Raw genomic sequence first — 55,955 nt, forward strand, 5'->3', positions numbered from 1 at the left:
TCTCATTTTAGGATCTAAAATTCACTTGTCAGACTAATATGAATTTGGTATTCAACATGCATCAATTGCAGGAAAGAAATTACGTTGAGGATGCTTGATTATGACGGTTCTCACAATGACGAATTTAGTCAACTGAAACCAAACACAAAGTGGTCTCATATTTTTATCAAAAGTGTCTTATAAATGATTTGATCAAACATCTCTACCTAAATAATAAACAATAAAAAGAAATCTTCAAAAGCTCAATAATCCTTTGAGGAACTGATCATCCAATAGCCGTTAGTCTTTCATAATTATCAGCTCCATGCATAAAGTTAATCTTCCGATTTTTTGTTTTGTCTCGAAATTATGTATAATATCAGAAAGAAAAGTGTGAGTGACCCTATCATATAGTTTGCTGTTGTTTAAAGAAACAACCACAATGAACAAATATAACTTACAAAGTACCAATATTTTTGGCTGTTTGCACTTTTGCACTAGTAAATTGGTGAAAGGAGGATGCATATATTACGATGTTTGACCCTCTTTTTCTGGTTTACTGCCGCCTTATGACTTGAATTAGATGGGATGCGTTAAGCAATTATATTCTTCATACCTAAAGACCATCCTAACTAAATATGTTGAGTTAATATTCTAGAATTCTTACATCGGAGATTTGAAAAAACAAATTGCGATTTATATATAAATGATTTCATTTCTAATTATATTGAGGTCTTTCTAAATAAAACCGACACTTCTTGGGTTACATGTGGTTAAGTTGGAAACAATTTCTGTGTTGAACCATTTTGCCCGTCTCTCTAAAACTTTAACACTAATATTTCATGATAGAAAGACTGGTTTATAAGCTAGAAAAATTGACATTTAATCAGAATTATCTTTCATTACTATTTTTCCCGTCACTTAAGTAACAAGATGGAAAATTACTAATGATCGTAATAATATCAGTTGTATTCAAGAATCTGGCCTCATAAACCCATGATCTTCCCAGCCTGTGATTGTGAAGCTATTACATGTATCTAGACACTCCTTTTCTTTTTCTTTTCTTGCTGCTTTTTTAAATTTTGATTGATTTAAAGAAGATTTTGTGAATGGATACAGTTTTGACCTCGTAAATGGACAGGGAGGGAGGGAGGAAGAGCCGAGGAAGAGCCAGAGAAGCACTTTGGAGGGACTTTGGAATCCATTGATTGAACACCATCCATTTGGATTTGCCTAAACAGCTCAATTTTCTTATTTTAAGCAAAACAGAAACACACATCATCCTGTTTTTTGGACAAAGATCTACTCTGGATCTCACTGTCCGAAGTCCAATGATTAGGCAATCCAGACCTACTCAAATCAAATTCGATGGTTCTCATTAACTCGTTCTACTGGCACACCTCACACAAACTAAGAGCTCCAATTTCTCTTTCACGCAAATTAAGAGCCCAAATTTTCTAGTCCTTACGCTTTGGACACAAGGTCCGGAGAGGATCCAAATTCCTGGTTTTCTATGGGCGATATGCTATGGCAGTTTTTGTTTCTCTCCCGACCAATAAATAAGTAAAAAACATATTCAAAGCAGCTCTTAATTAAGAATTCTAGATGCTAAATTAAGCTTAACTGGTTTCCATTAATCAAGATGATCCACTCTACAACTCATCATCTTTTTTATGGATTAGGGTGTCACACCTACTAGGAGTTTTGAATAAAGAAAAGTGTTCAAACCTTTCAGAATTACCTTTGTGCCCTTTTGTTGGTAAAAATTATATTAATTATTTGGATATTTAATTAAAGCATGATAAATTCACAATCCTAGTTAATCTGCTGCATGTTGTCTCGAAAGAGAACAACTCACGTGACATAAATGCATCGTCACTGCAATTTTGTGTCAAAATAACGTCATATCAACACAAATTTCATATGAATTGTATTATTCACACAAGGCACTACCATGACAATATATTTTTATCATAAAATCTTCTCCTCAGAGTGTTTACATTGCTAAAACAGCCGAGCAAATGTTCATAAATACAAAAACTGCTCAACTGTATGACATACTGAAATATCTGATAGTGACAATCATCTTAAAAAACCCAAAATCCACAACATTTAGAAGGTGTTTACTAATTGGGTTTTATCAAACATTTAGAAAGTACCATATTTGTCAGTTTGGAAATTACAATACGCATTTCATGTCTTACAGAAAATGTGTAAATGCAACAATTTGTATGTGTGATTTGCTAATGGAAATCATAAAATTCAGAAAATTTAAATTAGAATTTTCCATGTAGCAGGGAATAATATTTTTCAAATTATGTAACAGTATAGAGATAAATTTGTCTATATTTTGCTTTATCCAAAAATAAAAAATGAAATAACAAAACAAAGCAATAGGGGTAGACCAGTAATTTCGAATCGAACCCTGGATCGTATAAATACCCCAAAGTCGGTTATTCGAAAACCGGGAGAGGTGGAGAAACACAGAAAGGAACAGAAAATAACGAAGAAAAGAAGGCACGAAAGGAAAGCGCAGGGCGTTGCTCTGAGAATTCAGCACTGAAATTTCTGTATTGATTCTCTGATTCCCAGTGCTGGGATCAGAGGATCATCTTTCCTCCCCCAATCCACACATTCCCATTTTTCGTTTTGGGTTCTTGTTGTTCAGGCATTTCAAGTTTGAATAACAAGAAAGGTTTCGGACAATTCGATAAGCTAAAAGCCTCTTCTGAAGAGAAGTGCTTCTGGGAAATCAGAAAGCGGGGTTCTTGTTCTTTCTGCTGAAATGGGCATCTCACAGAATGATGGTAAAATGGAAGGTTGGCTTTATATAATCGGGTCCAATCGATTTGGGCTGCAATACTCGCGCAAAAGGTATTTTATTCTCAAGGATAATTGCCTCAGGAGCTTCAAAGCCAAACCTTCTTCTGACTCGGAGGTACTCTTCTTTTATTCTTCGTCTCATTGTGTTTTTTGTCCTTCCGTTTTTTCATTGCATTTCTCGCTTGTTTTTTTAAAGGTTCTATGTTTTATGTGAAAACCATATTGCAGAATCATTATTGTCCTTTGTTTGTGTTATTATGACATGTGATCATAACACACGTGCGGTGAAAATTCGTTAATCATAACTGGGTGAATGATGAAGTGCATCTTTGGGGCGGACGCAATGTATTGTGTCCCAGTGTTAAAACCCATGTTGCAGAATCGTTATGGAGGTGTTTGTGATCCTCATACCATTTTTTTCCTTTTGGGAATTTTGATCTATTTATTTTTGGTTTTATGCAGATACAATATGTCCTTTGATAATTTGATTTGATGGTTTTATATAGATATCATGCATATATTATGTGTGTTGTGCAGTAAAAGCTTGTCTTTGTTTATTTTTAATTGGATCAATGGATTCAATGTCATCTTTGCTTTTATGTTTTTTGGAATACAATTATGCTTACTGGCTTGGTAGTTATTAGTCTTTATTCTTTAATTGCTGGATGACATCTTAACCTCCCATTCACTTGTATAATCAACTACCTCGAGACGCTTTTCAGCATTCCTTGATTTTGCAAGTTGAGCAGGGATTTTGTTGATAATGGATAGCTGCATTATCAGTAGAAATGCTCACTGAAAACTTTCTTTTATCAGGAACCAGTTAGAAGTGCAGTAATAGATACCTGCATTCGGGCCACAGATAATGGAAGGGCAAGCATTCATAGAAAAGTATGGACATAGGGAAGCCCTTTGATTTTCAGAGATTCTGGATAAATTCTTGTTGGCATGTGATCGGTACATTTTTTAGCATTAAGTATCTAATGATTTGTGCAACCTGCAGGGCTTCTTTGTTTTCACGCTCTACAATACTTCCAATAACAGCGATCAGCTCAAGGTAGGGTGTATCCCAAGTCATACATCATTACTTAGATTTCGTTGTATTGATTAATAATTGAAATTTGAACTTTTGATAGTTGGGAGCAAGTAGTTCAGAAGAAGCAGCAAAATGGATTCGTTCTTTGCAGGATGCTGCATTAAAGGTTTCATGCTGCTAAATTACTTCACTGGGTATAGTAGCTATATTTTTATGATACATGTATAATAAAGTTTATATATTTTCAGGCCTGCCCGAATGCAACACGGGATTTTGTGGCTTGTTCTAAGAGCAGATGGCCATCTTTTAGGTATATGGATCAGTTGCACCTCATAAGAATTTCATCTCCTAGTTCATAATTTATTTTCTTCTGCAAATTCAATGTAAATATTGTGCATGGCTGTGTTATTACATCTTTCTTCGATGTTCTAATGGATTTGAGATCTCAGTGTTAAGAGCTATACTTAAATCCTACATACAGGATAATGGTAGTACGGTAGACTGATTGAATTACTGATAAAAGAAACAAAACAAACTTCGTAATCTTCTGATAAATTATCAGTTGAAGGTAGTAGTGAGTACAATTAAAATGTTCTTCCTTTAGAGTTGAATAATTTGGTTGAACTTGTTTGTTTTAGTTAGGTTGTAACTCTATCATTAATTCATTATCCAAATCTACAGTTGCGCTTCTTTCATACTTTAATTGTTTTGACAGACTGGTTGGTTCCAGGAGGACAGAACGTAAAAACTCCGTTGACTGGACTTTTAGCTCATTGATGCACACAGAAGGAATGACATCTGATGTTATTGCTCCCTCACCGTGGAAAATTTTTGGTTGTCAGAATGGTAAGACTTCATGTTCCTTATCTGCATTTCAAGTGCTTAATGTGTATGCATGAAAAGTTCATCCCTTCTGCAGGACTACGGCTTTTCAAAGAAGCAAAAGATTGGGATTCCCGTGGAAGGGTGAGGTGCTCTTTTGATGTACAAGTTCTTAATATTGTTGTACTCTGTTGTCTACTTTCTTACCTCAACAACGTTTCTAATTTCAGCATTGGGATGATCATCCGGCTATAATGGCAGTAGGAGTGGTTGATGGAACTTCAGAGGCCATTTTCCGGACTCTTCTATCACTTGGCCCCTCAAGATCAGAGTAAGATCACTGACATGTTATTTCAGCATTTTTTTTCTTAAATGGAGCTTTTGATGACATTATATTAGTTTATATAGTTATATAAAATAAAAATATGCTGTCATTTCAACCAAGTGTCTTGCAGATGGGATTTCTGTTACTACCGGGGTAGCGTGGTTGAGAGGCTTGATGGTCATACAGATATTATTCACCAGCAGTTATACAGTGATTGGCTACCCTGGTTAGATTTCGAACCTCATAAAAGAGAATCATATAAAAAATATATATGCTGTTATTTGACACATCATAGTTTGCAGGGGGATGCAACGAAGAGATCTACTGATACGTCGCTATTGGAGAAGGGAGGATGATGGCACATATGGTACTGAAGTTCTCCAACATCTAAATCATAACATAAAGCTATGGAGGCATTTGTTAGCTGCCCCTAACTTTCTTTACCTTGTTTTGTCACAGTGATCCTCTACCATTCGGTGTCTCACAAGAAATGTCGACCAAAAAGAGGCTATGTCCGTGCTTGCCTTAAAAGTAATGCACACTTTGAGCTAGAGATGTTTTGGTTTACTTTTCATCCTAGATAACTTCTATATGAGTATGATTTCTGTAAAAATGCAGGCGGAGGATTTGTTATAACTCCAGCGAACCAAGGGAAACAATCTCTTGTGAGACATATGCTTGCTATTGATTGGAAATTCTGGAAATTGTATCTGCGTCCATCATCTGCAAGATGCATCACCATCCGTATGCTTGAGAGAGTTGCTGGTAACCTTCCGTTCTTTGCTTAGGATTTCAGTTTTTGTTCCCCTTCTATTTTCGGGTTCTTGTTGATGCAAACTTTCATTGTTGCTGTAATTCGCAGCATTAAGAGAGCTGTTCAGAGCCAAAGCTGGAACTAGCTCCCCTGAATTCTCATCCGGAGACATGTCAAGTGAGATCAAATTTTCTCAAAGTGGACAGCAAAATATCAAGACTGAAGTTCAGCACCCTGGAGAAGTCAAAAAGATGGAGGAGGGTGTTCTCATGGAAGATGAGGTGGAAAAGCCAGAAGGTCGTGCAAGTTTAAAGGGGCTGCACGATGCTGCAGACGAGTTCTTTGATGTTCCAGAACCAACAGAGTATGACCAGTTTGAGAACGAGTGGCCTTCAGATGTGAGCATGGAACAGAATCCCATGGTAACTTTACATCCAAGACTCTAAATATCCAAATTTTCAGAGTCAATGCTTGCTACCAGTTGCTCCTGTCAAGTTTTATATTCTGTCATGCACATTGTTGCAATACAATCTATTATTTCCTGACTATGTTTCTCAACACATCGGATCTGCAGAGTATACAACATCCCAAACTGTCATCAGCTGCCGTTCTTGTGAAGAAATTGCATGAACTTAGAGGTCAGTTTTTTTCATCAGTAAAAGTTGCTCCAGATGGATGGGGTGTCTAGTTGTTTCTTTCGGTTATATTTAGATTACTTTTGGCCTTAAATTTCTATCACTACAGTTCAAAAGAAGGGTTATATGGATTTACAAGAGGTGTCTAAGGAAGACAGTGTATGCCCCTATGGGGCAACTCTTCAAAAGGACCCAAGTTGTGCTTTACCTTGCAGTTGGGGATCAGCCGATCCTTCTTCATTTCTGATACGCGGGCCAAATTATTTACGAGATCGTCAAAAGGTAACTATTTACTTTTCAGTTCAAGCTATTTCTTAGAAGAAACCAAAAGAGTTGAAATACAACAAGATTTCATGAAAGTTGTAGATTATGCGTCGTAATCTTGACTTGGAACTGTCATAATTTAGTCGTAGCACACCAACCATATTTCATATACTTGATTCACTCTCTTAAATGGGTTTATTAATGCTCCTCCTCTACGAGTCTTGAACAATATTAAAGAGTTGATTAAGATGGTCTTCTTGAGCCATGTTATTGAGCATCTCACCGATAATAGGTTAGAAGAAATGCAGATAACCAAGAAGAAACTAATATTCTGTATCATGTGATACTTGATTTCCAAAGCAGAAGTGAACTTATTCGAGAAACATGATGAGGTTCAGAGACGTGTTAGTGTTGTAGTCAAATTTTAAAATGCGAAAGGATGGTGGAAAAATGTTTAGTCACCTCTGTAAAAGGCAAGATATACACAAAGCGCTACTTGCCAAATCACTATGATAGTTTCCTCTGAGCTGAGAAGCTTTGGAAGAGAGTATTCATACAAAGACTCCTTCGCGAAGCAAGAATGTCTGAGAGGTTGGTTCAGTTTATGACTAGACAGTTTACTGAGGAAGTAGAAGTAACCATTCTATAGTAAGAAGGAATGAAAGGCATCCGCGTTGTTGCTAATTAATACCTTGATAAGAGTTGGATAGCATTACCTGGAAACAAGATGAGAAAAATTGGTTATGCCATTCCATCAGGGGCGGCTCTAGTGATGGTTAATATTGTCCGGGTAAAATATTATTGGTTGTGATTGGGGAAGACCAAAGTGGCGGTACTTGTAATGCAAGGTAAGACATGTTGGGCCATGAATGAACTGAATATAGATTCTAGATGGAGTTACCAGCAAAACAGATACAGAACAGAATTTCCATAACCTACTCCAAATAGAGGGGATAAATCATTGATAATGTAATATTACATACTGATTTTGCCTTAGCCGGACATCTAGTTAGAACATTGCCTGAAATATTGTTTCAAAGATCTGAGAGCTAATATATCTACATAACATTTTCTGTTCTGAAAGTGAATTTGGTGTTAGCTTTCTTTAATTTATGAACTGAGTAATTTTCTTTGTACTAGATCAAGGCAAAAAGCACCTTGATGCAACTGGTTGGTGTAGATTGGCTAAGATCTGACAAGCGAGAAGATGATCTTGGCAGCCGTTATGGCAGTATTGTTCAGGTTCGATCAATCAGTTCTTCTAGTACTTTTTATTATTTATACATGAGCTTTTCAACAATCTGATTCCGCATGTGCACATAAAATTTTAATTATCAAGCTACTGGATGGATTATTGCAGAAATCTGCAGAACGAGGTGGATCAGAGTTTTTCTTTATTGTTAACATACAAGTAAGTTTTGATTCGAGTTTTTGTAAAGTAATATCGCTGTTATCATCATCAAAACCAGATCACTCAGTACACATTGATGAATTAGGTGCCCGGAACAACCATGTATACCTTGGCGTTTTATTACATGATAAAAACTCCTCTGGAGGAAACTCCTTTGCTACATGACTTTGTCAATGGAGATGATTCCTATAGGAATTCAAGATTTAAGCTAATACCATACATTTCTAAGGTCAGTACCTAAATCAACTCGAGCATATGTTCATATAACAATGTAAATCTTTCATATTTAACCGTTTACATTGCTTGATTTGTTTTTTTAGGGGTCATGGATAGTCAAGCAGAGTGTAGGGAAGAAAGCCTGCTTGGTAGGGCAAGCGCTTGAAGTGCATTATTTTCGTGGGAAGAACTATCTTGAGGTAAGTTACCATTTTACAAAATCCTTCATCGTGTTAAGTGACAGTTGAAAATAATAATTATGTTGTGGTTTATATCTAATTCTAACCTATGAAACTTCTGATATTAGCTTGGGGTCGACGTTGGGTCGTCAACGGTGGCAAGGGGGGTGGTAAATCTTGTTCTTGGTTACCTCAACAATTTGGTCATAGAAATGGCATTTCTGATACAGGTAAACTAAACAGTTAATGATCTCAAAATTTCATTTTACCTAGTGAGGCAAGATACCGTGATTCTCAAGTAAGAAAACGTTGTGCAGGCCAACACAGAAGAAGAACTGCCAGAAGTGCTTCTTGGAACATGCAGAATTAACCAACTGGATGCATCGAAATCCGTCCTGGTTAGACCATGATTTTCTTCACACAGAAAAACTTCATAAATCAAATCCTCACGAGGAAGATGCCCAGAATATGAACTCCCAGCAAGTAAAAGAAAAAAAGATATAAGGAGAGAGAGAAATGCAGCATGTTTTTGAAATCTAACTGTTTATACTCATTTGTCCATCCAGTCAATGATATTATTTTTTTGGAGGATGAGTTGTGTAGAGCTTGATCCTTTGTGGTACTGGTGTTTAATTCCTTTGTTTGTCCTTGTGATTGAATTATCTGTAGGATCCATAACCTAAAATATAAATCAAACTGAGAAAGAAAAAAAAATCTCAAAGGCAAATTGTAGTTTCTTTTTTTTTTTTTAATATAGAATGCAGGTTGTAGTGGAGTGGTTATGAGCGTTTACTCCTAAACTCGGAGATTTTGTATTTGAATCTTACCCTCCTCGATATAGCTCAAAACATGCTACTATTGCTATTTTTGCTGCTAGAGATTCACTTGTACGTAGAAGGTTTTATGTTCGACTCTGAGGGATGGAAAAATCGATACTTAGTTATTAATGTCTCATTGTGTGACTTAGCTTAAATCCTCATCCCCTGATATCGCTATATAAAAATAAAAAATTAAAAATTAGTTGGTTCTTAGGTGCATTTCAAATTTACATAAGACATGAGGATGGTTTGAGCTCAAATTTGTTGAATATGGATCAGCTTGAAAATTGGGCCAAGTTTCAGTGGGCTCATACCCATTGTCAAGTTTCGGTGGGCTCATACTCATACCCATTGACATACCTATATTTTCTTATAGATGAATACCGTACTATTTTTCTAACAAAATGACGACAAAGTCGAGTTAGTGTCAAACACGAATAACCTGGCATACAACATGTTTAGCTCAAATTCATATAAACTCATGATTACAACGTGTTAACCCACCCACAAGGTCAGACGGAGTTACAATTTAGTATCAAACTCAATACATATATATCGTGGTCTCATCCCTGGATTACTGCATGCATGAACGAGTAGGGTTTCCAAGGACCTATCACTTCATGCCAAACGCAAGTTTAGAAAGTTTTCTCAAATATTTGAATCAATCATGCAACCAATCAATCCAACCCAGGTTGAGTTAGCACAACCCTAGAAAAATACATTATCTCTATACAGATAATTTGTATAGAATTGCCGACATATTTTTTGAGTGCCGACAATCAAAACACAACGAGAAATTCAAAGAAATATTTAATATTTCTGCAAAATTCAAATAATATTGCAAATAACAATTGTGCTTGGAATTCAGTGGCTTGTCGTAGTCACACACTAATATTACTTACATGGTCATCAAATCAAATAACAATAACAATAATAAGAATAAAACGAAAATACAAAGTATTAACTAAAATTTAAAATGACAATAAATAAATTAGAATTTCATTTTTTAAATGCCATTAATTTATGGGGAACCATATGCTTTTAACGAAAACTAATGGAGGGCACACTGCTCCCTCTCCAATGAACATTCGAACAACTAAGAGGTGTGGGGTGTCATCACTTAGTATTGTGATATAGTTATATTTCTTTTCACTTATAAGTAATAAAGCTTAAAGATGAATTTAAATCAAATAATTAATAACTCTTTTCTCCGTCCTTTAATGTAAATAATATCGTATCTTAAAAAATAAAAAATAAAGAGACGTGGCATGCCACTCCACACTCTCACAATTTTATTTTTCTAAAATCGAAATGTGAAATGACCACGAAGCCCTTGCTAAAAACACTGCATCATGACAAAGTTTGAAAGCTTCATTGATAATTAAACTGATAAAAACAAAATTCGAACGTTGTCCCCACGTTGTTTCGACTGATTGAGGCACCGACGTGGCACGTGCCCACAATCCAAGACTCAAAATTCGACCCTTTAATTATTAAAAAGAAACTTTTTTTTTTGGGGTGCGGGGAGGTTTAAATTAATGAGGCATTAATTCTGTGTGATTAATCTGAACAAGGGCTCACATGTAAGCATCGCTTTCATAATACACCTGTTCCCCGCGCTTATAACGCTCAGTCCAAATGCTTAAATAATTTTCCACATCACTATCAGTTCATCACCCTATAAAAGTCTAACGTTTTATTTCTTATCTTTTCTGAAAACACGTTATGTATTTTCATTCTTAATGATACATTTAGTAACGTTACGTATTTTCATTTTTAATGATATATTTAGTGATATTCCTTCTCAATTATAAATAAGGAATTTTAAGTTCACTTTCATGAATACAATTTTGATAACAAATTATTAGCTTACATATTAGGTCGCTTAGCCCAAATCTTTCACCGTTTAATGCAAATATACCATTGTGTATGTGTGTGTGTGTGTGTGTGTTCGTTCGTCTCAGATTATATCGTAGCCACTCGGGTACGATACGAGTAGGACCACATGTGGACGAGCATGTATTATTCTTGCATGACAGCATGTTGCAAGAACGATCTCTTCCAGCTGTATTATTGATCTATTTTTTAACCTTATTATCTGACAAAAATGGCCATAACTTAACGACGACTCTGCCCTAATCTGACAAATATATTGGTTTTTAGGGTTTCTTGTTCAGATATTCATGTTAAATATGTATTTGAGTGAGAGGAAGCACAGCACACTAGCACAGTAGTACTAATTTACTCCTTCAAGATGAGATCGATCGATCACGCTGGTTTTGTTTTGGGTTTCCCTGTTCATCTGAGACATTTAATATATCCACAAGGATCGTTCGACTCTGTATTTTACACTTGTATGTTGATATAGTAGTGGGGATGTTGGTGTTTCTAAGTACATTTCCTAATATGATTATTCAGTATGAAGACAGAAGAATTATGGTTAAAATAGATGACATTGTCCCTAAATATATGGGAAGTGTATATCTCTTTATAGACGACTTTCAAAGACATTATGCATTAGATAGTAACTAGCTCTTAGTCTATTAGTATTTCTGTTCTCAAATTTAAATGTCTTATACTTCAGTTTACTGGTCTATTCATCTTAAGAAACTAAAGGACGTTGGGATTCATTTTGTAACGTAATCATGGACGGAGCCACCTTGGGCCTAAGAGAGGCATATGCCCTTTGGTGGTAACAAAAAATGTACTCTTCTAGTTGCTTGTGGCATTAACATTAACTTTTTTGTGTGCTACTGTCATTGCTGAAAGAACATTTTCGCTCATGAAATTTCTGAAGATTGATTGAGAGATTGGATGAGAGATCAATGAATGAATGATAACATGGTTATTTTTATAGAGATAGCTATTAGATGGTATTGGTAATGAAGTTGTCGTACACTTTCAAAACATGAAAACACGTCGAGGGATATTGTAATATGTTGTATGAAAAACCTTATGGATGATTAATATATATGTGTTGTTTAGTACATATCATTGAGCTTTTTAACTTGTGATTTTGTTGTTTCAGGAGGCCTCCATTATGCAGATCTTTAGCTTCGTCCTTGAACATAATGACTTTCATAATCAACACCATGTTATGCATTTCTTTAAAAAACAAATATTGTATGATGATATAAGCCGTATTTCTTTTAACTACATGGTGGAAATTAATTGTTATATTTTCCACTATTGATGTTACATCTTCTGAACCTCACAAACCATGCATGCTATCATGTTGATGGAGCAAAACATTTTGTTGTGTTACACGAGAGGGAACCGAACTTTGAGCTTTTCTTACTACTATCCTATAATCTTATAATCCCTACCACTTACATTAATCCAAGGATAAAGAACAAGATTAAGGACATAAAAGTGAAGAAGTACGGGTGGACACGTCCAATTCAGTTCGATTTAGCCGAAAAACGGAAGACTAAGCTGAATAAATAATCAATTTAGTTCGGTTCGATCCAGTTTATTTCTGTTTAATCGCTTTTATTCAGTTTGGCCTTGAGTTCATTCCTTAGCCTTTTTCCAGCATCATGGAAGCTCATGCCTAAATAAATAAAGTTATGTATCCATACATTTGTTGACATACTACAACAAGTCCGGTTTGAATTTAAATGACGGAACAAATAAATAAATAAACTGACTGAGCACAAACAGACTTTCAATCTTTTTTTAACCTCATTGACATATTCACATGCCTACCTCTAAGATAAATTATCTTTTACAACTACTGACGCTACTTAACAAATATCTAACAAATAGATGATTTACCATATACGATATGTTTTAGTTTGACTTTTTAGCTAAAATGGTCTGTGAAATTAGCATAGCTCACTACTTAGGTTCTTAAGATTTAAAATTGATAAAACTGATCCATGAGTTTGTGCACTATCAATCATCTAAAAAATAAAAATAAAGAGTTATATCAATATCTAATAAACTATTTAGAGTTCCAGATTTCCCCTTCCTTTGTACGAAGCTTCACTAGCAATGGCATGGTCAAAAATTATTTTGGGGGTGGATTAAGCTAAAATTATTACTGCGAAATCAAATTTTTAATCTTTGTTGTCTATATAAAGTTATATAATAGTACAAAGTTGAATGTAATAATTTGAAGTAAGAATTTTATGCTATGTTTTCTAGGTTTCTAGCTTTCAAAACATTCAAGTGAATAAAATAAGGAACCATTTGTGATATGAAAGTTTTAATTTATTACTATTCAAATATAATATTAGTTAAATTGATGAGTTTATTTAACATCGGTTATGTGACATCCCACATCATCCAGGGAAGTGATCCTTATATGTATATTCTCATCCCTACCTAGCACGAGGCCTTTTGGTAGCTCACTTGCTTCGAGTTCCATGGAAACTCCGAAGTTAAGCGAGTAACGCTCGAGAGCTTATTACTCTTAGAAACAGCTTTAATCATCAAAATTTTATTTACCAAGTGAAATATAACAATTATAAATTATAAATTTAGTCCAAAAATTAATATTTTTAAGTTTGAGAGCCAAAACTCTCTTTATACTATAGCCGTGGAGAGTCTTATTCTTGGCTCCGCCAGTTCCCTAGTCCAACGTACAAAAACAAAAAGGAGATGTCCCTTTTATGTCAGCTGTAAGTCACGTGATGAGGAACAAATGCCTGGCTTAGTTTATGGTCCCCCACTCCCACCAATCAATGCATTTACTATTGACACACACCGTACCAACCTACAGCGAACCACACCCAATCCCTCACCCCCAACCCCATCTGCTATCCTGTACTTGTGATCGGCACAAATCCCAAGAAGGGCATCTCATCTGTGTGTAAGACGTACAACGGCGAGTAACGGAAAAGAAAGCACATTCAACCGTCCAGATCTGTCAAATATCCGATGCCGCATATAAAAATAGAAGGTTACCGGAAAAGAATCTGGCGTGTCGGTGCCGACAGTAGTTTTGAACTTTGAGTGGGAGGGTTACCGGGAGTGAGAGGTGACCGGGTCCGCCAAATTTTTTGTTTTACCGGGTCAAGAACGTTTTGTTGGGCCCTAATACCGATACACGGGGATCCTAAACCCGTCGGTGCGTTATTTTTGACTCTCGTGAGTCGTGACAAACTCCGTACCTCTTAACAGTTTTCAGATGTTTTTCCTACTAAATTTAAAATCATGTTTGTCTTACTTATTCGTAAATAAATAATTCAGATTAAATATTAATTTTAATAACAACTTAGTACGACGGTCTAATTGTATTCTTCTTTATTTGTAAGTGAAATGTTTTATATTCAATTCTCGTCAAAGACGATTTTTCATTTTTTGAACAAACGTTATTATATATACTGATGGAGTGGGGGAGTAGGCTAAGCGTTACAATGAGCTAGCAATTATGTGATTCAAATTCACATTTTGCGATAATCGAACCTAAAACCTCTCACTTTCAAGTGAAGAGGAATACCACTGAACTGTAGTATTATGTGGCAGGCCAAAGACGAATTTGAACCACATTATTGCTAGCTCATTTTGAGACTAAGCCCATCTCTCCTCTTAATGTAGATAATATTTCTTTTTTTTTTTTTAAAGTAAATGAAGACCAATTTTAATAGAAGCTTTTATTTTCTAGCAAAAAAATCAAATAAAAGTTTTGAGGAAAACTACGAATTTCTTTGGGTGAATTACATTTTACCCCTTAGGTTTGGGGTCGATTGCAACTTCTTACAACATCTTTAAAACATTTCGATTTCATACATCCGTTAGAAAATTTGTTAAGTAAACCATTAAGTAATGATGTGACAAATATGAATTCCATATTTGTGCTGATGTGGCTGCTAACTTTGTGCCACGTGGCAAAAAAAATAATTTTTATGCATTTAAAATAAAATAATTTACCCTATTATTAATAAAAATAAAAACAATAAAAAAAATCATTTTACTTCCCCGCACCCCCCCCCCCACCCCACCCTATCCCACCCAAAAAACCTAGATGTTCAACCCAAAAATCAAAAGGGGGAATTGAATTCCCAAGACGAAGTGAGGGAGTGGGGGTTTTGGGAAGGGCAAAGCAAAGGGAATTCTAGAGAGAGAAAGAAGAGAGAGACAGAAGAGAAATGGACTGAGAAAGAGAGAGACAGACAGAGAGAGAGAGAGAGAATAGAATTGGACTAAGAAAGAAAGAGAGAAGAGAAGTGGATTGAGAAGGAGAAAGCAACTACAAGACCCGATCCGTCTTCTTCTCCTTGTCTTCGTGTGGGCACCTTTGTGTGTCTTCTGCAACTCTCGCTTTTTTGGGTGGGGTGGGGGGTTGCAAGGGAGGTGGGGGGGGGGGGGTGGGTGTTGCAGGGGAGGTAAGGGTGGGGGTGGGGTGGGGTAAGGTGGGATGAGATAGGGGGTTTGGGTTGCAGGAAGGGGAAAGGGTCGGGGAACGAAGATGGGTTTTTTTTTAATTTTTTAATTTTAATAATAGGGTAAATTATTATATTTTTAGGTATTTAAATGCATAAATTATTTTTTTTGCTACGTCATCACTTAACGGATTTTCTGATTGATGTATGAAATTGAAATACAATGATAAGTAAATGTATGAAATTTAAATGTTTTAAAGATGTTGTATAAGGTTGCAATCGACCACAAATCTGAGGGGGTAAAATATAATTTACCCAATTTCTTTCCATTTTATTTGGGTTAAGCTATAAATTGTGGACAAATATACTTGTAAGCATAAGAACATTAAATTTTTCTTCCTTGTGCACATAACCCACATGCCTCCGATGCCAATGTCAGAAATTGTCATCGGCCACCGTCATTGTGGCAAAAAAAATTTCAATCGCCAAAAATGTCAAATCACTGTTCAACAGTGACTTAAAAAAAATTATGCGCAACTTTTTTTATCTTCAATAATATTTTTGTGAGTTTATTGTGTGTGTGTTTTTATTTTTTTATTTTACATATATACACACTAAAATTAGAGAACTTAGGAGAAAATTCATTACTTAACATGTTTCTTTTAAGGTCACTGTTGGGTAGTGATATTGAAACTGAACAATTTGATTGGTTGGTCACTGAAAAACTTGATCAATTGATCGGAGGAAAAAATGGGCAAGTTGAAAAACGTGGTAGGATTGAGTGGCAATCATGTAACTATTTTGCATTGTATGGTTTTAGTATAGGGAAAATTTGAAATAAGTCCAATTTTATAGGCTACCTTTTGAAATATGTCCAATTTTTAGTGATTTTTTACTTTTGAAATAGATCCAATTTTTAGTTACTTTGGAGTCTAGACCCATATCAAAAGACCCCTTTAGTATATTATTTTAGTTGACTTTTTCATTGGTACTTAAACTAAAAGAGGGATGATAGACTCACCCTATTGTTCTATTTTTTCACCCACATTATAATTTCACCCACTATAAAAAAAATAATAAACTAAAACCTTCTTTTCCCACCCACTATTATTCCTAAAATAACCTTTATCACATCACCACACCTTCATTCTTTGCACCCTCAGTCCTTCCCTGAACTTCCTGTAGTAGCCAAATGCGTTAATTGGTAGCCATGGTTGCAAGTCAAGAGGACAAAGTAGGGAAGAAAGAGTAGCCCGTGAAGGACAACTAACCTTCTTCCCCCTTATCATCCCATCCCTCTTCTCCTTCCACTGCTCTCTTTCTCCTTCTCTTCTCCTTGCCCTTCCTCCACCACCACAATCTCTAGTGCTTCCTCCGATCCTCTGCCTCTGTTTTCAACCCAAAATCCCCAATCTTGGTATTGAAATGAAACAAGGGCAAAATCTCAAACGAGCTCTTTGTTTCCTTTGAAATTTGGATGGTCATTAGTCTCTTGCCTTCTCCAGCAATAGGTAACTATTGCGGTCTAGGCTACTAGAAAGTTTTAGACCAACAACAACTTTTGGTTGTGGTGGTTGAAGCTAAGGGAGAGATGAAACGGAAGAGAGAGAAAACCACAGGGGACGCATAGCGAGACGGTGGGGGGAGAGAAAAGGGGTAGGATTTAAAAGTCTTTTTCTATAAAGATAAACATGTCACTAATATTTTCATTAAAATGTGAGTGAAAAAATAGGACAATGGGGTGGATTTATCAGCCTTCAACTAAAAACATGGTACTTTAGCTAAACTTTTACGAGAGGTTTGCAACTTAAGTGATTAATAATATTTACTTATATCATTATCTCAATCTTATTTCATATATATTTAGTGAATACGATTTGATTAAGAAATTTAGTGATTCCATAGAACATAAAAGTACATAAGACGAAACTCACGAAACCTTTTGAGCTACAACTCAACACAAAGTTCTAATCTCTTAACTTTTTCTATGTATGTTTATCCATTATGACCCAAAGTAGTCCCACCCTCCATCCCAATTGTTCGACCTTTCTCTTCAATCCAGCCCACTTTGTCATCATCATTTCGCTATTGGTACTGCTATTTAACAACATACGGGTCGATATGGGCATTTATAATGGCGGATTCAGGATCCTAATTTTATAAAATCTTAATATAAAACATTTAGTCCACCATTTAGTTGACATTATCACTATATGTTCAATACTTCTAAGGCATGATGTCGAGGCTTGTCGAGCATCGTGTGTCAAGACGTGTTGCCAAGGCATGTCCCAAGACCTGACGAATTATGCCGAATAGCAATTTCGTTGAGCAGTTTGTAGGCAACTTCAGGTTCCATACCGAAGGTCATAGGGTCGTCCGACGACTTCCATAGAGGATCTTGGGACCCCAAAACCCCCCCTAGTCCACCCTCCGGCTGACGGTTTAAACTATGGGACATATGACAAATTAAATCCTTACCATATGAGAATTAAGAACACTCGTCTATAATAATAAGACCTTTTTTTTTTTTTAAGTAACGGCATCAATTCATTAGAAATAGAAGGCTCAAAGCGCAAGAGGTAGTACAGAGCATCAAATTGGAAAATAAAAACAGCAGTTCAGAGGAGAAGGCATGGCGCGCGAGACGGTGGGCAGCCACATTGGCTTGGCGACGCGTATTGGAAGCAGTTGCTCCATTGACCCCGAGTAGCAGCGCTTTAGAGTCCTCCACGATATGTCCAATGGGGGACAAATCAAGAGCACCCTTGTTCGAAGTTGTCACGATCTGGAGTGAATAACTAATAAGACCTAAGGAACAATCCTGAACTCAACTCGTTAAAATAAACGGGTAATATGACCCGACCCAAAGCCCATTCAAGAAAATATATTTTACTTCAATAAATAATCAAATACAAAACCTCATACTAATTTAATATCTACATACCATGTTGGCACTAAATTAGTATCCACATACTCTAAACCCTAAAAAATAAAAAATAAAAAAAAAACCGACAATGTAACCGTCGTCAAAGTAAATGATATAATCACAAGTGACCCGTTATTAACGGTTACTTAATGGTGACTCGACAACGATCTGATTAATTAACATGTTAACCTGAAATCCGTTATTTTCGTTTTATGTCATGTCAAATTAATGGACCGTGTAAGAAATTGTCAAGTCTAGTTCAAACAATGCCCTTGTACACATTTTTTTGTATAATTTGTATAGGTTACATAGTTGGTGTATGCAAAAAATTTCATCAAAAATGTGAAATATAATGCACATGGTTAGATAGCGGGGAGGCTTACTTTAATTAACTCTAATCTAACGGGTATGCCTAATCATGTTATGTCTTGCTTTAAGTGTCCTGACAAGATTGTCAATAAGCTTAATAAGGGAATTTTTATGGGGTAGGGACAAGAAAATCTTTCCAATGGCTTGGGATTTGGTCTGTGCTCCTAAGAAAATAGGAGGTTTGGGAGTTAGAAGACTTGATCATTTTAATAATGCTTGTCTCACTAAGTTGGGTTGGAAGGTTATGACTGAAGAGGATAACTAGTGGGTGAAGTTAGTAAAAAGTAAGTACCTTAGAAAGGAAAATTTTCTAGATAATAAAATTAGACAAAATCATTTTTTTGCTTGGAAAGGTATCTTGAAAAGTAGGGATGTTATTCTTAAGGGTAAACCTGGCATTTTGGACCCGACCCGTTAACCTGACCCGACCCAACCCGTTAATATTTGTATTTGGGCGGATGTTTAACGGATCGGGTCGCTAACGAGTGAACCCATTAAATAACGGGTCGCTTTGGATCAACCCGTTAGCACCCGTTAAACCCGTTATAAATTATATTGGAATGCTCCCTCGAGCCGCTTTGCATCACTTTGGGTCCTTCGCTCCCTCTACCATCTCTCCCAAGAAATCTCCTCCCTCGAGCCGCTCCAATTCCTCCTGCGTCGTACCTCCCGCTCTTTCATCCGCAGGTCAACCCTCATCTCCATCCTCCTTAGTGCAGAAATTAGGAGAAACAAAAGCCACCTCCTGCAGGTGTTTAGGTTCACGGTAACAAACTCTTTCTTCAAAGATTGTCCTGACAAACCTTTGAAATTTCCTACTGTAGCCATTAAAGAAAGCGCGGGTGAGGAAGAGGTGGCTATAAAGTTGTCCTCACTTGCAGAGAAAGATGCTTTAATGAGAAGCGATAAATCCATGGTTGGAAGAGAAACATGCTTTGAAATTTCTCACTTGCAGAGAGGAGCTCGAGGGCCTCCAGGAAGAGTTCCAGAACCAGACGGAGGAGAAATCCAAGTCGCAGCTCATTTTCGTTAATACCCTTTTACACATCCTTGCAGTTAATGTGTAATTGTATCGAAATGCAAAAAGAATTAAAAAAAATTGAAACGGGTGTTAACGGGTGACTTATTAGATTAACAGGTTGGGTTCGGGTGACCCGTTAGCTTAACGGGTCGGTTCGGATGACTCGTTAGCTTAACGGGTCAGATTGAACCCAACCCAAACCCGATAAACCCGACCCACCCGTAGAGAGAGAGAAAAACATGTCAATCCCAATCCTTGAAGCTTGCAAAAAGAGGAAGCGAAGGCAAAAGATTTTAGGGTTTACGAAGAAAAGAGTCAACAATTCGTACAAGGGGTTGATCCGTATCATCTTGACTTGGTTCTGTTTACTCTCTTTTTGAGTCTCGAGATTCGAATTGATGAAGAGAACATCCAACCTTTGCCTTCAGAACAGCCTTAGCTGCCAAAGTTTTCTCTGAAGCGACACAAATAGGCTCATCAAGAAGAAACGGCGCCGCAGCTGTTCCAAAACTCCTGAGAGCAATGTTCCGTCAAGCCATCGAGATGAGTGTGCCTCTTTGACAGAGTCCCCTTATCTTGGGTAGTTTTACAGGTCTACTTAAGGGTATGAAATGGAAAATGAGTAATGGTAAGACATTTTGTTCTGGTCCCACAATTGGTTTTTTCCTTACCCATTGTTCCATCTCTTGCCCAATATTGACAACCAAAATATTAATTGGGACTTGAAAGTTAATGAATTTATTAATAATTATTGTTAGGATAGGAGAAAGCTTTCGCAAGTGGTTAGTAATGAAATTGTGAGGAAAATTTGCAATATTACAATTCCTTTGCAGGATTCCAAAGATGTGCTAGTTTGGGGTCCAAATACAAATGGTAAGTTCTCTGTTAAATCAGCTACTTGGATCCAGAAAGAGACGTTGACTCAATCTACAAAACATAAGTTAATTAATAAGATGTGGAAACTTAATATTCCTCCTAAAGTTAAGATATTTGCTTGGTTGTTCATTCGTGATAGACTTCAAACTAGAAAAAATTAAGTCATATTGTAATTAATAGTGATAAGATGTGTTCCTTTTGTAATTCCTTAGATGAAGACCAAATGCATTTATTTTTTAATTGTGGTGTCACTAAATTGATTTGGGACCTTTGTTTAATTAAGCCGGGCAATTTCACTAATGCTAACTTCGACTCAGCAATAGACTGACTATATTCTTTAAAGCATGTTGATAAGGAAGTTCTCAGTGATTTGAGGTTGTGTTTGCTCCTTTGTAGGCAAATTTGGAATGACTGTAATAATATGGTGTTCATAAATGTTTTGCCAATCCTCGCAAGATCTAAGTTATTGGCTATTTCTATGGGTGAATGATATCTTAAAGCCAATGATAAAGGTTTGAGAAGAATATTGATGATACTTCCACAATTGTTAAATGGCATCCACCGGATAAGAGTTTTGTTAAGTTAAATTTTGATGGTTTTGTGGCTGGGGACAAAGCGGCGGCGGGATTTGTCTTAAGGAATTATAATGGGCAGATTATTGGAGGTGGAGCTTTAAATCTGAATGGTGCGACTATTTCTGAATAAGTTGGTCATTCAATCAGTGTTGGATCGAGGTGCGACGTCATGGAAACTGGTTGCTATTATTGAAGATATTAAGTGGACGGCGACCAATTTTGATTGCATTGACTGGAGGCATATTTATAGATAGGCTAATTTTGTGGCGGATGCCTTCACTCGCCATGGCCTTCTTATTACTGATTATCATATTTGGGATCATTGTATTTCTTCATTTGCTCTTCATGCTCTTCTGCTTGATTCTGTAAGGAATAATTGTACCTGTAGGTTTTTCCTTTAGTGTATTTTTATTGTTTCAAAAAAAAAAAAAAAAACAAAGGAACATTTTTTAGAACCCACGATATTTTGAGTAATAGAATAGTTGTCCAAAATTATGCACTCATTTTTGGACGAAAACCAGTCCTTCACAAACATGGTATGGCCCTATAAAAGGGCGCCCAAATCACAATTCAGTCGCCAACAATGTATTTGTATGGCAGTGCTGCCAGGCCCCACAAAGCTTGTGCTCGTGGCCACACCGCCCATGTAAAACATCGGAATTAAATCTGCTCCGGACCTTAATGTCCAAAGCTTAGAAATCAATTTATCCGGGCCGCACAATTTCAATCCAACAGTCCTTATTAACTCATTTTCGTGGTCCACCACACAAAACGAATGGTTCTAATTTTTTTTGCACCCCAATCAATTGTCCAAATGAAGTGATTCTTAGGCTCTGGAAACTAAAGTTCAGAGCTGATCCAATTCCTAAAATATCTAGCTCATGAATAGTAGAAGGTGGAAAATGAAAATTAAAAAAAAAAAAGCAAAAAGATTCCAACGGTACGACGATGCTTTATTAAAAAAAGTAAGAGCGTGCAACATGATGACCAGCCATTAGTTCAAATAGGCAAAAGTAGTGCGTCTAAGCAAGGGAACACAAATCCCGAGGTAGGGTCACATGACCTGACCCCACATCTCGTGCTCTCTCGCCTTAGAACTTGCTCACAGTCTAGCTGGCATTGAACAGTTGATTCCCTGCGTGGGGTCCACCATACGTAGACAATCCACCAATGTCACATCATAAGCGTTGACGGTGGATCATGGAAGGTGGGTCCCGCTCTAACATAGGCTCTTTCTATATGCTCGCACGCACGTTGCATATGACATTTAGACATCATGACTTCCCCCGCTTGTCGCGCCGGGCACCGACACCTCAGCAAAAGAACTGAAGTTACTTTAATACCCATTATCAGAAATGAAAGGAAGCAGACCTAAAGGGTAAATATGTCCTTGAAAATATGAAGGTTACGTGGTCTTTTCGGCTAATCAACTCCATGGATACATGACAACCAACACTTAACATCAAAAACGTGATTTGTTGGCGCGTGAAATACAACTGTCTAGCAGAATAATGTTGGACTTTAGAGATGGTGAATGACCAACACACTCAATATTAACATTAATTTGTGTTTTGAAATAATAATTAGTAAAATTTTAAATATAACAAAAATTAAAATTAATTTTTTATATGTCCAATGAGACGGCCAGGTCTCAAGTCACCCATTAGCAATGAATCTGTATCTATTTTGATTAGTGTTCTAAAAATTGATCTAGGCGCTAGACAGTGAAGGCCCGCCGCGAAAAATAGGTCTAGAGCTAGGCGGTACTAGACGGCGTCTAGGCAGGCTAGGCAGCTCCTAGGCGGTTTTTTTTTTTTTTAATTTTTTGTTAATTTGGTGCTTTTTGGTTTTTTGGTTTGGTTTCATGGTGGTATACTTATGGAAATGGTGTACCTAATTTGCAAATGATGGATTTACTACAAGTTCATCCAATAGTGAAATGAATTTGAGCACTTTTGAGGGGATACATACAAAGAAAAGAAATAAATTAGATACAACAAGGTTAAATAATTTAGTCTATCATCCAAGAATCCTCTTCATTATGATTATATGCTTATTGTTTTTTAAATATTGAACTTTTTGGATGTATATACTTTGTGTATTTTTCTACTTCTATTTTTGCATTTTATCATTCTTTTATTATCCATACAAGTATAGTTTTTTTTAGGTGTAGATTGGCACTTATTTACAAGATATATAATAAATTTACATAAATCTGCCTAGTCGCCTAGGCATTAGACCCCTACCCGCCGTCCAACTGATGCCTAACGTTTTTTAGAACCTTGGTTTTGATTAGAGTTGTACACAATGTGCGCTGACGTACTTGTCAAATTGGAGATTAAGACACCAATTATGAAGTTGAAGATATTTAAGAATCAAAATTAAGTCATTCTTAGGTGGGGTTTATTTCCAATCAAAACTTCAATGACTTGATTCTATTGCGATTGATTTGATAACATATAAATAAAATTTTAGCTATCACTTTATTAAATTTTATATAAAAAAATCTTTAATATAAATAATTAGAAAGAATATGGTTTATACATCGGATTAGTCAATCAAGCTTCAACTCACCAAATAACAATGAGGCTCACTCTGTTTCAATTAGAGTTGCAAGAATCAAAATTAAGTCCTTTTTTGGGGGGATTGGTTGCTAATCAAAGCTACAAGACTTGAATTGTAATAATTTGATAATTTATTTGACCAAAACTTAGCAAACACCTACTAGGTTTGATATTAATAACACAATTCATGGCCATTGTTGTTATAAAAATAAATAAATAAATAAATTATGCATGGTGACCTTGTCACTCAATAGTACCATTGGGGCACAGTGGCATGTGCATAGCAGCCGATGTGCTATTTCCCTTGGCATTTTTCTTACCGACAGATTGTCGATTCCAGAGAGCAACTAGCCAGATTGTGATTTGCTTTTAATCTTATTAATTTCGTATTATATGGCTAATTAACATTAGTGTAGGTTAAATCGTGCCAACAACACATGATCATAGTGTGATTAAATCTGGTGTTCTCTCGATCGATCAGTAATTTCGGGACGTCGTAGGAGATGTTACTTTCACAGTGTTGATCGACGCGACGTCGTGCCGGTAAAATGGCCATCCAATCCGACGCGTAATTAATGGAGCGCACTGGGTCTCATCCCATGTGTGCCCATTTCCATGCACGTTGCCTTCATGCATTTCGTCGGTGCTAGAGTCTAGGGTTTCGGTGGTTTTTAAATTTTTATATTATCGTATGTTTTATAATTTTTTTTTATTTAAGAAAAGTTGTCTTTTAATATAATTCACGTATGTATGTATCAGTCCCGGCCCTGAGGGGGTACAAGTGGTGCCACCGTACAGGGTCCCCGATTTTTCAAATTTGCATGCATTTACGTACATATAGTAGCATGTGTAAAATATTACAAACTTGAGTCTTAGCGCAAGTGGTATTATTGCTTCTTTGCAGCGGCCTAAGGAATGGGTTTGAAACTCGTCTCCATCATTTTGTTAGTTTATTTTTATTAAATGCATAAGCTTCCACAAAATAATATAAAAATTCCATACTATAACATGAAAATTCAAACCCTGACCCTCTAAATAGTTAAGGAAAAAAAATATCCCACCTTTCCATTTGTTGATTTGTTAAATTTGTTTGTGCTATTAGAATTTATAGAAGTTCAATTGAAAACTAAAAAATATTTTTTTGAACAATATATATACATATATGATATTAGTACTTTTTAGGGCCTCCAATTTACTTTTGCACAGGGCCCCTGATGACACACTCCGACATCAATCGAGGCATGCTGGCCGTTACGTGAGGGTGACGTAACCAAGTGCATTGTGCGGAAGTGGTAATGATATGAAAATGTGAATAAATAAAAAACCTCTAGTTATCTTACCTTAGACTAGCCTATAAGCACGAGTGAAAGTGATTAGAGCAAAAACACACACAATCAGAGCATAGGTATCGAAGTGCAGTCCATAAGACTAAGTGATAATTATACAGATCATAAAAGAAACCCTACACTGGTGGATCTCTGTCAAAACTGCCGTGAAGTCCTTACTAATATTTCCACTATGAATCCAACTTGGCCACTAATTCATGTCGACACCCTCGTAACCTCAAATATCAATAAATTTTTGTCAACGGGGCAATAATTTAAACCATATACATACATTCACATCACAACGCTCACGAGGGTAAAATCGTCATTTCCACGTGTTCAAGGATAAAATATATTTTAATTTGGGACGGGTCGTCACACCTGAAATCTCAGAATTGGCTTTGGTATGTATCAATACATATACACACACATATATGTAAATAATGTACCACAAAATCTATAGCTTCCTTATCTTTGAAGGGAAGAAATAATGTGTCCATTGTCGGTTTCTTTGGTTTGTTTATATACTAAAATGGTTGTCCTTGGCGTTTTAGTACTACGGTCTAATGACATTCTTCTTTACTTTTAAATGAGAGGTCTTATGGTCGATTCTAGCGAAACGCGAATTTGAATAACATTATTATGACTGACCCAGTGTGAGGCTTAGCTCACTCCCTCATCCCTTTAATGTAGATACTATTGTTTGTTCAAGAAAAAAAAATGGTTGTCCTTGGACGTCCTTGCAATATTGTTTAAACATTAATTGAGAAAGGTCATGTTGGGGTGCATATTATAAATGAGGGAATAAAAAGCCCCCAAAAGCTTTCAAAGATTATCTTTTTAGATTTTATAAATTTCAAGATTAGCCAATAGGGTTTCTTTTAATTAGTTGATTTGATCTCAATACTTTTCTTCGAATAACATTGTATGCTCTATTTCTAATAGAAAGCGTGACGCCAAATTTACTCAGTTTTAACCGTCTAAGTAGCATTACTGGAATGTTACATCTATTTCCAACGGTCCAATCCGTGTTCAAGTTGCAAGACGCCTAAACCATGACAGGCTAAAAGTCAATATGGATTTTTACCCAAATTCAGTTTTTGAACAAGGTAAAGTCTTTCAGAAGGAAGTGATACAAAGAGTGAAATCCAAGTTAAACGTAAAAGAAAAGGGTTTTCATAGAACACTAAGACCTTTCTTCATTTTATTTCATTTTATTTGTTCTTAATTAAAACAAAATGTTTAATTTTAGACCGAATCACGACCCCCTTTTCCCTACTGAATTTTCTGAGACGGAGTATTTTGGAAGGGATCGATGCAAAAGAGTGGAGCTCAAGTCAAAGTTAAAAAGAGAGTGAACGAAAGACGATAATATGAGTGAAGCCCATCATTGCCATGAGTCCCAAATGAAACATGATTCGGTTGTGGAGTCACTTTTATTAACCTTTTTTTTCTCAATTTTTTATTTTTTTATTTTTTATTTTTTTAATTTTTTAATTTTTTTAATTAATTCCAAAGTTTAATTAAGCATACTGGTGGAGGTGCACTATGGTGTTTTTTTCTTTTGCTTGTGCTCTGATTTGACCAAAAATCCCAATGGCATTAGGTAGTGGAGATTGGAGAGAAAATGCATATATATATATATATTTATATATTACTTAGTTGGAAGTGTTTTTAAAATGACGATAGTGTTTTTAGAGAAAATGTTTTTGTATTCCAAAGCATTTAAAGCTCTTTTTGCACACCTCTGTATAAAGTACTTCAAGTACTTTTTCAGAATCCACTTGTATATTTACCAATAATTGATTCCAAAAACCATTTTTACATTTTCATCCATTATAAAAGCACGTTCAAACAGGCTCTATATCATGCTAAAGTAATAGGATATTAAGCTACCCCATGAATTAAGTCAGAAATAACAGCTCGTGAGTGGTGATTACCCACTTCACACAAAGTCCATCTTGTATTGCCATTTAGGCATTTTACCAGTGTGTGACCATTTAGACTGTATCATGAATTTGGTCAACGTCAATGGTTTATGCATGCTGACAATTTTAGAAGATGGATCAAATGTTAGTTTTACAATAATTAACAATCTGAACTACATTGTAAATGTAGCAAATTTGTTATGTTAAGATTAAATGTAAGTTTGACAATCATTTAGGTACAGAAACAACTGATCGTAACACAACTTTCTTCAACGAAAGATTTTCAACCGCGTCGACCTAACCCTAAAGCTATGTGGTGTCAAAATTGAAAACACAAAAACTAATCGTTGACCTTTTGTTCTGTCAAAAGAGGGAGTGTCAACTAAGTGAAACCCTAAATTACTCACGCTGCACTGCACCAAGTATTTGTATATATGGTTTATTTCTGGTTGTACGTATACAACATTTTCAATTTCAAACAATGGGTAATAATATCAGAAATTATGCCACAGTGACACATGAACGGTTGATTTGAATCATATGATGAAATTTGGATGGTGTGAGATTATCAATCACACTCACTAGTTAGTGACATAATTAATAAACAATTCAGTGAAAAGAAAAGGTTGGAATTTGACACATTATAAAGCATAAAAAACAATTTTGAATATTTTGCTTCATATAAATGTGTGGGGTCCTACATGGAGCAGGAGGCCTATTTTTGTATAGGATAAATTAGATTTTTATCCTTCTTTTTGTTATTTCATTAATTAAAACCTGATTCTTTTTCAATTTTTATCAAGGTTCTTGGTATTAATAACATAATTAATTATTTTAATAATAATTTTTTTTATTTCTAAATATATTCATTTAATGTTAAAAATGTTACAATTAGTATATCTATATTTATGATTAAAATTTTTTATCATATATTTTTATTTTTAGTTTGTACCCATTTTTACTTTGCAACCCTTTTTTTAATTTGTACCAATTTTCTTTTCAGTTTTAATTTGTACCCATTTTTAATTTTGCTAAATGTACCCATGCTAATTATATGTACCCATTCATGTAATTTTTTCAAATTTTTAATCTTAAAATGTACTCATTCTTAAATATACAAATTTGTTATATGTAAAATGTACCTTTTTTATATATATATATATAAAATCTATTCAACTTTTTTTCTAATCCATTTTTTAACTTATATGGGTACATTTTTTTTTCTTTGATTTGAGAATGTATCCATGTTAAGTTTAGTCGAAGAAATTTACTAATGTTATTAAGCCTAATATATTTTTATTTATTTATTTATTTTTGTGATTTTGAAGAATGTACCCATGTTTTGATACAATAATTTTTTGGTTAATTTTGATGAATGTACCCATGTTTACACACACACACACACATACAATAGTATATTTGTATTTTAATATTTTTAATCCCACCAATTATGGTTTTTTATTTAAAATCTCATTAATATAAACAACTATAAATTTCAATTTTTAATTTAAAAAATATAGTAACATACATAGAAATCAATTATCACATTAATTTCAGGGACTTGGATCAAAAATTGAAACCCAATAAGGTTTTAGTCAAAGAATATTCATAGCTAGGGACCTCATCCAATTTCTCCCTTTTGTATATTTAGAGCTCGTTTGGATGTACTTTTAAAATAATTGAAAGCACTTTTTGTGAAAATATTTTTGGAAACAATCCTTAGTAAAAATGCTAATAAATCTTGGAAAAACACTTAAAGTGCTTCCTGGAAGAAGCAGATAACTGGTGCTTCTTGTAGAAAACACTTAAAGTGCTTTTAAAACCCAAAAATATTTTTGTAGACATCGAAATTTCGGTGAAACAAATGTTCACCAACGCATTAAAGTTTTGACGTGGCAAGGCATACATGGCATACGCCACGTGTTGTACAAATTTTACACATGGCGTGTGACTCAACAAAATAGGAAGAAATACCCTTGAAGGATTAAACAAGTTTTTCTTCTCATTTTGGGCAATGACAAGGCAAGTACATTTCAATCCATTGAGGATCAAAACAAGTTTTTCTTCTCATGTTGGGCAATGACAAGGCAAACACACTTCAATCCATTACGGATCAAAGTAAGTTTTTCTCATTTGGGCAATGACAAAGCATACACATTTCAAGTTTAAAATGGTGTTAAGTGGGAAATTAGGCCATAAGTTACACCACTTCAAGTTTAAAATGGTATTAAGTGGGAAATTAGGCCATAAGTTACACCACTTCAATTTCAATATTGCATTAAGTGGGAAAATTAGGCAATGGTGCTTGGAAAGGAAAAAAATATTTTTGTGGTGGTGATTCATTCTCAAAGCCTATAAATAGGCTTCTCCATCAAGGTATCAAGCATCAAGGAATTCACAAATACATTTCTCTACTCCAAAATTGGGAGAGAATTCCCCAAATCCTTGAAGCTTTGAAACTCCAAAGCTCTCAAGCATCCAAATTCCCAAGAATTCCGAAGGATCAAGAAAGCACTCTTCGTTCTTCGTTAAATCTTCCTTCAAGATCAAGCCCCAACGGCCCTTGAAGAAATCCACACAACCATTTTTCAAGATCAAGCCCCGACGGCCCTTGAAGAAAGTGTTCATCATTCATTAACTGTTCATCCTTAGATCAAGCCCCGACGGCCCTTTGGATCAACAACTCATCCACAAACCCATACACCCATTCTTCAAGATCAAGCCCAAAAGCCCCCCTTGAAGAAAACCAACTGTTCATTCAAGATCAAGCCTCGACGGCCCTTGAAGAAAACCAACCGTTCTTCAAGATCAAGCCTCGACGGCCCTTGAAGAAAACCAACCGTTCTTCAAGATCAAGCCCAAAAGCCCTTGAAGATCCGCTCATCCATCAACATTCAAGATCAAGCCCTGAAGGCCCTTGAAGAAACTTCCATCAACCTTCAAGATCAAGCCCCGACGGCCCTTGAAGAAACTTACAACTGTTCATCCAAGATCAAGCCTCGACGGCCCTTGGATCAACAAATCTACATCTTACGGAGATAGAATCAGAGGATCAAATTACAAAGAGATCGTAACCCCAAAATCAATAAACACAAAATATTATTTTGTACACGTTATTCTTGTTTCTTGTTCCAAGGAACTTTTCGTGTTCACAAATTTGGCACGCCCGGTGGGATCTCTCTACCTCTCATCTCTATCCTCAAATCATTGAAAAACGCAAATGGCATCAAGAAATGATCAAGCTGTTCCTGCAATCAAAGCAAAGAACAAGAACATCATCGCCGCAAGTGGTGATATTTCGGGCACCATAACCCGAAGTAAGGCAAGAGCTCTTTTTGCCGCGGCTTCCGCCCCTGCATTAACTCTGTCAAAGGAACAAGAGCACCTGAGGCACGAGCCTGTGATCACCCTAGCCTCGCTAAGGGCATCAAGAGGGGAAAGCCTGAGGAAATACTCAGAGTCCCTACTCTCCGACGCTGATTCGAGCGGCAGTACAACCATGCAAGTCATGACCACTGGAGTAACTTCAATCGAGGAGCAGCTAGCTCAGATGAATGAAGTAATCGCAAAGCTCACACAGACTGCAGAGGAGAAAAACTTGCAAACCGCCGGACTCATCAACCGTCTGGAGGCACAGCATGGCGTCAAAATGAAACCAAGCTCTCTTCCAACTAAGAAGATCGAAGAAGGCTTTAACCCAAATGCCTACGAACTCATGTCAAAGGCTAGGCATGCCTTTGCTTCCTCTTCAAATCTTGGAAAGAAGGTTTCAAACACCGTCAATGACAAAGAACGTAACCTCACCAAAACTCAATAGAAGTTGAAGGAGCATGGTTACGGAGTTGACAACAACAAAGCCGGACTTGGCTTCACACCAAATGCACCTGTGAAGATTTCAAGCAAAGTGAAGAAAGCTAGCGCTCAACACATCAGCGTAAGCATTGAACAAGACCAAAAAGAGCCTAAACCCGCCCCTCGGACGTCGGTCTTCGATAGGATGAGCCATTCAAGCTCCAGAATTTCAGTGCTTAATCGCATTGGTAGTCAAGGCCGAACCTCTGTCTTCAAGAGGCTTAGCGCGCCAACATCCCAAAGCTCTGTTTTTGAAAGGTTGTTAAAGCCTAAGAAACAAAGCAACACAACTATCTCTCCTCTGCGACGATCAGCTTCGGAAAGATTTGAAGATAATGAGAAGCCTTTTGGAAAGAGGAAGACAACACCAAAGGAAGAAAAGTTCGATGGGCTAGCAGAAAAAGGCGACGTTCGAAGCTTGATTCCTTCAAGGATGAAGCGCCAAGCAATCCTAGAGGTCGATACAAAAGGACCACTGAAGGTAAAGAGGCGCATCATCGTCCATACTGGCAAATCTTCATGCCAACAAACCCAAGAGGACGGCACTGAAGATGAAATCCCTAAGAAAGATGTCACTTCTGGCTCTTTCGACTCAAAGTCTTCACCTCGACTGTTGGGGGCATGCTCCAAGTCAAGTGAAATTGAAGGATGGACTCATGTCACTCCGAAGAAACTGCACGAGAAACATATGTCTTCTCCACAAATGCACCAATCAGAAAGGAGGGAAAGCAGCTTTCGCCAACCTCCAAAGCAATGTGAAAATGTTGAAGATAAGAAAATTTCAACACAAAGATCGTTCATGCGCGATCTCTTCTTCATCGAAGACTTATTCAATTTCTCGATCAAGGCTTCTTGCTATGAAGATTGTGAGGAATGCCTTTCGAAGATCGCTTCGAAGAAATTGGACAAGCAGCAACCATCTTGTCCACAAGCTCCTTGTCTGCACGAGCTGAAACTGCAAATGACACCAAAGCTCCTCGTTCGCACGAGCCTAAAAGGTGACAACCGAAGCTCCTCGTTCGCACGAGCCTAAAAGGCAACAACCAATGCTCCTTGTCTGCACGAGCTGAAACTGCAAACGACACCACAAGCTCCTCGTTCGCACGAGCCTAAAAGGTGACAACAACAACCAAAGCTCCTCGTTCGCATGAGCCTAAAAGGTGACAACAAAAGCTCCTCGTTCTCACGAGCCTAAAAGGCGACAACCAAAGCTCCTCGTTCGCACGAGCCTAAAAGGTGACAACGCACGAGCCTAAAAGGTGACAACAACAACCAAACGCTCCTGGCCCGCAAGAGCATAAACTGTGTACGGCAAAATCATCATCAAAACCATCACTCATTTGAACTACGTCATGACTTGATCCCTCCTCAACCAAGGGTACGTAGGCAACTTGAAACTTCAAAACTTCAAGTACAGTCACATCATCAAAAAAAAAAAGAAAAAAAAAAAAGATGGGTGGATAAAGTTAAAACTCAAAAGGCCGGAGATGATTTTCAGGAATGAGCAACCTTCAAAGTGTGCATGTTAGAGGTGATCAATACCTCTATAAAAAGGAAGAGGCGCTTGCTCAGAAATCGAAGGGCTGCTTATTCAAAAGTGAAGAGACATCGCTCTGCAAATCTCAAAAGCTGGATTTTCCGGCGTAAGTTGGCGACGCTTTCTCGGCTTTTCAGAGCACGGGTGCCACTTTGTCAAAAGATCACGTGGAGGTCATCATCGTAGCTACACATCTTTAGCCGACAAGCGCGAAGTTCGGTGGCGCTTTCTCTGCTTTTCAGAAAACGCGTGCAGCTTTGTCAAAAGAGGCACTCGTTCAGAAATCGAAGAGTCGTCACTATTTCAAAAAGCCGGATTTGCGGGATCAAAACGTTTGTCGACAAGGGTAAAAGAACAGTACCACCACTTGCTATTGGGAAATCCCTATATATGTCGACCTTCATCTTTTATGGCAAGGCAGACCTGCAAACAAAAAAAAAAAAAAAAAATGCCCAACTCTTCCTCACCTCCGAGAGTACACTCCCAGCAAAGCATCTCAAAATGCTCAGTTTTCTTCCTCTCCGGGAATGCCCTTGCAAACAAATGACACCAAGGCAAAAGTATCTCATATCATCAAGGGTGAAAGCAAAGGTATCTCATATCATGCTTTTCCCCTATCTTTTCCTTTGCCCTTGCTCTCACCTGGCAAGACAAGGACAGAGAAAGCAATATGTCGGAACCTCCACTCAAACTTGCGCTGCCACCAAGAAGTGATGATCCATTCAAATGCAAGGTTTGCATTCAACTCCTGCATCAGGAACAAATACTACAAGAGAAGATGCTAAACCTGCATAAGGAAATACCACTTCTGCAAAGGGGAGCAAGTAAGGCAAGTGAAAATGATACATTGAAGCATGTGGAGACAAGCTACAACTGCATATGCTGAGCTATCCTCTAACCCTCTTCAATACGAATTGGAGAGATTGAACAAAGAAACAGAAAAAAAGGAGTAAGCTCAGACCTTCGGGGGAGACCAAAAGAATCCTGCTGCCCAGTTCAAGAGTAGCACAAAGGAAAATCAACGATTGGAGGAAACCAGAAAATCTTCCAGTCGAGCTCAAGATCAAGCCTCAATGGCCCTTGAAGAAATTTCCAGCCCAATTCAAGATCAAGCCTCGACGGCCCTTGGGTTGACATCTACATTAAGGGACTTCAAAACGCATCTTCTACACGTGACAAGCACATGTCTACGACGCGCCTTGAAGTGGGGGCATTTGTAGACATCGAAATTTCGGTGAAACAAATGTTCACCAACGCATTAAAGTTTTGACGTGGCAAGGCATACATGGCATACGCCACGTGTTGTACAAATTTTACACATGGCGTGTGACTCAACAAAATAGGAAGAAATACCCTTGAAGGATTAAACAAGTTTTTCTTCTCATTTTGGGCAATGACAAGGCAAGTACATTTCAATCCATTGAGGATCAAAACAAGTTTTTCTTCTCATGTTGGGCAATGACAAGGCAAACACACTTCAATCCATTACGGATCAAAGTAAGTTTTTCTCATTTGGGCAATGACAAAGCATACACATTTCAAGTTTAAAATGGTGTTAAGTGGGAAATTAGGCCATAAGTTACACCACTTCAAGTTTAAAATGGTATTAAGTGGGAAATTAGGCCATAAGTTACACCACTTCAATTTCAATATTGCATTAAGTGGGAAAATTAGGCAATGGTGCTTGGAAAGGAAAAAAATATTTTTGTGGTGGTGATTCATTCTCAAAGCCTATAAATAGGCTTCTCCATCAAGGTATCAAGCATCAAGGAATTCACAAATACATTTCTCTACTCCAAAATTGGGAGAGAATTCCCCAAATCCTTGAAGCTTTGAAACTCCAAAGCTCTCAAGCATCCAAATTCCCAAGAATTCCGAAGGATCAAGAAAGCACTCTTCGTTCTTCGTTAAATCTTCCTTCAAGATCAAGCCCCAACGGCCCTTGAAGAAATCCACACAACCATTTTTCAAGATCAAGCCCCGACGGCCCTTGAAGAAAGTGTTCATCATTCATTAACTGTTCATCCTTAGATCAAGCCCCGACGGCCCTTTGGATCAACAACTCATCCACAAACCCATACACCCATTCTTCAAGATCAAGCCCAAAAGCCCCCCTTGAAGAAAACCAACTGTTCATTCAAGATCAAGCCTCGACGGCCCTTGAAGAAAACCAACCGTTCTTCAAGATCAAGCCTCGACGGCCCTTGAAGAAAACCAACCGTTCTTCAAGATCAAGCCCAAAAGCCCTTGAAGATCCGCTCATCCATCAACATTCAAGATCAAGCCCTGAAGGCCCTTGAAGAAACTTCCATCAACCTTCAAGATCAAGCCCCGACGGCCCTTGAAGAAACTTACAACTGTTCATCCAAGATCAAGCCTCGACGGCCCTTGGATCAACAAATCTACATCTTACGGAGATAGAATCAGAGGATCAAATTACAAAGAGATCGTAACCCCAAAATCAATAAACACAAAATATTATTTTGTACACGTTATTCTTGTTTCTTGTTTCAAGGAACTTTTCGTGTGCACAATTTTCTCTAAAAGCGATTTCCGTCATTTAAAAAGTACAACCAAATGAGCCCTTTTTTTTTGTAAATGCCACAATGTGTCCCCACACCCGAAGGGAGGGATTAATCTCCACTCGAGGTCCGATTGACCACATTTATTTATTTATTTAAGTGGCATTCAGTTTTCATTAGGTTTCAAGTATAAACTTTACGAATTGGAGTTCTCTTAATTTGTTTGCTTGTATTCACTCTCTAAATTAAGTTACCATGTGTTATAGGTGTGTCACTTGCGTTGCGACGACTTATGTAATAATCTTTTTACTTTCTAAACCATCTAACATGCTCTTATAAACTGATGAATCCCTAATTACACCTAATTTCACAGGTACTATCACCGTATCACGAGTGCATATCCGTTTTGCAACCTATTACTAAATCTAGACATATGTAATTATACACCTAACAAATAGTGAAAACCAAATCATATCCTCTTAATTGTGTTCATAGACAAGTGGAACGAATGAACCAATTTGATTAATTTACCAAACTTGACCTAATAGCAATTTGACCTAGGCAAAAATATAGAAGGTAAATCCAGAAAAAAAAAAAAAAAAAACAACAGATAATAACAAACCATTTATGGCATGGAAAAAAAACGAAAAAAAGGAAACAGAAAAAGAAAATAAAGAAATCTTGTAATGCCAAAAATGCCCTACTCGTTTGAAAAATTAATTACGTTTCCACGTTGAACGGGTGGTAATTTTGGCAACGTAACCGCGTAACGAGGAGGAAATAAAACGGCGTGACGCGCTAAAACGCCTTGTAAGAAAAGAACAACGGAGCCCTAGATTGAAAGAAAACTTAGGGCCAAAGAAATTTTACCACGCGCAGTCAATGACAACATTTTAAACCAATTAAAAATCGCCACATGTACAAAATAATGACATAATTAACTTTTAGTAGCAGAAAATTACAGTGCATATTTTTGCTCATTATCATTTAGTATGGTGTATGTTCATCATACTATTTATTACCGTTAGATGAGTTTGAATTTTGAGATTTATGTTTATCCACTACACGAATCTAGAAATTCAAACTCATTTAACGGTGATAAATGATGATGAATATACACCACATTAAATGGTGGTAAGTAAAAATACTCCTAAAATTACATTACTGTGGTACAGTCTTATCCAATTAAAATTTTCCATGTATTTATTTAAACTTATTATATAAGTATAAGTTTTAATTTGAAATAACGTTACTGTGACATTCTAAAGTAATTCGTAAAAGATGAAAAGCAAGAGGTAAAAGAGTGGGGGGGAGAAAGTTAGAAAGAACGGCGGTTAAAGCTGAGAGGAGGCTTCTATAAGTAATGTAATATCTTGTCTCAGTCTCTTCACATGCAAAAGCACGGAAGGAAGAAGAAGAAGAAGAAAAGCAGAAGTTCAGAGATAGAAAACTGAAAGCGAAAAAGTAAGCGGATACACACAAAACCCAAAACCCCACCTCCATTTTTTTTTTTTTTTTTCAATTGTTATTTTTCTCTGTTTAATTTTTATTTTCGGAGTGAAAATCCGTGTCGAAATTTAAATAAATTCACAGAAAAAAGAAGGAAAAAAAAAAGGTGTGAGAGGGAGAGAGCGGTGGGGTGCGTGGGACCCGTGGGGGGAGGGGAAGGGTGGCTTGAAGGTGACGATAGCAGGAGACAGCTAGCATCGAAGGAGGAGGCTCACCTACCGTATTACCCACAGCTTCGCTCTCTTCCTCCTTCCTTTTTAGCCTTCCCCATTCCCCCCTCTCTCTCTCTCTCTTAAATTCCCTCTCTCTTTCTCTCTGCTCCTCCCCCTCTCTCCCCCCTTCTTATAACTGAGAAGGAATAGGGTTTTGGTAGTTTTAGTAGCACCAGCACCGGAAGCAGAAGCAGTAGGAGGTTTTTGTGGCTCTGCAACTTTTAGAGATTCTTTCTTCTTCTTCTTCTTCTTCTTCTTACTGGTTTGTTTAGGCGGGAGAGTGAAGTTAGAGTTCGAAACCAAAACAAGTTCACAGGTTTGGCTCTGCATTTCTCCACTCCCTCTGTAATTTTCTCTCCAGTTTCAGAACTGTCGGCAATGGCTGTTTTCTGTTTGGTTGCTCGGAAAATTAAGGAAAACTCACAATTCCCTCCCGTTTTTACGTATTTCTCCTCCTTTTACTGAATTTCAGTTCGAAAACTTTGAATTTCGTTCGTTTTCGTTCGCATTCGCTTCAGAAATTCAACGCATTTGGAAGCTCAAAAACGTGAACTGGTTTTTCAAATTTTAAATTCTCAATTTCCTGGAGATTCTCAGAATTCGCTTCAAATTCAACTTCTTCCACCCGATTTTTCTCAAACTTTCCACCTAAAATTCCTTATCTTCTCTGTATTTATTATTTTCCCAAAAAGGAAAAGAAAAAAGGTGGAAAATTCGGAGCTCGAGTTGGTACCAGCTGGCGCTATCTTACGCCATGTGTTGGTTGCACTTTACTGAAAGCTCTAAATTCACCTTAATTTTCGGCCCCTTTTACTTTAATTTTATTTTATTTTTTTCCTTCCCTCTTTTTTCCTCATCAATGTGAAATACAAGTAAAGGCGAACCGTATGAACCTTTAAACTTTACGTTTAATTACGCACCCCTGCTAAAATGCGCCACACGCTTTATGCGCCACATTGCCATGAAGATTTAAATTTGGTAAAACTCAAAGGTCATTCCGTGGCTGATTATATTTTCTGGCTTTTCGTGTTTTCCTCAGGACAATTTGCGATGGAGAAAATGATCGGACCGAACTATATCGACGATATAGACTGCGGGAGCCTCTTCGACACCATCGACGACCTCCTCGATTTCCCAACCGACGACGTCGAGTCCGTCCTCGGCCCCGTCCCCGACTGTAACGCCGCCATCAACTCCTCCTCCCTCTGGCCCAGCCATTCCGGCTCGCTCCAGCCTCCCAACGACGCCGTCTTCTCCTGCAACTCCGCCTCCGACCTCTCCGCCGAGCTCGACGTTCCGGTGAGTCACACTCTCCCCCCTTTCTCTCTCGTTGCTTGCGTGGCATCTATCAGTGTCGGTTTCACGGGTTTTCTGTGAATTGAATGTGAGGATGACGTCATACGTAGAAATTAGGACAGGTTTTATTTTTTTATATTATTTAATTGAGTAAAATTAGAAGTTGACGTGCCAGGCTGGCAAGTCCAGCCGTAAAGGTGGGCATGGCCCTCTGGGTTGCCGCATGTGCCGATCATGTGGTGGGTATTCTTAGAAGATAAAATTGTGTTCCCTCCGGTATGAGGGTATTTCGGTCAATTAACCACCTAAACTACACCGTTTCGTATGTCGGTGGAGGGTTTTATGAACAGTAAAAACAACTCATGATTGCATGGTGAAATATGGGACATGTCATGTGATGAGTACCTCCGATTTTCAAAGAGCACAATTTCTGTTCATCAAAATTATTTGAATTAATTAAAATTTAGAAGCTTTAATTTTGTTTAATTTGTCTGAATTTTGTTTATGTATTTGTTTGACAGATTGAAGACATTGTTCAATTGGAATGGCTGTCAAACTTTTGTGAGGATTCCTTCTCTGGAGGAAGCCTCACAATCAACAAACCGGACAGCTCCTTCATCAACAAGGAATCGTCCCACCAGCAGTTCCAGACCTCCAGCCCGATTTCCGTCCTCGACAGCAGCAGCTCTTGCTCCGTCGAGAAGAATGTGCCGCAAAGCCCCGGCACGGTGGTCCCTGGCAAGCGCGGACGCGCTCGCAGCAAGCGCCCCCGCCCGGCCACATTCAACCCTCGCTCCGCAATTCAACTCATTTCCCCTGCTTCCTCTGTTACCGAGGCCGAGGCCCTTCAGCATCAGCCGTTGCTCCCTCCCAAGGTCCATTCGGATTCTGAGAATTTCGCAGAGTCCCGTCCTGTGATCAAGATACCAAAGCAAGCTTCCGGGGAGCAGAAGAAGAAAAAGAAGATCAAGTTGACGCTTCCCCAGGCTCCCGCGGAGGGAAATCAAAGTTCCGGCACTACTCAGGGAGCAGTGAGGAAATGCTTGCATTGTGAGATTACCAAGACACCCCAGTGGAGGGCAGGCCCAATGGGGCCGAAAACCCTATGCAATGCCTGTGGCGTCCGCTACAAGTCAGGCCGTCTCTTCCCTGAGTACCGGCCCGCTGCCAGTCCCACCTTTGTTCCGGCCTTGCACTCCAATTCCCACAAGAAGGTTATCGAGATGAGAAACAAAGGCGGCGAACTGATTCCCTTTGGAGAGACCACAACAGCAATGACCGAAACTCCAGAGCTCATCCCCAATACTAACCACAGCATTTCGCTGGATTATATGTGAGGGAGAGGAGGATGCAGTAGAGTACAACGTTCCCTGGTCGGAACACTCCACAGTCCACAGCTTTTCGTTCTCTCTGTCATCAGTTTATGTTATTTGCCGTAGCGTCATTTCATTTCTTTGTTCATTGGTTTTTTGTACAGGGATGCAAAATGGGGGGTAAGGAACCAATATAGATGACCATATATTTAGCTAAGTAGAAGGAGAGACCTGGAAGAAAAAAAAAGGATGAAGGGTTAGAGAGATGCAAGTTTAATGGTAGACTCTTAGATGTTAGCGACAATGATGATGGCTAGTAGGTCCTTAAGGTTTTTAGAGTCTGTGTTGTCTCGTTTTGCATTCGTTTTTTTCGCGTTTTTCTTCCTTGCAATGGAATTCTTTTTGCAGTTCATTTGTAGTAGACAAAATTCTGAAATGAGTACTGAAATATGAGATTTGTTATGCTTCGTATCGGTTTCTTTCGCTCTTGTTTTCGGTTCTTCGGCCTTGGGGCGTACCTAATTTTCTTCCCTTCCGGTTGAAGCACTCAAATTTCCCACAAGGTTTGGCTTGAAGAAGAAGGAAAGCTTAATTATCAATGATGGGAATTGGTTGTTGCTGTTGTTGTTTCAATCAATTTTGTTGGCACATTTGAGTAATCATTTTCTGTCGCTGTAAGGTCGTTGTTCCACATTTGAAGCTTGCAAGATGCTCCTCAATCATCATTCATCAACAATTGATTCGAACAATTTGTGCCATAATCTGCACCTATCTACTAGACTTCTACCTTTTTCAAAACGTATAAGAGAACAGCACATACCGACGCAATGACGCAAATACGAGAGAAAACTCACCCGCGGGTGTATCCCTTCTATTTGTCTCTCTCGTCTATTGCTCTCCTCACGTGCTATATAAGTCGTCACACGAGAGACTGTATACATCCTTAAATTCCGACACAAGAACGAAAATCTCACCTACTAGAAGGTGCAAACACTATTATCTATGTCACTCTCCGCAAGTGCGACAAAAAAAAGAAGGTATACATTCCGTTTCAGACAAATTATTCCGCGCAAACGAGACTTCCAAAACTCTAGTTGGTATAATGGAATTCTACCTACAATCCATTACACCCTATCACGTAATGTTCTACCAGTTGAGAGTTGCCAACCTCCCCATTACTTCCACTTGTTTTGAAAAGTCATGCTCATGAAGTGAGTGCTACAAAGTGGTCCAAGATGAACTTGCTAAAGTTGCTACACATTATTTCATCCATCTTTCAAGCCAATCAAGCACAAAAATAGCATATTTATCAGCTGAAAAGTCTTCAAATTTTTGGAGAGATTTCACTTCCTCTTCCCCACTAAAACCCTAATTTTTCTTTTGGGATTTTTTCAAATTTGGACTAATTTTAAATTCTTGGTCTTGTTTGTTCTAGGGTTTTAGTTAGGAGGTTGGGAGATTTACAATCCATGTATATTTTTATTTATTTGGTGGATTTGATTCTGATTTTCTCACTTGGGCACTTGCGTAATGTTTATCCTTATTACTTAGCTATGTTTTTTTAAGGTTCATGTTTTGCCAATTTGCTTAAGTGATGCCAAGAATGTGCTAATTAATTAATATTGGTCCCTCTGCAACAACCTTGCTTAAAAGTTAATTAACCCCTCATGATCAAAACACTAAAGGATTATATGTATATAAAAATCCGTTGTATTTCAACTTTTGACACATATTATTGTGGGGCTCACTTTGTAATGTATTTCAATGATCTGAACTGTTTATCACCATATAATCGTTGGATTAAGGATTTAGCGTTTCTTTGTAGAACCATATTCGTCCATTTTCTTCACTACAAATGAATGTTTTCATGATTTTGGATTTGTCTTATTTGCAAAGATGACCTATAAATGATGTTTTAAAAATAGATAGTTCGGATTGTTAAATACATTACGGAGTGGGCCTCACAAAAATGTGTATAAGAAGTTGTGTAAAAAAAGTGATGTCACATATATGTTCTGTATATATATTTTACATGTATAAAGGGAACTTTAACGAAAAACTCCTGGTAGTGTTCACTTTAATGAAAACCACATTTTTTCACTAAAAAATCAATCCTGGTATTATTCATTTTACCTTTTATTTTATCTTTATCGTTAAAACTCAAAATTTTCAAGTCCTTTTCATTAATTTTCCTATATATGAATCTAAGTTGTAGCAGAAAACCGGTGGATTAAAGTCATTTTATAAAAGAGGCTTGAAAGTCGTCTTTCAATTATGGTTAAAGACTTAAAAGTTCCACATGCCAATCTGACAAAACAAACTCATTAAGATTATGGCATTGAAATTCAAAGTTAGGACATTACTTTAGTAATTAGTATTAATATTAATCAAAGTTTAGGACATTACTTTATTAATTAGTATTAATATTAGGGTACCAAATTGATAGGTTGAAGTTGAACTGAACTGCCCCAACTAGGGTTGAAATAAAATGGCATAATTACCACCATGAGTACTACGAGAAAAACTTCCATAAGCGATATCGATCACGTGATAAGTTGTTTGAATGATAGACGCTATTCATTTAAAATTTATCTTGAGTTATGGATTCTTTTATAATTATGATACGCGCATTTTTATAGAAGTTTTCGTATCACGCAAAAAGTTAAAGAATTTACAATATCGAATTAAAATTTGTTGTGAGTTATAAATTTCTCATTTATAATTAGGATTTTGTAGTACATGAAGGAGGGTCGTTTTTCAAATTGTTACGTAATAGAAAAATTGCCACTGCAACTTTCCCCAAATTACATATTGAGTTGCCTCTAGGGGTTAGAAAATGTTAAAAACTTTTGTAGAAGTTTTTATGTCAGGTGACAGGTTGAGTGATAGACACTATCCGATTAAAATTAACAGTATTTTATAAATTTTAATTTATAATTGAGATTTATTAGTATATGGTCGAACTTGTCATTTAAACTATCACACAACCATAAAGTCTCCACTATAATTTTTCTGGAATCAGACATTTTATATGTGAAAAAAAAACTTAATAAAGAAGACCAGCTAGTGGTTTGACTACGACATTCCACCCTTTCGAGAGTTAGGAAGATTCACAGAGGTACTTTAGCCTCTTTCTGACCATATCGTATGATCCACCAAACCAAGAATCGAACTCAGAATGTACCATGTGAAATACAGACCTAAAATTCGTTTCAACCACTGAGCCACTCAAGATGGTTCAGAATCGGAGATTGGGTTTGGCAAATTTTGGGGTTAGAAGTTCTTTTAAGGTTGTGTGTCAAAAGGCTTTGGCAACACGTCTCAATCTGACCAAACGCAGACCAACCGAAAGAAAAATATCAACTTTTATTACCAAACCATGATAGTATTTGTTATGCGCTTAATAAACCAAATAAATACGATTACCATCAATCATTTCATTCCAATTCCATAATAACCTGCTCTTAATTTCATTTTTCTTATTAAGCTGCTGACTCGACTTCCCGAATCATATGAAATTATATAATCTCAAATGCATTGTTTCTCGAGAGATCATAGGTTCAATATTTTATACGCTGTGAATTTGTTTGATCGTGATCACGGATAAGGTATAATTCCCAACTAACATTCTCCAAGTCCAGAATGAGTGGATAATCGTGGTTCGGCACCTATTGTCCCCATTTTATTAAAAAAAAAATTGCATTGTTTTTTTGTTCTTTCATTCGGAAGGTTTAATTAGACATTTCAATTACATTACAAAATTAATTAAAACCCTAAAAAATCAAATAATTTGTGTGAGAAACGTCTATTTCTCCCTCTAGAATGAAAAGTCTGGGCAACCTAATAAGTTTGGTTTAAAACCCAAATAATGTGGGGTTGTTTAGTTTAAACTAATTGCAATTTTTGGATTAAGGGCATGATTTAATGTGCAAATATGGGTTGGCCTGAAAATTGACTTGTGGAAATGGGGACCCAAAAGTTGAACCAAATATAGTCTTTAGACAGTCCAAACTGGCAACTATTGAGATGGACAGGATTAGGCCCAATACATTTCAAAGGGGACCAAAAAAAGTTCAACTTCAATTATGTTGCTCATTTGCACGAAACAAATGTGTTATTATCACAACAATAGGCTAGTTTGGTACGTCGAATTGAATCGAAATTGATAACTCTCTAATTTCAAGGTGTATTGAAAATAAAAGTGATTTTTTCTTCTTCATATGGACGGTAATAGAAGAGGATTAGATGTGAAGAAAACTCATCCCTTTAGATCCTCTAATTGTTGAGAAGATTGGATTAGACATGAAGAAAACTCATCCATCCTTTGCCACCTAATTAGACTTAATTTTTTTCATTTCTCCCCTCAACATACCTTGAAAGTAGAGAGTTATCAATTTCAATCCCGTCCTACAAACTAAACAAAGCTTTAATCTTTACTTTGATTATTACATAATTGTACACTGAGTAGTTTAGGGATTTCGAAAATTTAATTCAAACTTGTGCAATAGGTCAAAATTTTGAATACAATAAAAGTGAGTTTAATTATCGAGAAACATAATGAGTTTGATTCGTATTAAATAGCTGGCCACATTTATTAAATTTACAGCACTACGGAAATAGTGTTACAAGAATCAAAGCTCAACGTATACATTGAAGAAAGTTGAGGTTTCACTATAAAATTAATTGACAATATAGAGAGTAGTTCACTTCTTTATCAGCACATACAAGGTCCTTCTTTCCATCAATATGAAGTTCATTGTCAATAAATATTCAACCACGCATAAATCGTTGTGGAAAACTTTCTTTATTTTGATTAAGGATGGACATGTTTCAAAGTCTAAAAGGTTAGTTTGGGGCTCGAGACCCAATTCTTGTGCTAAGCCCAAAAGATTGTGTAGGCTAGTTGTGGTGCAATTAGGCCCAAATTGAGCACTAACCCATCTTCTTTAGGCCCATAAGTATAAATAAATTAAAAAAATGAAAAAAAAAGGGAGAGCAACAGCATTAGCAAGCCATACACATTGCGATTGATGGTATTGTATTATACAACTTGTCAACAAAAACTGGCATAAGCGACGGGGCAGTTGTTCCTAAAGTATAATCAACTTACCTAATAGGGCAGTTGTTCGTATAACACTCATCACGTGATTTGTCAGATAATGAGTACAACAAGAACAACTGTCTCATAATTTTATTCCATAGATCCCGAGTTTAGAAAATATTCTTTGCGTGGACTACCACACTAAAAAAGATGTGAGATTATAAGTGATCCACATATGTAGATCTCAGTCTCTTATGAGTATGATAAGCATGCAACAACCATATCGAAGACTTTTTCCAACTTCTGTGTGATTTGATATGAGCTGTTTTAGCACATGAACCAACCACTTTGATCACCCAGGTCATTCCATTTTCTACATACAAATACACACACACATATGATGTATATATAGGTTAAGATTCGGGGATACAAATCTTGACACACATTTTGTATGACTTATTTTGTAATCTTTTTCAAATATCCAATCGTAACCGTATATACAAGCTCACTCAAAAGTCTCAACCCCAAAATTATGGCCGGCATCCATATTTTTGATAATATGATCGAGAAACCAAGCTCACGTGTGACAAGTTTCTTTTGCTTCTCAAAGCAATTGCTTCATCAGAATACACATTCAACATTAATTAATTGAAGAAAACATTGTAATTAACAATGTTATTAGACTCGGGATCGCGAATCAAACCATTTAATTATACAGTCAACGACTCAATAGCATTGATGTTTGTCAGTCTTATTGGTTAAACAAATAAAACTTAGTGGATAATTAAGTAAGAGAGGTAAGCTAAGAAGTTGACCAGTTGGAAGTTAAAGCTCCCAAATGGAGGAAGCAGCGGCCGTGGCTAGCGGAGCGGCATGTGAGTAGGAGCTGCCGCTGCCTATGTGCCCGCCATGTGTAGCAGCACCGGCCCCCATCAATGTTGGTCAAGTTGGAGCCACCGATTTTCCTGCAAATTTGCAACGACTCAGCCACTTAATTTGGACTCAATATTTACTGCATTTGCTTTGCTTTCCAGCCCCTTAATGATATTGTTAATCCCAATTATTGTGTCTCCTCACCCACGCTAGCTTGGAGCTTAAAAACCCTAAGCTTGTTTATTTGCTACCTCAAACCCATCGACATATATAATTCACAAATAATAACACTATTATTAAATTGACTGGTTCATGCTACGTATAGGGATTAGCATTTATCGTTTAAAATTATTAAACACAATAAGGAGGTTCCATGACCTAGCATGCTTTAACAAGAGGCACGTTTTAGTGGAAGTGACAAACCCGACCCAACCCGATTATGATTCCACGATTGACGTGAGCAAAACCGAACCAAAAAATAATTTATTACATTGTTACACTAATAATAACTAATTCGTAAATAGTGTTGGTACTCCAAAATTATCTTCTTCTTGTAACTTAACTCATACCATAAGAAATTATGCAAGCTAAGCTACGCGTGAAGAGTTCATCAAAAAAAAAATATTCACACGTTAAGATTTAGTTGGCTATCCCATATTTGTGGGTGCAAAGAAAAATAAAGAGTTTAAATATGATTAATTCACTCTAACTAATACTAAAAATTTTTGTCATAAAACTTCACATATAACAAATTAAACATGTGATAATTACTAAATTAGAAATAATTTCGATATCGTTAGAATGCGTCGCCCGGTAAAAGTGCAAAGAGTCAGCCTTCAAAACAGCTTTCAGCTTTTTTCATCTAGGGTTTCGTAAGCGGGGTTGATTTTTTGACATTTTCACTGTTGTAGGGTCAACAGAAGAAACGACACAGATTCGGTCACGGGCCCCACTTCTCCCACAGACGCGTCACGTCCGCATTCCCATCATCTTACTGATGAGTTTACAACGCAGCAGTATGGGTGGGGACCATCCCTTACAACCATCTTCCGTTTGATGCTCGCCACGTGTTGCAAACGAACCCCGCGTTAATGAGGTTGAAGAAATACATGTCGTGGCAGTCCCCGGCAGCGGCAACGACTGATCATGTTGGCTGTTGCGATGAGTAGCTTGTGAATCTGCTTCTTGGCAGTTGTCGATGTTCCTGCTTTTACTTGATGCCAATCAATCGAAGGGTTAAAACCAAAAATAACACCTCACTCCTTAATTGATACTAGTATATACCAACACACAAAATGTGTAATTTTTTTTACTTTTGATTGCTAAAATTGAAGGAGAAAGGAAGAGAGGGAGAGAGAACTGGGAGTGAGGAGAGAGGGGAAACTGTTGTTTTTTATTTTTTATTTTTTTAAATTAGAGATAATTAACTTACATGTAGGTGAGGTTTAAAAAAATAAATAAATAAAATTTTGTTTTGTTAAATTACATTACTATTTAACTTTTATTTGTGATAGAAGACAAAGATGTTTTTTTCATCATCTTTTGGTTGACAAAAAGAGTTTCATTAATACGGTTTTAGATTATCCAAAAATGGTAATTCACTATTTTTTTTATTTATAAATCCTTGTATTTAGAATTATATAATATTTAATAACTCACTAAATTTCAATACATGCTAAACAGAAAATGAGTGTCAATTTCTAAATTTTCCCTAAATTAAAGTTAGCAAATGAAATAGTTATGAATGAAGCTTAAGACGATTACATTGTCAACTTCACCTAGGTGAAAGGGCCCTAAACCTTTCCTTCATAGCTACTTCATCTCTTACCTTTTAACTTAAACAAAATTTGAAAATTGACATCCATTTCTTACTTCACTTACATTAAACCGTGTGAGTTATCCTAATTCAATTCAATGCTAGATAATGAGTGAGACTTAGAATCCGTATAGCACAGCTACAAAAGGAGGTTTGCCCTAAACTAACATCTCAAAAGTCTCAGATTGGCTACAAAGAGCTTACTTAAAAACTCTAAACTTGGTTATTTGCTACCTCAAACCCATCGACATATATAATTCACGAATAAGAACACTATTATTAACTTGACTGGTTCATGCTACGTATAGGGATTAGCATTTATCATTTAAAATTATTACACACAATAAGGAGGTTCCATGACCTAGCATGCTTTAACAAGGCACGTCTTAGGGGAAGTGACAAGCCCGACCCGATTATGATTTCATGATTAACATGAGCAAACTCAAACTAAAAAATAATTTATTACATCGTTACTCTAATAATAATTAATTCGTATACAGTGTTGGTACTCCAAAAATATCTTACTACACTTTTCGTGTAACTTAACTCATATCATTATAAATTATGCAAGCTAAACTACGCATGAAAAGTTCATCAAAAAAAAAAAAAAATCCACGCGTGAAGATTCAATCGGCTATCCCACAACGGTGGGTGCAAAGAAGAATAAAGAATTTAAATATGATTACTCAATTCTAACTAACATCTAAGTCTTTTATAATAAAATTTTACACCTAATAGAATGAACATGTAGTAATTACCAAATTAAGTACAGTTTCGAAGTCGCTTGAGTGAACCCCCGGGTAAACGTGCAAAGAGTCGGCCTCCAAAACAGCTTTCAGCTTTTTTCATCTAGGGTTTCGTAAGTGGGTTTGAGTTTTTGACATTTTCACTGTTGTTGGGTCAACAGAAGAAACGACACAGATTCGGTGATGGGCCCCACTTCTCCCCCAGACGTGTTACGTCCCCATGCCCATTATCCGGTAACCCATCCCATCATCTCACTGACAAGTTTACAGCGCAGCAGTATGGGTGGGGACCATCCCTTACAACCATCTTCCGTTTGATGCTCGCCACGTGTTGCAAACGAACCCCGCGTTAATGAGGTTGAAGAAATACATGTCGTAGCAGTCTCCGGCAGCGGCAACGACTGATGCTCTGGGCTGTTGCGACGAGTTGCTTGTGAAGCTGCTTCTTGTCAGTTGTCGGTGTTAATGCTTTTACTTGCTGCCAATCAGTCAAAGGGTTAAAACCAAAAATAACACCTCACTCCTTAATTGATATTATCACAAAATGGTAATTCACTGTATTTTTTATTTATAAATCCATGTTTTTACATCTATATTATACTTAATAACTCACTAAATTTCAATACATGCTAAACATAAAATAAGTGTCAATTTTTAAATTTTGCCTAAATCAAAGGAAGATGATGAAATAATTTTAAACTAAGCTTAACACGATTACATTGTCAATTTCACCTAGGTGAATGAAAGGGCTCTAAACCTTTTCTTCATAACTACTCCATCTCTTACATTTTAACTTAAACACAATTTGAAAATTGACATCCATTTCTAACTTCAACATACATTAAATCATGTGAGTTATCCTAATTCAATTCAACGCTAGATAATGAGCAAGACTTAGAATCCTTATAGCTCGGCTACAAAGGAGTCTTGCCCTAAACCAATGTCTCAAACATCTCACTTTGGCAGACTTGAGCATTATCTAGCACATTGATTAATAACAACTTATCTCCCCCAAACACCTCTTAATTTATGTGAATTACAAGAAAAGTTTTCCTTCCATTATTACTATAGAAAACGAGCTAGCTTTCCTCACTAGTGAACTGATTTCCTAGCAAGAAGTATTGCATTTCGACTTTTTGAGCATTTGTGATCACATCACAATGCAACTTAACGAATTCCATCGAAATCGCAACAAGTAATCGTTGAATCCTCATCACCCCTCGATGCCATATAAATTATAACGTTAATTGCGTGTTGGAAAGTCCTTCTCAAAGACCCCCAATTAATTAGGAACTTGTGTTGTGAACTTGTGTTGTGGCATATATGGAAGAGCAAGAAACTTGGCCGACCACATATATATATATATATATATATATATATATATATATATATATGAGAGGCCAATTAATTAAAATAATAAATTGTGGGGGTCGAGTCGTGTAGTTTGTTGAGAAAGAGGTTTAGGGTTTGATGGGTTTTGACAAAATTGTAGTTGTCAGTGTTTGCATCTCCTCCAACTAACTGTTCGTGTCCATTTGTAGAACATATGTCTGGTAGGTGTTAACTGTTCGTGTCCATTTAGTGGTCACTTTCTACGTCTACTTTTAACAGTTTTGGTTCTCAAAAATGTCTGCTCGGTGTTTATCAAATTGGAGGCAATTTGATGGTAATTTGAGATTAGGATGATGAGTTTGTAACCCTTATTCAGTTGGGCATGGTTCCCATTTTTCAGTAAGATTAATCCATGCACGGAAAATTATAATGGGGCACAACTCAATATCAAATTCACTCTAAATATATCGTTCTCACATCCATCTGAGTCAAATTTAAGATCTCATCTATAACTAAGTAAAGACCGAATGCTGCTAAACCAACTTATCATACGCACTATTCATGGTTTTGATTAATATACTAAATTGTGTTTTGATAAGAGAAGGGTATATATATCCTTCAATAAGACGGACCGAAGTGATTAGCAGAATGATTTGGCTTTTCTTTATATCCCATTCCATTATCATATTAATTTGTCCTAGTGTCTCAATATCGCTTTTTGATACATTATCAAGTCCACTTTCTAATCCAAAATTAATCCCATTAATTTTTTGCCATAATCTCCTATCAATATCAAATTTAGTATTCTTGTATCATGACTTTGCTACAATCCAAATGCCAATTCTAATCAATTCTCTCTTGTTTTCTCGTAATTATATATGATATATGGAGTTTCTAGCAAACAAGCCAATAGTATATTTGCTAGTATTGTATATATAAAGCACTAAACCTTAAACAAAAAAAATTTCAAAACGTGGACGAAATATCCATAACAGTTTGCTAATGAGGGGTTGGTTGAGTTGGTAAGGATTATCCTCTTCGCTAGACTAAGGCCTAGGTTCGAGTTGTGCTGCCCACAATTCCTCATGGTGGCCGATCTTTAAAAACCAAAAAAAGGGCTAAGACCCCCTGTAAGTCTTCAAAGAGGTTTATGGCATGCCCTGACCTTGGGATGGGATAGCCTCCCCTACTTTTAAACTTTTCCCCACAAAAAAAAAAAAATATATATATATATATTATCCATAAGAGTTTAGACATTTATTTTGGGGGTAAATTGAATTAGACGAACTGTTGGTGAAGTACCCTAAAATATTAGGGCAACTCCATCTTATTTTAACTTAATTAATCTCTCAACTCTTATCCGTCATTCTCACTCTTTTTTTTTTATTTTTTTTTATTTTTAACGAACGATATTATCTGCATTAACGTGGTTCAAATTTATCTTTGACGAGAATCGAACGTAAAAGTTCTCACATACAAATGAGGAGTAATACTAATAGACCGTACCAAGTGACTTCTATTTCAACAGTAACATGCATATCCAATAAGAGTTTGATTTCCCTTTTTTTATACAAATCCATTTTTCCAAAATTGTTTATCATGTTCTTATCTTTAGAATCAAATAGTACGACAAGATCATCATGCCTAGGAGCAAAAAAAGGAACACAAATAACAACCAGTGAATACTGTTGGGAGTTGACTATGACCTACTGATCACGAACAACATATGGTTTGTTGTGCAAACTAAACCGTAGTTAGTTTGTTAACCATGGTTAAGCCCAAAGAGTTAGGGCATCGGACAAATTAAACTTGATTATGGTCCACATAAGTTGGTTAAAACCATTGCCTTGATTTCAGAATTGTGCATGAAACTCGCACTGTGTTTTAACAATTTTGAGACATATGCGCAAACTCAATTTCTAAGCACATTTAAATTAATTAGTAAATATTTTTTGTAAATTTATCCATCCATTACTCGATTTTTTTTTCTTCAAATTTGCCCGGCACTCTCGCAACAATGTTGGTTTTTAGCAATTTTTCTGGTCATGTACGTTGGGAAAAAGAGTTGGTAGAAGTAAACACTTATTACTTTTACTCCAACAGTCCAACTTTTCCTATCTTTTTGCGCACAAACTTTGACCAACATTTTGGTGAAATAACATTGTCAAAACGAAGAACGATTTTTTCGGATATTGTACTACTTAATTCCGCAGATTTTACTGAATTATGGATGGATTGATGACACATATTCTCTTATGTGTTAAGGAGATTTTGTGACCAAAGAAATCTAAAAACACACTAATAATTAATAAGGAAAAAATATTTGTTCAGTTTCTCTCAACTTTGACTTGGGTTTTTCATGCCTTTCGAATTGTGTTTTGTGACCTAGACATAAAATAAATGGCCTTGATTTTTGTGGGGAAGCCTTCTCTTAATGCATGAACTAAAAATAATTGGAATGCTTAGTGCCACTTAATTGGCTTGCTTTGTTTAATGCATGGCCACGAGCCTTGTGCCTTCCAAGCGAGATTGATTTTTATTTGCTCATGTATCATCAACATACATAGAAAATAAAAGCGTAATATATTTTTGTAATCGTTACATGATGTAATTAGTTTATTAATTGATATTATATTATAAATTCATGATATATTAACATTGACCCGATCATCATCTCATACTATGAAACGTTAATTAGTAACATCAGCTGATAGAATGTCCGGCTACACCAAAAAACTTCTTAGAAATAAAATAGAACAAATTTTAAAGAATCATGGGCAGTGAAATTATGAAAGAAACAAAAATATTAAAGAAAAAGAAAGAGAAAGGGAATTCACCTGAAATTCGGCGAAGGCAGTTGGACTATTGCGATCCGAAACCATCGAAAAGATTACGCAAATCTCCGGCCCCGCGACACTGAAATATTAAAAAAAAAATCAATATAAAAAGGGTGGCTTTGCGTTTCGGAATGTGTCTCTTGTCGTCTAAATCTCTCTTCTCTTTACACACACTCCCAGTCTGCTCTGGTCGGCAACGAAGCTTCAGCCTCGGCACCTTCCAACAGTAACAACTGCCTCCTTTTTCACCCTTCTTCTGCGTTCACTGTTGTTGTTGTTGTTGTTTTGTGTGTCTGAGAAAACCCAGTTCAGTTTTCTTAAGAGAGAGACAGGAGAGAGAGAGCCACACCAACCCCCTTGGTTTTGTCTCTCATATCTCAGCTTGTTCTGAAAAAACAGGTCAATTACATGCACTTGTCGTCTCTCTTTGATCTAAATTTTCTGCTGTTGTTTCTGAAACTGTTGATCTTTTTGGTGTTTATTCATAATCCCAGAAATTATACTTATAAATGACCTGAATTTTTCATTGATGACTCAATCAAGGTTGAAACTTTTCTTCTGTAGTTGTCAGTTGTGTTTTGTAATTTTAAGTTTTCACAATTTTGGTGTAGAAAAAGTTTGGGTTTTCCCTTGGCGGTAATATATCTGACTTGATTATTGTTTTTCTGTAAATTTTATGTGTTTCAGCCGCATTTTGTTGTGGAAAGCAATAGGACATAAAAGGATTTATTTTTATGCTTTGGAGGGACACAGACTCATCGGTTGTTTGACACAATGATTACAGTTATGGATTCTGTGAGAGAACCTTTGAGGAGCAACTCAGAGAAATGGTTGGACTCTCAATTCTGGCATGCCTGTGCCGGCGGCATGGTTCAATTGCCGCCCATTAACACGAAAGTCTTCTACTTTCCTCAGGGCCATGCTGAGTACGCCCACGGGAGAGTAGATTTTGGGAATTCCAGAATTCCACCGCTCATTCTCTCCAAGATATCTGCCATTAGATACATGGCAGATCCCGAAACAGATGAGGTTTTTGCGAAAATGAGGCTGATTCCGGTGAGAGACGGTGGTTTTGATCTTGAGGATGATGGGTTTGTGGGAAACAATGGTACAGTTGAGAATCCTGAGAAACCCACCTCTTTTGCAAAGACATTGACCCAATCGGATGCTAACAATGGGGGAGGCTTCTCTGTGCCTCGTTACTGTGCGGAGACTATCTTCCCGCGCTTGGATTACTCGGCTGAGCCACCAGTTCAGAACATTCTTGCAAAGGATGTGCACGGAGAGATTTGGGATTTTAGGCATATTTATAGAGGCACTCCTCGGCGTCACCTTTTGACAACGGGCTGGAGTAATTTTGTGAACCACAAGAAGCTTGTTGCTGGGGATTCAATTGTGTTTTTCAGAGCGGAAAATGGGGATCTTTGTGTTGGGGTTAGAAGGGCTAAGAGGGGAATTGGCAGTGGACCTGAATACGCATCTGGAAATTCTGGCTCTCAATATGGGGTTTATTCTGGCTTGTCAAGGAAGAATGGCAATAAAGTGATGGAAAAGACTTGTAGTGGTGATGCGAACGGAAAAATCAGGGCTGAATATGTTATAGAAGCTGCAACTCTTGCTGCCAGTGGCCAGCCCTTTGAGGTTGCGTACTATCCCCGTGCAAGCACACCGGAATTTTGTGTTAAGGCCTCAGCTGTGAGAGCTGCAATGCAAGTACGGTGGTGCTCAGGAATGAGGTTCAAAATGCCCTTTGAAACTGAGGATTCTTCTCGGATAAGCTGGTTCATGGGAACCATATCTTCTGTTCAGGTTGCAGATCCCATCTGTTGGCCCGAGTCTCCATGGCGTCTTCTACAGGTTGGTTACATACCTACTCCATAGTTTTTATCATATTGAGTTTAACCTTGCAAAACTTGCATGTAATTCATCTTCACTACTACTTCCCAAACTATTGTTAAATCGTCATCCTATAACATAAATGTGCATCTGTGGTATTCAATAGATACCTTTTTTAGTAAGTAAAATTCTGTAACTTTGTGAGTAGATTGTATTTATACATTCAAGTTTTAGTAGAACAGAAATATGAAATTATCATTTGTTGGACATTAAATGAAAGATTGTTTTTCAGGTTTCATGGGATGAACCAGATCTGCTCCAAAATGTGAAACGTGTTAGCCCGTGGTTGGTTGAATTGGTATCGAGCATACCAGCCATCCATCTCTCCCCATTCTCGTCTCCAAGAAAGAAGTTGCGGCTTCAACATATCCCAGACTATTCCCTTGTTGGACAACTTCCCATGCCATCAGTTTGTAGCAACTCCCTAAATTCGAGCAACCTCTTATGTAATGTATCGGACAACCTATCTGCCATCATACAGGGAGCCAGGCATGCTCAGTTTGGACTATCTTCATCGGAGCTCTTCTTCAACAAACTGCAATCGAGTTTGTTTCCAATTGGTTTTCAACAACATGGTCACTTTGCGCCTCTTGAAACCATTGGGGGCAGCTTCATGCGCAAGGCTGAAAGCAATGATAATATCTCGTGTTGTCTGAAAAAGGGAATTCCCACCCCAAATTTGAAGGATAATGATGAGATAAAGACACCTCACATAGTATTATTTGGTCAGGTAATTTTTACAGGAGAACAGATATCTAAGAGCTCATCTGGTGATGATAGTTCATCAGATGGACATTCAAAGAAAACAACAAATTGTTCTGATGGCTCTGGTTCTACATCAATTGGTCATGGTTCAGTGGAAAACTGTTCTGATGGAGGGTCTCCTCGGAAGACAGAATACCATAAAAGTGATCTTAGTTTGGAGACTGGTTATTGCAAAGTGTTTATTGATTCAGGGGAGGTGGGGACCCTTGATCTCTCTGTCCTTAGATCATACCAAGAATTGTATGGAAAGCTGGCCAGTATGTTTGGCAAAGAAAGTTCAAAGAAGTTAAGAAATGTGCTCTACCGAGATGCATCAGGTGTTGTCAAACGCACGGGAGACGAGCCATTCTGGTAATCTCACACATGTTTTATTGCCTTGAAATCATTGACTTGAATGCTCATTAATTTTCTAAGCTTTGCATTATGTATATGAGCAATACTTACAATTGTATTGTTTGTTTTGGCAGTGAGTTTTTGAAGACAGCTAAAAGACTTTATATGGCTTGACATCTAAGACGGTGATGCTTCATGTTTGCCTTTGCACCAGTGCACCAATGGATCTTGAAAAAGGCATAGAAGTAATAAACTAAAAACTTCAATGGTAGAATCCATGCTCAAAGATTCAACTTGTAAAGTTGCTTCTTTTTTCTTTTTTAAAAATAATTTTTTATTTATTTTAATCCTTGTTTAGAGTTTCATTTTCTATTGTTTCAAATTTTGGTTAACTCCCACCGTACTAAATTATGTATTGCTTGAGAGCTTAATTTTCTAGCTTTTTGCAATATCTTTACCTAAATAAAGTCACAATTGTGGTGAAAAAATTGCATGTATTATGTCATATTATCTGAAGTCTTTTGATACTTTAGTTAATGCAAATTTTCAACTCATCCTTACATTGAACGAGAAAAGAAACAAGACCTCGAAATAACACATGGAGAGGGTGTAAAATTGTGTGATTGTTTCATTAGTTAGATTATACATAAGAATTCATGGTTTTATCCTTGAAAATGGATATTTATGAAGTAATACTATCATATTATAACACGTAAATTAGTTATATCACGTGATACTATAATGCTGTAATCGTACATTAGTCATATCTTTCAAATTTTAATTTGCAAATGAACATGAAGAGAGAGAAGAAAACTAGTAACCAGTGGCGATTTTAGTTTTTAACTATATTTTCTTATCTATTATCTCATTAAAAGATCTCTAAGGACATATTGTTTAGAT

At 36.8% G+C, this 55,955-nt stretch overlaps 3 protein-coding genes across 8 annotated transcripts; all 3 read left to right on the forward strand.

The window, feature by feature from the left end:
* Positions 1-2,452: 2,452 nt before the first annotated feature.
* On the forward strand, positions 2,453-9,035 carry LOC103936645 (protein ENHANCED DISEASE RESISTANCE 2-like). 2 transcript variants are annotated; one of them, XM_009346492.3, is made up of 21 exons: positions 2,453-2,917; positions 3,619-3,693; positions 3,806-3,859; positions 3,939-4,004; positions 4,087-4,148; positions 4,554-4,684; positions 4,758-4,804; positions 4,891-4,991; positions 5,116-5,211; positions 5,288-5,352; positions 5,445-5,516; positions 5,604-5,750; positions 5,848-6,161; positions 6,314-6,377; positions 6,484-6,656; positions 7,779-7,880; positions 7,999-8,049; positions 8,135-8,278; positions 8,370-8,465; positions 8,573-8,674; positions 8,762-9,035. In XM_009346492.3, exons 1-21 carry the CDS (start codon positions 2,765-2,767, stop codon positions 8,852-8,854), a joined length of 2,208 nt encoding a protein of 735 aa, XP_009344767.2. In that variant the 5' UTR covers positions 2,453-2,764; the 3' UTR covers positions 8,855-9,035. The 2 variants fall into 2 exon arrangements, with proteins under 2 accessions (XP_009344767.2, XP_048446397.1); XM_048590440.1 differs by having other exon boundaries at positions 4,569-4,684.
* A 27,365-nt stretch (positions 9,036-36,400) lies between these two features.
* LOC103936644 (GATA transcription factor 8) lies at positions 36,401-39,883 on the forward strand. Of its 2 annotated transcripts, none has more exons than XM_048590626.1 (3): positions 36,401-36,550; positions 37,847-38,106; positions 38,625-39,883. In XM_048590626.1, exons 2-3 carry the CDS (start codon positions 37,858-37,860, stop codon positions 39,438-39,440), a joined length of 1,065 nt encoding a protein of 354 aa, XP_048446583.1. In that variant the 5' UTR covers positions 36,401-36,550; positions 37,847-37,857; the 3' UTR covers positions 39,441-39,883. The 2 variants fall into 2 exon arrangements, with proteins under 2 accessions (XP_048446583.1, XP_009344766.1); XM_009346491.3 differs by lacking the exon at positions 36,401-36,550 and adding an exon at positions 36,763-37,123.
* Positions 39,884-52,046: 12,163 nt separating this feature from the next.
* Positions 52,047-55,587, forward strand: LOC103936643 (auxin response factor 18). 4 transcript variants are annotated; one of them, XM_048590871.1, is made up of 4 exons: positions 52,055-52,460; positions 52,846-53,918; positions 54,190-55,073; positions 55,190-55,587. In XM_048590871.1, the coding sequence occupies exons 2-4, from the start codon at positions 52,848-52,850 to the stop codon at positions 55,227-55,229; spliced, it is 1,995 nt and encodes a 664-aa protein (XP_048446828.1). In that variant the 5' UTR covers positions 52,055-52,460; positions 52,846-52,847; the 3' UTR covers positions 55,230-55,587. The 4 variants fall into 4 exon arrangements, with proteins under 4 accessions (XP_048446829.1, XP_048446828.1, XP_048446827.1 ...); XM_048590870.1 differs by having other exon boundaries at positions 52,055-52,287; positions 52,749-53,918; XM_009346490.3 differs by having other exon boundaries at positions 52,056-52,460; positions 52,749-53,918.
* The last annotated feature ends 368 nt before the right edge of the window (positions 55,588-55,955 follow it).

The sequence above is a fragment of a genome, unplaced genomic scaffold (assembly GCF_019419815.1).
Source record: "Pyrus x bretschneideri cultivar Hongxiangsu unplaced genomic scaffold, Pyrus_bretschneideri_v1 Contig32, whole genome shotgun sequence".
Classification (NCBI taxonomy): domain Eukaryota; kingdom Viridiplantae; phylum Streptophyta; class Magnoliopsida; order Rosales; family Rosaceae; genus Pyrus; species Pyrus x bretschneideri.

Coding starts and splice junctions, on each gene's coding strand:
- LOC103936643 (XM_048590870.1), top strand. CDS start 52,836: ATGATTACAGTTATGGATTCTGTGAGAGAACCTTTGAGGAGCAACTCA. Junction 53,919..54,189: donor CTCCATGGCGTCTTCTACAG/GTTGGTTACATA, acceptor ATTGTTTTTCAG/GTTTCATGGGATGAACCAGA. Junction 55,074..55,189: donor ACGGGAGACGAGCCATTCTG/GTAATCTCACAC, acceptor TTGTTTTGGCAG/TGAGTTTTTGAAGACAGCTA.
- LOC103936645 (XM_009346492.3), top strand. CDS start 2,765: ATGGGCATCTCACAGAATGATGGTAAAATGGAAGGTTGGCTTTATATA. Junction 4,005..4,086: donor TGCAGGATGCTGCATTAAAG/GTTTCATGCTGC, acceptor ATATATTTTCAG/GCCTGCCCGAATGCAACACG. Junction 8,466..8,572: donor GTGGGAAGAACTATCTTGAG/GTAAGTTACCAT, acceptor TTCTGATATTAG/CTTGGGGTCGACGTTGGGTC.
- LOC103936644 (XM_048590626.1), top strand. CDS start 37,858: ATGGAGAAAATGATCGGACCGAACTATATCGACGATATAGACTGCGGG. Junction 38,107..38,624: donor CCGCCGAGCTCGACGTTCCG/GTGAGTCACACT, acceptor TTTGTTTGACAG/ATTGAAGACATTGTTCAATT.